This window comes from Azolla caroliniana, unplaced genomic scaffold, assembly GCF_043228905.1.
Source record: "Azolla caroliniana isolate FFs.n. ecotype wild unplaced genomic scaffold, voAzoCaro1.0.p SCAF_6, whole genome shotgun sequence".
NCBI lineage: Eukaryota > Viridiplantae > Streptophyta > Polypodiopsida > Salviniales > Salviniaceae > Azolla > Azolla caroliniana.
In genome coordinates, this window is record NW_028230441.1 from 10,213,204 (window position 1) to 10,285,292 (window position 72,089).

Consider the following 72,089-nt stretch of genomic DNA (forward strand, 5'->3'; position numbering starts at 1 on the left):
TACCGGCTGGTGTGGCATACGAGCCTGCTCCGTTGGCTGGCCCATTCTCTGGCATAGGTCACATTCTTTTGCGTATCACACCGCATCTCTTAATGTCGTTGGCCACCATAGGCCACTTTGCCATATTTTCCTGGCCGTCGCATCTCCGGCATAGTGACCTCCGGCAACTCCGTAGTGGGCTTCCCTTAGTATCAGTTCCTTTTCATCGCTGCGCACCGCCCGTCTCCATATGCCGTCCGCGCCCTTGTGGTACAGTGTGTCTTGCAATAAGCAAAAATGTCGGCTTTGCACCGTCAGGCGTTTCCGTTCGTCCCGGTTCATCTCCTCCGGAGGTAGTCCTGTGCTCAAAAACTGGTGCATATTTGTGAGCCACTTGTCTTCCTGGGCCACAATCTCATCTGATGCCGTCTCCGTAGTAACTCGAAACAGCTCCGCATCCGGAAACTCATCCGCTACTCCGTCACCCGTCTCTCCGGACTCTAATCGGCTTAAGTAATCCGCCACGACATGCTGTATACCGGGTCGGTGGAATATCTCAAACTCGAATTCCTGTAACAATAAGGTCCACCGGGCCAATTTACCGGTGAGTGACGCTTTGGACAGCAGGTAAAGGAGTGCCGAATGATCTACATGGAAGGAAAACTTCCTTCCCAATAAATAATGCCGAAACTTTGTCACACTGTAGATCATCCCTAGAGCTTCCCGTTCCGTGGTAGAGTAGTTCCGTTCTGCTTGGGATAGCTTCCGGCTGGCATAGTACACTGGCCGGTACCACTTTGGTTCCGTAAGCTGCATCAGTACGCTTCCGATTGCGATGTCAGAGGCGTCCACGAACACGTGAAATTCTTTACTCCAATCCGGAGGTTGCACTACCGGTGCCTGCGACAATAGTACCTTGAGGGCCCTATACGCTCTATCCTCGGTGTTGGTCCACTGGAATGGTGTCCGATGTACGGCGGCATGCAACGGTGTAGCCAGGTCGGCCAAGTATCGAAGCATCCGGCTGTGCCACCGGATCTGACCTAAGAACCGGCTTAATGCCTTTGCCGTTGCCGGCGCCAATGCTTCTAATATGGCTTTCACTTTGTCTGGGTCGACTGCAATACCTTCCTGGCTCACAATATGTCCTAATAAAGTTCCACTGGACATGCCAAATACACACTTTGCCGGATTCAAGCTTAGCCGGTACGCTCTACACTTTTCTAGACAAAGACGGAGGTGCTGAAAATGGTCCTCCTCCCAGCTATAGACGGCGAAATCGTCAAGGAAAACCTACATAAAAGCCGGTATATATTCACCAAAGATTTCCATGATGATTCGTTGAAATGTTGCCGGTGTTGTTTTGAGTCCGAACATCATCACCACGGCCACAAACACCCCCCATTCGGTGACGAATGCCGTTTTCTCTTGGTCGTCGGAGTGCATCCGGATCTGATTATACCCGCTGAATCCGTCTAGGAAGCTATAGACCTCATGGCCGGCGACGGCATCCAACACTCCATCTGTGAACGGAAGTGGAAACGCATCCGTTACCGTAGCCGCATTGAGTTTCCGGTAGTCCACGCAAACTCGAATTTTTCCATTCTTCTTCGGTACGACTACGATCGGGCTCAGCCATGTCGCTTTCTTTACCGGACGGATAAAGCCAACTCTTAGCAATTTGTCGATTTCCTCCTTGACTTTGGCGGCATAATTGGGATTCATCCGGTACCGTCTTTGTGCCACTCGTTTTGCGTCCTTGCTCAAGTGCACCTGATGCTGGTATAACTGAGGGTCGAGTCCTCGCATGTCTTCGTATGACCAGGCGAACACATCGCGAAATTCCGTGAGAAGTGTGATCATCGCCGTTTTGTCTTCGGACTTCATCTCCTTGGCGATGTGCACCGGTTTTGCTTCGTCTGTGGTCCCTAAGTTCACCTCTTCTAGTTGCGATGCTTTTACGCGCTGTGAAACGGCCATTTCCCGTTCCAATGCTTCCTGCGCTTGCCGTAACTCTCGGATTGCGTCTTTATCCGGTTCTGCTTCTGCCTCTTCCAGTTGCGGTAAGTATGGTGCTACTGTTCGGCAATGTCAATTTCAAAGAGGGGTATGATCTTCGGGTTTTCCTGCAGGTACTGAGCTTCTTCTTCATCCGCTAACCCTTCTAGCATGTTGACGCATTCCGCATACAACGGTGTAAATTCCTTGCCAGTGCTCATCCTTCGTTGTGTTGGTACCCGTACCTTGGCTTTTCCTCGCCGGAAGGTAATTATATTTTTCCGCCAATTCTGTTTGATATGTGTCGTTTTCAACCATGGCCGCCCCAGCAATAGCGGGTATGCGCCTTGTGCCTGTAATTGTAGCACTACGGCCGAGATGTGAAATGTATGACCGCCGACGGTGACTTCTAATTTCCGTATTAATCCTGTCGGCCGCACTGAGCTTGTATCGGCCATCCGCAACCAGAATGGACACGGCTTCCACTCGTGGATTCCTAGGGCATCACACGTCCAGAGGCTTATTACATTCACCCTAGAACCTCCGTCTATAACTGTGCCGGGGAGTTCTTTCCCTTTTACAATGGTAGTGATTACCGAACTGCTGGTGTCCACCACCGTTGGTCCCTCCTCCGGATTCGAGAAGAGTACCGGTGCCGGTGATGGTTCTCCTGCCGTCATGGCCGTCTTCAGTCCTTCCGTGAATCTTGGCACGAGTTGTAGGAGTCTTCCTAGTGGTAATGTAATCTGGCATTCTTGCAACGCCTGCCGTGTCTCGTTCTCGGAGTGACTACCGCCGGCAAGCCCTGCGGTGTTCTCCTTTTGCCGCTGTAAGTCTGTGACATCCTGCTCGTTTGCTTTCTTTACCCATTCCGTTGCTTGTTTCCGGATGGTCTCCTGTGTCTCCCATTCTTTGGCCATGCCCTTCGACCTTGTGGTCACCTGCTGCAGATCTGCCACCTCAGGGACTACCATATTTACCGCCGGTCGTTTTTCATAGCTCTTCACCAGGCATTGGTTACTATAATGGCCTTCCTGTCGGCAGTAGTAGCAGTAGGCCTTCCGGGTATTGCTAGATTCGGCATTGTCTGTTGTACCCGAGGCAGGTCCTGTTGTACGCGCGGGGTTTTGTACCAGTTGGCTGCTTGGAGCTCCTTGTTCCGGATCCCGGGGGTAGCCGCCTTTTTTAAAATGCCGTTTTTTGTTATAGCTCTTCTTATTACGGTACTCTTGACGGTGTTGCCCGTTATATCTGCCGTATTCCTCCCGTTGCTGACGATACCCGGGGGAGTGCTCCCGGTCGTAATGTTCGTATTGTCTATTGTAATCCTGGTACCGATCATGCCGGTCATAGTTATCCCGCTTATCACGGTACCGGACATCATTTTCCCGTCGATCACCATACCGGACATCCTGTGCCGGTCAGTCGCGGTCCATTCGCCGCCAGAGTTCGTCTTCTTCATCCCGGCTGCTGCGTGGCTCAATTTGTCGGACGGGCGGTGCTTGCCGGTTCAACAGATTATATTCGCACCTATCCGTCGTATGGCTCTTGGATTGACAGATTACACATTGCGTCCTCATAGTGCATTCTAGAGCCGAGTGTCCGGAATTCAAGTAGGTTGTGCACTGTATTGCTTGCCGAAACCGGAGGTCTTCATCGGACGGTAACGCCCGTTGAAGTGCTCCCAGTGTGAGCCAGGAGCTTGTCTTTTCCATCTCTCTCACCCGGTCAATGACCTGGTCGATGGTACTTGTGCGGAAGTCAATTACCGTGCAAACCGTGCGTAGGGGTTCCCGAAGCGCGTTTAGGAATATAGTCTGTAATTCCTCCTCCGGGGGTGCGCGGGCAAGCTGACTATGCATCCGTTGAAACCGGATGACAAATTGGGGAATGCTCTCCCCTGCCTCTTGCCGGATGGTATAAAATAAGCCTACCATTACGGTCTGGTCCACCTCCTTTTGAAAAAAATGCAAGAATTTAGCTTTTAAATCTGCAAAAGTGTTGATGGTAGACGGGTCCTGCGTCCGGCGCCATCTTGTTGCCGGTCCCTCCAATGTGACGCCAAATTCCGCTATCTTAGAGCGTTCTTCTTCCTCCGGGGTCAATCGCTGGGACACATGGTTGGCTTCCCATGTCTGTTCAAAGGCGTGCACATGAGCTTCCGCGTCCGGTTCATCTCTATACTTGGAGTACTGGAACAGCATGTCGTCGTCCGGTATTGGTGCGCGGGGTGGCAGTGTTGGTGCTCGTTCCGGAATCTTCTCCGGTGTCGGTGGTCTTTCCCGATTTGTTTCCGGCGTCGGTGGTTTTTCCTCTTCCTTTGGTGACGGAGGCCTCTCCTCTTCGACTTCCGGTGTCGGAGGTCGCTCGTTCTCTGCTGGTTCTGGGGGTTCCAGCGTTAGCACTTCCGGTTTCGGTGTCGGTAAGGTATCCGATCCTTTGTCCTCTGGTTCGCCCGGGGTTTCGTTGCTGCTACAGTAGTTCGTGTGCACGTTGTATTCCCCTTCTGAGTCTGATTCATATGCTGAAAAGGCTTCTGCTTCGCCTTCTCCGTTTGCCAACGCGTGGAGAAGGGATTCGACTTCCCGGAGGTTGCTTAGGCTGCTGCCGTCGTCCGGGTGCGATGTTTGCTGTAACCAGAGGGAGTCCTCCGCTACTCTCCGGATTACGTTGGAAAACGAGCGATCTGCTCTAATTTCCTGCGCCGCTTGCTGGAAAGCCTTGCGTCTCCTTTGCCTTTCGGCAAGGCATCGAGTTCGATCTGTAACCAGGTCGTGCGTTGATCTAGACATCCATCCGTGTCGTCGTTCGCTGCAAAAACAGGAATCGTGGTCGCCAAAAACTGTGTTAACTCTTCGGGCCGAACAATGGCCTAACGGGTGTCTACGGAAGACACTTCACCAAAGGGTGTTACGGAAACCGGATTAGACTTCAACGCTTAATCCGACTTAATTAAGTTACTTATTATTATCGTCTTTCATAACACACGCGTAAGATATAACAATTAAGACAGAACGGCAATTAGCATAGATAGATAATAACGCTAAGCTTTTATTAATTCACCGCACCCTATTACATTGTATCCGGGCCTTTAAATAGGTTTCCGGTCAGTATTACAAAACGGTGCCATCCGCATCTATTCGGGATCGGTCTGGATCCGGAACGGCATATCGATTCCGGTCCGTCCGTCCACACTCATAGCTTAATTACAACCATATTCCTACTACTCAATTAACTCTCTGTTTCCCACTCTGGACTCCTTTTGCCGGCCGGTAACATCGTCATCCAACTTGGCATCGCGGTCTTCCGGAACTTCTCTCCCCCTTCTGTGGTCATTCGGGACGTCTCTCCCCCTCAAGTTCGGCACGTCGAGGTGACGCAACCCAAGCGCACCCGAGAATTGCCGCAACTTGTCCAGACCAACAAGCTTGGTGAAGATGTGAGCGGTCTGCGATCCGTCAGAACATACTGAAGTTCGACTTCACCGGAGAGGACACGCTCACGAACGAAATGGTAGCGCACCTCAATGTGCTTAGTCCAGGCGTGGAAGACGGGGTTCTTTGCTAGTTGGATGCTGCTGAGGTTGTCGCAGTAGATTGTCGTTGGATCGGATACCTCCACCTGCAGATCCTTAAGTAGTTGTTTCAACCAAATGACTTCGCACATAGCGATAGTCGCCCCTCGATACTCGGCCTCCGTGCTCGACAGTGCTACTGTCGTCTGTTTCTTACTGCTCCACGCAATCGCCGCACTTCCTAGAGAGAATGTGTATTCGGATGTGGATCAAAGATCGTGGGCATTTCCGGCCTAATCAACATCCGTGTAGCCGACTAACTGTTCGACAATGCCTGCTCGATATAGCAACGCCATGTCTTTTGTGCCGCTGACATATCGCAATATCCTTTGCGCGCACTGAAAGTGTTCGGCTGTAGGCTGCGACATGAATTGATTGATTAGTCTGACAGGGTAATTGAGGTCCCACCGAGTAATAGTCAAATAGATGAGACTTTCGACAATCTGTTAGAACCGTGTCAGGTCGCACGCTTTTCCCGAATCTAGGCGAAGCTTCACGTTTCTATCCAGGGGGGTCGAGATGGGCTTACAGTTTTCCATCCCGAACATGAAGAGCATATTCAGCGCGTAATGACGCTGGCTGATCAATATGCTTTCGGGGGTGTGGATCACTTCAATCCCGAGGAAGTAATGAAGGCGCCGAGATCCTTCATTTCGAATGATGCCGCAAGTTGAGACTTTACGCGATGGATTTCGTCTAGGTCGGCATCGACGATGACTAAATCATCAACATATAATAGGAGACTAACCGGTCCGTGTTGACCTTGCCGAACAAATAGAGAAGAGTCTGATTTCAATGTTGTAAAGCCCATCCTACGCAGTTGTTGTGTAATCTTCGCGTTCCAGGCTCGCAGGGCTTGCTCAAGTCCGTACAGTGACTTCTTTAGTCGGCAAACTGCCGAGGTGTTTCGTTCGGATAGAAATCCAGGGGGTTGTACCATGTACACCTGTTCCTCAAGCTCGCCTTGCAGGAACACTTTCCTAACATCCATTTGATGTAAATGTCACCCCTTCTCCGTTGTTACGACTAGCAGAACACGTATGGTAGTTATCTTCGCGACACGCGCGAAGGTCTCATCATAGTCCACGTCATGCTTCTGCGCGTAGCCTTTCGCTACTAACCGGGCCTTGTATCGGTTGACTGAGCCGTCGGTGTTGTACTTGACCTTGTACACCCACCTACATCCGATCGGCTTCACACCTTTCAGTGCATCAACCAAGTCCCAAGTTTCATTCTCCGCCAATGCGCGCATCTCTTACTCCATTGCAACACGCCAATTTGCGTTCTTCACCGCTTCTGCGTAGCTCTCCGGCTCACGCACTTCCGCTACACGGGTCATGTACGCATAGTGATGTGCCATGTACTCATTGTATCCAAACCGCACAACAGGGTTCTTCTAGCGGGTAGATCGACGTAATTTCTCATTAGCCGATGTTGAGGTTTTCTTGGGCAACACGAACTTTGCTCTCGAAGACCCCTCATCACTTTCCTCGGAGTCGGGCTCGCGTCGATCCGACTCGTTCCTATCCGTGCCGTAATCCGACACCTTCTTCTTCCCTTTTTCCTTGCACGTAAGACGTCTCCTCAGCTTCCTGCGCGGGGAATGCACGGCCGAGTCTCCACTACTCGTCGGCTCTTCTTCGGATTGGTCAAACCAACTCAGTCGTCCATTCGGTCCACTTAACCGAAACGAGATCAAACTCTCTTCGAGGGTCCTAAATTCACCCTCATCCGGAGGCACTTCAGCCTCACTGACCTCATCGTCAGAACTCGGATTGGAGTTGAGGTCCGGAGTCGGAGGCAAGTACCAGGACGCGGACTCGTCAAACACGACGTCGCGGCTTATGCGAGCTTGTTTGGTTTGGGGGTTATAGCACTTATAACCCTTCTGCTTGTCCAAATAGTTGACTAAGATACACTTCTCAACTTTCGCGTCCATCTTCCTCTATTTCTCCTTCGGCACATGCACATACGCAATGCTACCAAAAACTTTCAAGTGTCGTAGATTCAGCTTCCTTCCGAAATACAACTCATGCGCCGACACATTGTCTCCGATCCGATTCTGGATGTACACCGCGGTTCATACCGCCTCGGCCCAATAGAACTTGAGCAAGCTCTTTTCTTCCAGCATTGCCTGCGCCACTTCCACAATCGACCGATTTTTCCTTTCGGCCACGCCGTTTTTCTCCGGCGTATATCTACAACTAAATTCGCGTCGAATTCCCATCTGTTGCAGATACCCGTTGAATTGACTTGAAAAGTACTCTTTTCCGCCATCTGACCGCAAGCACTTGATCTTTCTTCCTGTTTCCCTTTCGATGAAGGTCTTGAGGTCCCAGAAACAGTCGAAGACTTCACTCTTCTTCTCAATGAGGTAGATCCACGTGTACCGCGTATAGTCGTCAATGAAGGAGACGAAATATCGACTCCCGCCAAGACTAACGTTCTGTGCCGGCCCCCATACATCAAAATGTATCATGTCGAGCTTGTTCCGACTTTGGTTACGCTCGTTAGGGAAAGGAAGTCGGTGTTGCCTCCCTAGATGGCAGGCTTCACAAATTTGTGTCTTCCGGCCACTAAATTTGGGCAATCCGAACACCACTTGTTTCGATTGCAGGTCCTGAAGCCGTTGATAGTTCACGTGGCCTATCCGCTTGTGCCATAAGTCGATATCCGACTCGACTTTTTGTCCTTTCGCGAACCTTGTGGGGCCACCGTCACTAGAGTCGAGGATAAACATCCTCCCATCTCTGTGCCCTTGCGCAATAACTCGGCCTTCTTCCTCGATGAAGCACCTGAGATGCGTGAACCGGACTTGCATCCCCTGGTCGACGATCTGCCCAACCGACACCAGATTCTTCATGATTGTCGGGACGTGTAACACGTTCATCAATTTCCCTTTCTACCCGACATGGCTCAGGGGAACTTCACCGACATTCACGATCAGATACGGAGTGTCGTCTCCAGTTGCGACTACTCCCGGTTGCATCAGTTTCTCAAGGTATGAGAACCACTCATTGTGGTACGTCATGTGGTTTGATGTGCCGGAGTCAACATACCACACCTCGTCCGATTTTAGGGTGGACTTCTTCATCGAGTTCGCTTCGTGTCTCGTCACGAAGGCTGACCCTTTTCCAGCTTTTCCGGATCCTTCGGCGTAGTGCAATCGTTGCAGATTACCCTTGTCGGTTTGTCCGGAACCTGATCTGGATCCGGTCCTCTTCGAATCGGCGCGCTTCTTCCAGCACTCGCTCTCCTTGTGGCCTTTCTTACCACAGTACCAGCATTCCGCGGCGGGTTTCCCTTGCCGGTTCTCGTCGCCTCAACTCCCCCTGTTTCTGGAGGGTCTGGAATTGCTGTCGGCATCACTTCGGTGCCTTCTTCCTTGATCCCATTGGCCGCTTCCATTGCATACCGACTCGCCTCGTCCGCCACGACCACGGGGCCTATCTCCCTCCGTGTACAACATTACTATCGGTATGCGTGCTCGTCGACGCACCCGCATGGTTCTCCTCTATAAGGAGCATCGACTGTAGGTCGAAAAATGATGGCGTATTCTCCCGTGTACACACAACAGTTCGGAATGCTCCGAACTTTGACGCCAGTCCCCCGACACAGATCTGCACCATCTCGCCTTCCTCAACGTTCACATCGATAGAGGCTAAGGAGTCGCATATCTCTTTGATCTTTGAGGTGTAATCAGCCACCGACAAGTTGTGTTGTCGTAAGTTGCTTAGCTCCTGTCAGAGTTGAAGCTTCTTGGTTGTGGTGCTTGCGGCGAAAATCTTCTTCAGATTTCCCTAAGCATCTTTCGGCGTTTTCACATCCCGAATATAGCTCAGAAGTTGTTCGCCCACACAAGACGCGAAGTAGTAGAGAACTCTGCTCGCCGACTGTTCCCAAGCCAGGAAGTCTTTGTGTGTCAATTTTGTATTTCTTTATCCTAATCTATTGCACCTCGTGTAATGGGGTTACTTCTTGAAAACCCCTAATTTCTAATTTCATGCTATATGCATACTTGATCAACGTGGTGTACCATGTAGGAAATATGACCACCTTAATATTTTTGACAATAATTATGTATTCTAAAAGAAAATTGTGATCCATACTCCTAGTGGGATTTGACTAAAAATGAGGGATGTGGCATAGTTTTCGGCCTATAAAAATCAAAGAGAAACAATGGGTAGGTTGGTGTTTTAAGGATCAAACTCAATTTTTATAAGTGACTACAAATCTTTTGTACTCTTTTGTACCATTGCTCCATTCACTCTCTTCAATGCCTATCACCTAAGGTTGAACAAGAATGGAAGGTGGCAAATCTTGAAACTTAGTTAACATTCTAAATCGCCACTTGTATCAAAGGTCTTCATTTGGAGAGTGTTGATGAAGGATTTACCTTTTGCATTAGCACTAAAGAGACATGAGTTAGCAACATGCACTTGCTTCATTTGCATTATTCAAGTGGAAGATAGTATGCATCATTTTATAAAATGTCTAATCGCTCATTAAATATGGGGTTACATTCTCACAACTCAATTTGGTATCATTGTAAATTTTATCACACACATTTATTAATAGATTTGTGTGTTTCCACTAGAAAAAGAGAGAGGATAATTATAACATATGGATTAGTAACAATGTGTAAGAATAAAGATTTGATCCCACTACCTTCAGCAACGAAAAAGCTTACAAATAAGGTAAAACCTACAATGCAAACAAAAAAGCTTAAAGAATCCTACTTGCACTAAGAAACATCAACTTAATAGCGTACCAATCACTCAAATAATAACACGAACAATTGTCCATAATTTACAAAAAGCCTAATAATAACCTCCACAATATATGACAACATTTTACAATCAGCTACTTAGCACGTGTGTGTGTGTATGTACGTGTGTGTGTGTGTATGTGTGCGTGTGTGCACTTTAATACCTAATAGCACCCAACACAAATCCTTTGATGATGCACATGAAAATCATTGATTTTCATGTCACTCCAATCCTCAGCAACTTATCTAGGAAGGGTTTGATAAGCAATGCAATCCATATTAATGATCGATGCAAGACATTGTAAAAAAGAAAAATAGAATAGAATAGAAATAGAAAGTTTCTATATGAACATAATAAGTTGTTTAAAGGTTGCATGATGTGGAGTATCACACATATGTATGAAGAAAGATGGCGTGGTCATGTTTGCCAATCAACCCCAGAAGAGTTACAATAAAGAAAATAGTTGTGCATCTCAACTTGAGAGAATAGAAGAGTATGGCCACTCCATCTTCAAGAGAAGAGACTATGACCACGCCAACATCAGAAGACACTACCTCCCCCCCATTAGATGTTAAGCCACCTACTGAAGTTCCTCACCTTCCTTCTTCACAATTGGATCGAACCCGAGTCCTTGTTGCTGTTGATGAAAGTGAAGAAAGCTTGAAAGCCCTCTCGTGGTCTATTGATAACCTCTTCTTGCCTCCTGGGTGCACTCGTTGCTCGGATGTCATCATCCTCCTCCATGTTCAAAGCCATCCTCAAGTCTTAGTTGGTCCTGTAGGGCCAGGTAAGTTTTATTCGCCTTCATGTATTGACTAGCTATGTAATCTATCTATAATACATACATGCATATGCATATGTGTGTTTATCTTTGAAGCTTTTCATTACATTTGTAGTAGTGGTTACTATTGGCCTTGTGTAGCATCATTTGGCTATACATATATATACATATGTGTGTGTATGCATATTGTTGTATAATGTTTTGATTCTATGGTTTTCGGTTTTATGATTTCATCTTCACTCACATATTAAAATTTTGAAACTTTTCGTTAGAATTGTAGTGGTTCCTATTGGCCTCATGTAGCATAATTTGGCTTTTTGTCTAGTCAAATTCTATGATCATATTTATTAGCTTGTTGTGTTGTGTTGGATTTTACGTTTCTATTTGGCATCATGATCGCTTGAACTTTAACATGCAATATGTCTTTGTAATGATTCCAAAAGATCATGACATAAGACTATGCATTGTGTACTTCATGTAAAATATCAGAAGTTGACCACTTTTGGGTTAGTATCATGGAACAGGCATGATAATTCTAATCTAGCTTAATGGAGTCAAACATCATGTTGGATTATACTACCTTTCATGATGACTTGCATCGATGAATTAAAAAAATTGGTAAATTAAATTGCTCTCTTACTTAAGGAATATGGTACTCATATACTAGTAAAGTTAAGTGGCAAGTTGTTGGATAATGTTATTTTTGTAGTTTGAGAATATTCGTCGCCTTTCATGATGACTTGCATTGATGAATTATAACATTTTGTAGATTAAATTGCTCTCTGTCTTAAAGAATATGTTACTCATATTCTCATACTAGTAAAGTTTAGCGGCAAGTTGTTGGATAATGTTAATTTTCTTAGTTTGAGAATATTCACTAATGTGCCACCCTTTGACAAATATTAGGGTTTGTTGAAAATTGTATATCTTGGTGCATTTGATCATATCTATGGTTATATTTTTTTGTTGGATTGTGACCTTGGCCATAAAAAATTTGGTATTTCATGTGTTAGGTATTTTGCAATTGATAGGTTGCAATTGGAGTTTGTTGGGTTGTGTTATTTTCATGGTTAGCCTTTCTTGGTGTATTTGATCACCACCTTCGTTACCAAATTTTGTAAATCATGCATTTAGGTTTTTTGTTGACTATAGGGATTGTTTATTCATAGTCTATTTTAGGTTGCCATTCCATGTTTTCATAACTAGGTTCTTTTATTGCTAACTAGTCTATTATCTTTATTCAATTACTATTAATTTCGTTTGTCAACAAATAGTCATGCTCTTTATTAACGGGATTACTATCCCCCCCCCCCCCCCCCCCCCTTTACTAAAGGCCATCCTCCTACAGGTTTCTATGTTACACCTGAAATCTTGGACTCCATCAGGAAGAATCAAGATAATATATCAAGGAAAGTCCTAGTTCGAGCGAAGAACATTTGTGATGAAAAACACGTAATGCGTTCTTCCACTTTGTGAACATTTTTCTAAATTTACTTGTATTTAATTGTGTTGAAGTGAAAACAATTGTGTAGTAAAGACTAGGAAATTATTGTAATAATATTGATAATTATACAATGTTTTTAGAGGTATTGATTGTGAACGATATATTGGTTGCTAATTGTGATTGTCACTTTAGAGATTATCATAAACAGGTCACAGAAATCATTTGCAGTTCATTTTTTACATGTTTGTTGTTTGTGCTTGATTGTCTTCATACAAGTACACAATTTTGAGTTATATATCCTCCATTAAACGCTCTTCTCAAGTGACATATTTTATATGTTCTAATTTTGTTCTCTTATTTATTTTCAATCTTAACCCCATGATTTATTGTGCATATCTCATACCTTTGACAGTTAGAAATTGAGACAATGGTTGCAATTGGAGATGCAAGGGATGGTATTTGTGAAGCCATTGATAAGCTTCATCCGAGGTATTTGGTCATTGGTAGTCATGGATATGGAGCCTTCAAAAGGTGTGACTTTTTACTATATTTATTTGAAACGTTTTGTTGGTGGATATTGGATTTCAATGTAACTAATGTGATGTCGACCTATTTGTGCATGGGTCACAGGACGTTCCTCGGAAGTGTCAGTGATTATTGCGCTCATCATGCAAAATGTCCTATAGTTATTGTTAGAAAGAAAGACTAATTATATGGAATCTTTAATAAAAAGCCTTAATATCCACATCTTCGAAGTTATATAGTTTGTATAAAATGTCGGTCACATCTCATTGTGTGCTCAATATGAGATGCTACTTTTGTAAGCTACAAAAACATGAGTTTATAAATCTTGTTTATAATATATGGGCATGCAATTTTAGTGTGATTATTTCCATTTAATGTGTCACTATATATGCAATCTCTATGTGATTATTTTCGTAAAGGTATGGTAGTGAATTGTAAAACATCTCATATATGTCAAATCTCATTTGGATCGTTATTGTTTTAAAGTTTTGTATTTTGTATGTATGAATCCGTACCTTCCAATACGCAAGTTGTGTATTTTATAAAGTGTCAAGTCACATCTCATAGGTGGTGGAAACAATATGCTCTTTTTTGTAAGCTACAAAATTGGGCTTTCAAATCTTGTTGTATTAAGGTGTCGTTATAGATTTCACTTTTGTGGATGTCTCACTAGTAACTAACCATGTTAAAAGTGTTGGTTATTTTTTGCAAGCTACAAATTTGGGCTATCTAAATCTTGTATTTAGATTCACTTTCGTGGATGTCTCACAAGAAACGAAGTCATGTTAAAAGTGTTGGCTAGATCACTTGAAACAAAATCGCGTTAAAATTGTTGGCTAGAGACCAAGTTTTTACCAATTGAAAGGTGTAACAATGATTTTGTTAGAATAATAATGTAGGAATATGGGAACATAGCGGCGAAATATAGTATATATATGTAGATGTCTTTAATGATGTGAACTTAAAATCTGAACTTGAGACGGAAACTAAAACCAAGAAATTTTTCAAATACAAAAGCATTAATGGAATCCACGGTCTTACTTTTGTGAAACTCTAGGGTGTTGTTTCCCAATTTCCCACTTCTATTTTTATTCTCGTGTCCATTTCCATGGCGGTCCCCTGAATTAAGAACTCCATTCTCGTTTGTCCCACACTCTAGTAAATTGGTTTTGAAAGCATTCGAGCTATAGAACAAATTTAGAATAATCCAAGACATCCTCCAACTTTCCATCTTATAGTTGGAAGCTTGCACTAAGATCGCCACATGGACCAATTGTGGTAAGTGGTTGTTTTGTTTAAATTTATTTACTTTGGTTAATAACCGTAAATAGCAATGGCTATTTGGTTCATGTAACTCAAAGGATATAGAGCACTCCACCCCTAGCTCACGTACTCCACTTTAGAAAAGCCACTTTGCAAAGGACTTTGGGTAATTTTTATTATACATGGACATCAAAATTGTGGTTGGTTTGGTTGGTAAAAACCAATCAATAGAAATTATGAATTCGCTAAGACATCCATCATGGGATTCGTTACCTTATTGGGAAATTTATTCAAAGAATTATGAAGTTTGATTATATAGTAAATAGTGTGAATCTCAAATTTGATATCTTTCAATGTGTAACAAGCAGCAAGTAGTTTGGAACTTCACTTACTTGCCACAATAATATTGTAGATTATGTGAAACTCAATTTTGGTCTGGTTCCATAGTTTGGGACTTGACTTACAAGCCTCATGAATAATGTCATTACTTTCACAAGCCAAGTCAGGGACTTTGAAGGCAAAGGTGGGTTTGGGCAAAATTTTAATCAAATATCTTAACAAATGACAAACAAGATGGGTTTATTGATATTGATTTTAACATTGACATATGGTGGTTGTACTAATTGGGTCTTATATTATAACCATTTCAAGGAAATGTAGGGGTGTGATATATATTAGATGGGTGATATTGTGCTTAATTGTTTCCATGTTTAGCTAATAATATCTAATGTCCAAGCACTATAGTGGGCCATTTGATGACGAAGTAAGACTATTATCAAATGTTATGATCACATGCACCCAACTCATGCTCATGAAGCATGATGAATTGAGCTACTCATAATGGAAAACAATACCCCCAACATTAGCACATTCCTTCTAGGGTGCACATGTATGACCAAAGACATCGTGGCCAAAAAACACGAGTGATCACTTTCAAAATTTAACATAATTGTGACCATGTAATCTAGGAGCATGCTATAAGCTTAACGTAGATGAGTCATGGCGCAAAGTGTTTCCCAGCTACGTTGAACACATGTAATTTAAATGCAATAACACATACAAAACCTAGTTATAAGTTGAGTAACCAATAGGTGTGGGTTGACAAATCTAGCACCTCGAAGAGCTCGATAGAAAATAATATAGCCATGAAATAAACTCTTAAGAAAATGTGTCATAAAAGGTGCAAGATAATTCATTCCATGAATAATGTAATAGACATTAAAATAATCTCATTAGGTTGTGTAGTGCAATGAGTTTATTCACATCAAGATGTATTTTGTAAGTTTACGCAATTAGAGCTTGACATAGACAACCATTTTCATTTCATATCTTTGTTAGAGTGTGGTCCTTACAGTGAAGGAATTGTCTATTTAAGGTCAACATCAGGATACCTAGGTTACTTACCCACTCATATTAGGAAATGTGTTGTTTGTCAACTTTTGATTCCCCAATCATCATAGTCTCCTTTGCAAGAAAAATCACAATCAGCAGCATTACTTGTATCGCTTACCAAAAAAGTTAACAAACAGTTGAAGATACACAATGAAAAGTAGTCAATCATTCAATAACTTGCTTGTTTTTACCAAACAACACACCATCATTTGTCTTATGGTGTTGATGCAACAAAGAGTGTGCTCTCACCAACATGGAATGTGTAAAGATGACACACAAGATAAGCACGGGAGCACGACAATATATGAAGGGGAACCTTACGATGTTCATGTGAATGGACCTAATAAAGCTATAGAAGTATCCCTATTGTAGCATGTTGCATTCCAAGGGTGAGAGTAGTCAATGTACAATAATGGGAACTTGAGTTCATACTCCTTGATTTTTCCAAGGGATGCCGAACATGTAGTTGGGCATACACCATGTTCCCCTACTGCACCATCATGGCTAACATCCACTATATCCTAAGTTCCTTTCAAATGATTAAGTTGGTTCAATGTTCTAGATAGCTCATTTGCAAATACAAAAGTTATTACAATTGCAAAGGAACAAAGTTTGGTACAAAGTTATATTGTTTCAAGAAATTTGAACGAAGATGGTTTCAAGAGTGTGAAGATGATCACGGATCATCAATATTGACCATGGCTTCCAAGGTTTGACTCAAGTTAGGTCTTAAATAGATCTATGCATGTATGGTATACCTTCTAATCATCACCTAATCGATCGTACACTTGCATCTATGGTATACAATACTTTCACATCCAAAACTAAAATCTATTGCTTCATGCACAATGATGTTCAGGGGGCTTTAAAGCTTATGGTGACCTCAAGGTTTCATCGACGTGAATCTCAAATAAAAGTGCACGTTAGCTACAACACCCTCAAATAAACATGTATAACATCGTTGAAACTACAAAAATGAACCTTGTGTAGTTCATATTTGATGACCTCATGGTTTTGTTTTGTTTGACCTCCACTCAAACCCTACAGGGTATGCCCCATCATTTGTACAACCTTGAATTTAATAGTGTTTGCATTATGTTCATGACATGTCATGGGTTGCGTTGACATTTTAATATAATATAGTTATTAGTAGGAATGACATAAGTGTTATTGCCTAGATTGTTCCATCAAAAACTTTATTATCTATTTCTCTATAGGGATAGCATAATTGTGTTGGCCATTGGTTATAATCCATATGGCAAGACAGAATTGGCATAATGTACTCACATTATGGTGGCCTCATGGTCTCCATTTAGAGTTTGTTAGCTTTAAGGAGATTTGCAAGATGTTGTGCACATGTCACTTGTGGTAACACGTGATAGTTATGTCTTGAACTATAGTGGGATGGCGAGAATGGCATAAAAGAATTTACATTGTGGATGGCCCAACATAAACATGTATGGACTTGTCTTCATGACCCTTTTCCCATTTCACATTTATACTCGAAGCAAAGCGACGTGCCTTTATGCCCACAATCACGACCATGCACAAGAAGCCAACTAAATTGGGGAGTTATAATGAATGCCATTATAGAGTTCTATAAAGTAAAGGTTGATACATATGTATATGGCACACCAATTAAATGGGGTAGGACCATCTAGAAAGGTCGCCCTCATGTGAGTGGTGCCCTAATGCTTACATAACTCAATGAAATTTAAGGAGCATCATGAGGGCATTATTAGTGGAACTTATGAACCAAAAGGAGAAACATGAGATCAAGTCCAAGCTGATGCCATTGACTGAGAATGGCCCACTCTTGAAGCTTTATTTGAACTCCAACCAATTACACGAGATAAAGAGTCCCAATTTTAATCATACATATGTGTTTGAAGAAATAAGGTAGTCATAACATTCCTAACATATAATTGCCAACATGTTGATAATGTACTATCATCATTCATGGTCTCATCTCAATATTTGTTTAATTTGTACCTGCAATCTCGTCTTAATGTTCATTCAATGAGTGCACTAACTTTAGCTTTATTCATGAAGCAAAACACAAATTATTAACATCATAAGTACACCATAACCTCCATATCTTGTGATTGTGGAAAATGCAACCTTGATTTCACAATAATGTAGATATTACTTTTAAGTTTTAACAATATAAGAGGGACTACCAAAGACGGAGAGTTATATTTTGGCCCACACATGGCTATAATTTCATGTAAATCATATTGCATACTAAGGGCTATAATTAGATGATATTTGAATGAACCAAAACCCAAAACCTGGAACATTTAGAGGATACATTCAGATTTATAAGTGGCACTTTCTACTTTCTCAATTCTGACATAGACCTTTCATGAAAGACATATGTCGGATTCTTGTGATTAATTTAAATTTATGGCATTCATGTTTTGTGTACAATAAAGGTTTAGTTAATGTCAACAACTCTTGCCAAATAATTGGAATAGGAAGACATATTTTACTATTAACTAACATGTAAATATTAGGAGAGAAAATGCACCCTTTCCATATGATCAAGGACATGAAAAAGTATGGCTTTATAAAAAAAGGACAATTGTTAGTTATTCCTACATATGAATTAAGAAAGATTTCCATACACATGCCCTTAATTTCAAAATACATGTATATCCACATAGATTGCTTATAAACCTATTAATGCTAAAGACCATTCTTCAAACAAGCTCCCACTCATAACGGGGGAAACAAATAGAATTGGTGTGCTGAGTTTTGATCAAGGGTTGCCTACAAGTTGGTAAAATACGGAGTGTAGTCTCTTGACATATTGTTTGATGAATAAAAACACAAGCTTGTGCAAGCTTTAAATCTAGGAGCACATGTGTGTATTGAGCTTGATATCTTAACCAACTTGGTTAAAGACGTTAAAGACCAAGTATAGCAACATCTTTCTCACTACCATATGGGTTAGTAACGCATTGGGCAACCAACATTAGAATAGAGCTCATGATAGATGTAGGTGAATATTATATATCTCCAGCTATTTAGGTGCACCAAAAACATATAGATACATTTTGAACTCAAGCTTTCACAATACTAAGTTGAACAACATACTTAGCTAAACCACACATTTCACCCATGTTTCCATGTGAAAGTTGGATGGAAACTTACAGAAAACATCAATGCTTACATAAATATAATGTTGATTCCATTATATCTCTAATTATCCTTTAATTTCAAATATTTATGTATTCATTTGAGACAACCACAATTCTTGGTTTTTTATTTGCCAATGGAATGAACTTATAACAAATGCATTCAACATTGACAAGTTGGTTTTGTTTGAAGTCTTAAGCAATGTGCATTGCGCCCAACACATTCAAGAACACAATGTGAGAGCCCTCCACGACTTCACTCTTTTAAAAAGAAAAGGGTCTAGATATAATATTGAGAAATGGAAAGAAAACGTCAAGTGTCCAATTGAGGGCGACACATTGATAGAGGTAAGGGAGGGGGTGAGTAACAATCGGCAACGGTTTGGTTCAAGAGGGTCCAAACCGAATTGTTTAAATTTTTTGAAACCAGAATCGAACCGAACCGAACCACGAAATTGTTAAACCGAAACATTACTTTTTTTTTCAAACCGTTAAGCCATTAAACTGATAAAACTATGGTTTTGTGGTTCGGTTTCGATTTTCAGCTTAGCTCAAATTTAAATTTAAAAAATTTCATTATTTTAATTTTTACAAATTTAAAGATTTTCCTAAAATGTGAGAATAAGGCATGAAAATGATAAGATTGTTTAAAAACAACTTTTTAATTTTTTTAACAATTAAAAAAAAGAAGAAGTCGTTAAATCGTTTAAACTGTAGTTTCTAACTGTTGAAACCGAACCAAACCATTAAAAAAACCCGAACTTGAACCTGAACCAAACCATTAAGCCGTGGTTTCGCGGTTCGGTTCGGTTCAAACCGAACCGTTGCCGATTGTTAGGGGTGAGCCTATTATGAAAAGCGTAAGATGTAGTCATAGTGTTAAATTAAGGATAGGTGTAAGTTTGAGAAAACACCCAACATTCCAAAAATTTACAAAGGTGGCTTGGGCTTACAAATTTTCTTCACGAAAATTCTTGAGCACTAGGAAGCACTACGAACCAATTGGTGACTCTTTCTTAGGTCGTGTTGTAAACCTTATTGATGGTTGGGATAACATTTCAAGCTTTTGAGCGTAGACTAATTGAATGTCTCGTTCCTAGAATGATCAAGAAGCGTTTTGTGTACGAACCCCCACAATCAAGCCTCGTCCCTGTCGATTAAATGATCCCTATGCATGAATACACACAAACCTTGGTTCATACATAAAAAAATTACATGGTCACCTACGTTAATATAATTGGATACCTTTGATAGAGAATTGCGTTCCTCCTTGTGGAGCAAGTCCACACAAACTTGTAGAATGAACCCAACTTGAAGAGGCGACTTCAAAACAATAAACTCCAGTGACACTTTCTAGATGAATTGTCTTCCCCGGGTCAAGCTCTCAATGGTCCCAACCAACTTCACAAGCGTAACTTCAAGGCATCTTTCGATGCGTGTGGAGTTTACTAGAAATAGCATTCTATGATGGCCATTACGTGGATGTAAAACGCATACACAGAATGGGAATAAAGCCCCAAGCACACACACACACACACACACGTATACATATAAGAAATAGATATGTAGTACAAATGTCAAAGCCGAGATTCTCGAAACCGGAGGGATGGTGCAGTGGGGTTCGACCAGGGGCCGGATAAGCAAAACTTGAATAGGCCCAATAGTGTGTGTATTACACACATATATCATATATGTATATGTACTACTACTACTAAAAAGGCTATATAGTTATAGGCAGCAAAAAGACTATATAGTATAGACACAATGTCTGATGTGCACATGTTTGTTTGTAAGAAGAAGAAGAAGAAGAAGAGGAGGAGGGCAGTGGACCCACACTCTCTCTGCCTGCTCCCTCCTCCTGCTGTGCCTCATTTCTCTCTTGCTCACTCTTTCTTGCTTCTGGTTACAGTACAATAATCTTCTCTTTCTTCCCCTCCTCCTCCTTAGATTGATTTTTGCTGCAGGCAGCCACACACCCACTTGATGCACCCCCAATGATCCATCATCATCATCATCATCATCCCCCTGCCCATGTTGACCCCATAGGAAGCCATGATGTGGATGGTGTTGTACCTGTGATCACTGACCATCACCATGGAAACCATGTGCATCAGTGTGCCCACCATTATGATGACCACTACCACTACCACTACCGCGAAGACGACACCAGCGACGAGACTTGGTCGTCGGGGATCCCCGAAGACTTCTATGTCGAGGAAACAGAGTACGGATCTGACGACAATGCCGGGATGCAGCAACTCGGACAACCAGAACAATCCCATGGAAATTCTGTTCTAAGTTCAATGCATCTCCAATCTGACGGAGTGGAAATCGCAACCACAGCTGTGGATAGTGTGGAGATGGAGATGCCACAGTCGGAAAGCATGAGCAATGATGGTGATGATGAAGGCGGTGAAGGCGAAGGCGGTGGGACGAGATCAAGATCAAGATCAGGGGTGTCATGCTGGCCAAGGCCGATCGGCAACAAGCCTCACAAAGCACAAGACGCGGCATGGGCAGCCATCCGAAGCGTGATCTCCTCCGGAGGCACTATCGGCCTCCATCATTTCCGGTTCTTGCAACGCCTCGGGAGCGGTGACATTGGCAGAGTCTACTTGACAGAACTCCTGAAGGTAGAAGAAGGGCTTCCTGGCACCAGCACCTCTGACATTGGCACTGGCTTATACTATGCCATGAAAATCGTGGATAAGCAGGCCCTGGCGAAGCGGAACAAGCTTCATCGGGCACAGACGGAGCGCGAGATCCTCGAGATCCTCGATCACCCCTTCCTTCCCACGCTCTATGCACACATCGACGATGGACGACAGTCTTGCCTTGTCATGGAGTTCTGCCCCGGCGGGGACCTCCATGTCCTCCGACAGCTTCAACCAGGGAAACGGTTCACACGCAGTGCCGTAAGGTGGGGGTTGTCTTTGCCATTCTTATCTTGAGTATAGAACATTTAGGGTTAATGAAGACTTAGGGTAGGTAGATCCATACACTAATACACTTGGAACAGGCTTCCAGAGATCATCATCAAATCAATTAGAGTTCATTGTCCTTTTGTGTAGGTTTTATGCGGTGGAGGTGCTCATGGCTCTCGAGTATCTACACATGATGGGCGTCGTTTATCGGGACCTGAAGCCGGAGAACGTTCTTGTGCGTGAAGATGGGCATATAATGCTGTCCGACTTCGATCTCTCGCTTAAATGCAATGTGGATCCGGCCATTGCGACCACATCAATTGTGAGGGGCAACAGTTATGTTGGCAGTGTCGGGGTCGGGCTGGACAACGGATGGGCATCCACCCCTCCACATGGACATGGTGCCAATTTTGGTCTATGTAGCTCCACCGGGGGACGCCCAACTTCTTGTATAGATACCCCTCTTCGGTGCAGCGTTGTGTCGCCTTGTAGCATCCATCCCATCACATCTTGCCTTCCAATCCGGAACTGTCTTGTCCCATATTTCGTTGGCTGCCGCCCCCGCCGCCAACATCATGCCCAACCCCAACACCTCATCAAAACCAATACCAATAGCAGTAGAAACAATGCCCCTGAGCTTCTCGCGGAGCCAACTTCCGTGAGGTCAATGTCGTTTGTGGGGACACATGAGTACCTCGCACCTGAGATCATCTTAGGTGAAGGCCATGGTGCAGCTGTGGATTGGTGGACATTGGGCATCTTCCTTTATGAGCTTCTCCACGGACGCACGCCATTCAAAGGCCCCGATAACGAAGCCACGCTTACAAATGTCGTGACACAGTTGCTTAAGTTCCCTACATTGGGAGCGAGTACGGCCACAGACGAAAGTCTTGCTCAATATTCCACGAATCTCCAAGGCGACACTAGTTGTTATATGGAAGCACAAGATCTCATCAAGAGACTGTTGGTTAAGGATCCTAGGAAGAGATTTGGGGCTGTGAAAGGGGCCACTGAAATCAAGCAACATCCATTCTTTCGGGGTGTAAATTGGGCGCTTGTTAGGTGTGTGACTCCGCCTGAAATCCCACTTCAATTTTCACTAGGCACCAATCACAACCTCTCTAAGGGCAGCCTGAGCTCGTTAGGTGTGTCCACTGATGATAATGGTAGCGGCGCTGCACCTGAGTTTAAACTCTTTTGACTACACTACAATGTCTTGGACTGATCCATAGAAAAAATTTGTACACATTTGATGCAATTACACATTATTTATTTTCCCCCTCTATTCTGCATTCTCTTAGTTGGTTATGCAAAAAGCTTAATCCACTCTTAGGAATGCATTTACTTGTTGATCCCAAATTCCAATCTCCTATTAGAGATGATATTTCCAATGTCCCAAATCCTCCATTATCACCAAAGTGCTCATTTCTATTACGTTGATGGTAACTCCCAACACTAATTATTCCACCACCAAACAATCAATCATGCAATAAAAAAGGCCCATATATGTATGTACATAGACTATATTGGATGAGATGTTCAAAATTTATGACTCAGAACACATGCCACACATTGTCCATGTAGTCGCTGGGAAACCATTACTACAGAATTAGACTTTCAAAAGTCGGGGGTAAAATCTAGTGCCAATCATTAGATCTCTTCTTATAGATGTGAAGGGACTTATATGAGTAACGCCCTCTCCCAAATCATCTTGGTTACCAGAAAACACACGGTTATACACTTCAGAATTGTAACGATTGTGCCTTCATTCTACAGAATTTATGACTTCGAATGTCAAGGGTAGTGCCAATCATTAGATCTCTTCTTAAAGATGTGAAGGGAGTTATATGAGTAACGCCCTCTCCCAAATCATCTTATCTTCTAGATTAGGAGGTAGGAGTGCTTTTAGCATTTCTTTTTCAACCCGAGTGCATTTTTGGCCCTTGCCTTTATAGAGTAGGCATTCCTTTAGGTGGACATGCACTTACCCACCCTGCTCAATTTATACCGATCCACGTGCACAGAGCCATCACCTTACAGCCTACAGGCTATATACCTATCCTCTTCTTCAAAGGCAGATACTTCAATATTATGAATATGATACAGGTTCACGTTCGTAAGTTTTAACACCATCATAAATAATATCAATCAATATTAGAACCCTCAGGGATTTGAACATAACATATTCACTACTAAATACACAAAAACTGTCATCTAAGAAGCTCTAGAGACCCTTTTGATCAATCCCACAACCTCATTAATACCAAGTAACATCTATCTTGATACATCCCAATAATCAAAGCAAATGCTAACCTCTTCCATTCAAGAAATCATTAACACATGGTCAACAATCCATAGACCTGAAATTAAAATGCAATGCCTTTAAAAACCCTCTACTAAAAAGTCCAGATCAGATGCCACCACTGAATGGTGTATATATATTTGTACAGCACAAATGTTTAATCCAATTTGACTTATCCATTTTAAGGTCATACCGTTTTTACTCTACTATACTTATTTTTATCTATAATAAGGAGAGACACTTCTGGACCTTGACCGAGATATGTATCTGCGAACAGGGGTTCTTGAAGGAGATCGGTATCTCCGCCCACTTCGATATGAATAGGTAGGGGTCGGTGACCGAGATGGAGAACGATATCTCCTCCCTCTATATGAAGAATATAGAGGCGATGGAGACCTTCCTCTGTCCTCTCGCCTTGGAGAGTAATCAGAAGATGGTGATCGATCTCTATCTCTATTCCTCCTACTATACCTATATGGGGATGGAGATCTATCCCTGTAATGACCTCCATATCTATAAGGAGAATATTGAGGGGAACGGGATCTACCCCTATATCTACTCCTGCTCCTGCTTCTGTACGGAGAATAATCAGGTGAATAATCCCGAGAAGAACGGTAAGGAGAATAATTAGGAGATCGCCTCCTTTCATAATCATATGATGCTGCCAAAAAGCGAAACAGGTTGTAGGATTAAAAATAGTTAGTTCATTGCACAAATTATATTTCACTTAATAATTTCATAATGATTTCAAGGCTCCAATGATTAATGATTAATTCTTTGAAATATTGCACAAATTTCAAATGCATTGTCCTCTGCGAATTGTAGAATTACTCACATGAGCCCCTGGTCGTCCGTACTCCTAAGTACTTCCCTGGTGTGGGGGTTCTTGCTCTTTTCCGCCTTGCCTGTGACACAAAAAATAAAAATCAGATCAAGAAAGTTTCATTAGCACTGTGGTGGAAGCACGAACATCTTATACATATAAATAGGCTTAGGTTAAAATAGTAGAAATTGCAATCAGTGAAATTCAGTCTACTTGATGTGGGTCACAATCCAAGATCAACTCAAACCTTTCTTTTATTTGCTGAGAAGTTTTGATGTTTGAATGCTGCATTGCATGCATAATATAAACAAGAAATGATGACATCAAGAATGATGTTCCGTAGTCGAAACTTCTCAAATAATGTTATTTTTACAGGTTTCATAGTAACCGATCACATCTTGAACCAAGTTGTGAAAGTTGATGTTGGTGGCACAGCGACGTAGCTGTCTTTGAGATTGAATTTTGAGTAAAATGACAAGTCGAGCTGAGTATGGATAATCAACACAAAACTATCAGATCTAAAGTTTACGACACTTCAACAATCAATGGTTCCAACAGCAATTTGTAAAAACATCTATAGACTGGTCATACCACATGACGCAAAGACGACCATCTAGACAGACACAGCATACAACTCCCATTCATTAACATGATTCCTAATTATTAGTTACAGATGGAAAGCTTTTAGAATAATAATATCAATGCTCTTCTAATGTCACTTTGTCAAAATATCTAAACATGCTCTTCTAATGTCGCTTTGTCAAAATATCTAAACTGGTTATGCCACATGATACAAAGACGAACAATAATATCAAATGGAAAGGTTCATAAGAATAGAACCAACTTACTTTTTCCACAGTTATCACTCGCCCTTCTAGTATGGACTTATTTAAATGCTTGATACATCGGTCCGCACCTTCAAGTGATTCCATTGTAACAAAACCAAACCCACGCGATTCTTTGGTTCTTGGATCTACCACCAAGTGGCATTCAACCACCTGAAAACATGATACGAATCAATCAGATTAAGAAAAATATTGAAAGAAAACAAAATTAACCATCCCCAGACACCTATATATTCACCTTTCCCTCAGTTGAACAGTGATCAATAAGGTCTTTTTCGGTCACCCGTGAAGAAAGGCCAGTAATATACAAATTATTACCAGGATTGAGGGAGGTTTCATCACTGCACAATGAATAAATACTCCATTAGCAAGAAGACGGAATCAATGCACAAACTACATTCCACAGAATAATTACCTTTCAGGACTTCTGCTTCGAGATCTTGAATTGGAGCGAGAGCGAGAGCGATACCTTGATGATGGACTATAATCATACCTGGTGGAAGGGAGCACAATCAAATTTATACAAAATAGTCAAAACGTTTTTCCACAAGAAACTCAAACAGTACAGGGATATTATTTACTAATAAGAAATCTATTAATATCCTACAGTTCTAATATACAACCACTGAATGTGTTTCCATAACTAGTATGAAGATCATAACAGCAGAACTCATTAGACCATGCAATATCCAACCTATGCAAAAGACACGATGCAATAACATATTTTCCACTGATCCCCATATTGTCAGAAAAATCATAATGAAGGATTCTGAAGATATTTATTTTTCATTATTCCTGAGAAATTATTTGAACACGAGAAACCATCAGCCACAACCTGTCTTGCTTTTTATAAAAATCCACTTATAGATATATACTTAAGTTTCAATAGACCCTTAAAATTTGGAAGCTACCTAAAGAGTACAAGTAGATAACCTGTAGGACTCATGCAGGAAATCTTCATAAAATTAATTTATCATAAACCACACAGATCCACCAATGAGAACAATACGAGGACTAGGAAATCAAGCAAACGCATACCCAAAGATCGAGAATTTCTATATTTTAATCCAAGAGATCTCTAGTGTAATCTATTACCCTACGATCAAGTCAAAGGCATACTCTAAGGTTGAGAACTCCTACAATCTCATCTTTAATCCTACAATCTAAACTTTAATCTAAGAGATCTTCGAAGTAACCTACTTGCTCTAAGATCAATAAGTACTACAATCTCATCTTTGATCCAAGAATCTCCTAAAATGACATAAAAAAAGAGGACGAATAAAGAGGACAAACCTGCTTCTCCGCTGCGATGATGCATACGCCTGTAACAATAACAAAAAGAAGAATCTGTCAGCTAATACATGGTCATCATGACCAATTAATTTCATTTAAACCGAAACAGTCAATTCCTGGTTAATATCTTGAAAGAAACTAACATTTTCCATATATATATGAGAACAAAATTAGCCTAATTTATTCAAAATCTATGAAACAGTTTACGTGGCGATTGTACGAATAGGATTATACCTAGACCATATACTCTGCAAGACGAGAAACATTATTCCTTCCGAATAATTTCATGCTTATATTCGATGGTGAGGCTTACCTTTGTCAATCTATGAATATAGCCAACTTTATACAAAGGCAAATTCTTACAGCTAAAATGCATAAAAGGCTAACTGGAATCATCAGGAAGAGTAAAACATATCGCAACTAAAAAGCCAAACTTCAAATAATACACTAAAGGCCATGAATAAGCGAGTCAATTTCATAAAGGACACGATCAGCCTGTGAGGATTAAGTTAAACACATACAGCAACAAAAAATGTCTAATTTCGGAGATAGGCACAACGATAATCCCTCAAGTTTAGAATGAGGGATGACTACATCAAGTAGTAGATGGTTCTAAGCAAGCGTCAAAAGTTTTTCTTTGAGAAGGCAAATTCATGAAAAAAGAAGAGATCAGCCTTCTGTTTCAGAGAAGCAAAGCGTCTAGGAATCAAGTCAGAATGGGAGAAACAAAAGAGACGGAAACGGAGAAGTAGCGGGAGGGAGAGAGGGAGGAGAAGAAGAAGGAAGTTACCATAACGCGAGGAGGTAGCGCAAATCGTCGAAGATGCAAACCCTAGCTGTGAAACAGACGAAGGAGAGGAGACGGAGGAACGAGAACGAGAACGAGAGAGAGAGAGAGAGAGAGAGAGAGAGAGAGAGAGAGACGAGGGCGAAGAGAAGGAATTTCTGGAACCTTCTACTGGCTTTATACGTGGAGATAGAGGAGAATGCAATGTTTGCTACACTTGGACCGTCCGATCAGGTTTCCAAATCGACGGCTCCAAATCGTTTTCCACTTGCTTCTTATAGTATGTAAAGTGAAGTTTGGGAGGAGGATCCTATAAATCACTCACTCATTCCATCCGCCCCTTTCGTTTCGTGTTGCATTTTCTTCCTTCCTCCATTTGTCCCTTCGTCCTCTCCCCAATTGCTCCACACTTTCTCTCGTGCCTCCGGATTGTGCGCATCTCCTGCCCCTTCCTTAACCCACTCCCATCGGCTCTTTGAGTTGCCTACTGACCCCACAACCCAACAATCCGTGAAGAGTTATGTATGGCCAACACATCCCCTTTCTCTCGCTTTTTGGAAGGGTAATCAAGGAAATCAATCCCATTTCGGGAAATAACAAAAACCCTATGGGTGTTATTAGAGGAAAGTAAAGGAAAACTCCAAGGTTCTAACTTCTTTCATAGTTTTTCTTGCTCCTCGACGTTTCTTTGCGTTTGCCAAAAGCCGAGTGTTTTTGCTTAATAAATTGGAACATGTTATAATCTTCCTTTTTTATAGAAGAATGTGCTAATTGAGCCATGTACTCCAAAAAAATCAAGATTTTGCGATAGATATATTAGTGCACAACAAATAAAACAAATATTTATAAAACTCAACATAAAGTGTTACCGGCTTAGAGTAACACGGTGCCGGATACTTGTTCCTTCGGTATCCGGCTCAAGGTCTTGTGGTAGGGAGACAAAGGTGTAGACAAGTTCTCTGCCTTAGAGGAACCCAAAAACACGTACAGGTACAGTTACCTACATGGTTACGAATCGAGTTACTGTAGTCTATGATTGTGGAGTTTGTGGAGACTCAGACCGAGCCGGCTACAATCGATTGGTTATGTGCACGATATACAGAATAATTAAAGAAAGCTCGACACAGATGAAACTCTCGACACAGAGACAGAGACAAAGTATAAGCAAGACAAATTTCTATTATAAGGCACGACTTAATACACTGTTACAACCGATTCCCTTTTTACATCATTCCCATGTCCCTTTTTTATAGGGAGCATGGACGGTTACATTTAGAACGTGAATCGTTACTACTAATAATGTTTTGCACCGTTTTACTTTTCCTCTTCACTCCCTGTCTGGCCCCACCCATCTTCAATTAGGCCGGTAACCGTCCTTTAGCCTTTTCACATGTGCGTTGTCTTGACTGGCCAACACATGGCATGCATGTGGGACAATGCATTGCATGGTCGGACCCTATGTGTCGGCTAGGCATCGTAAAACATATGCAAAATGTTTGGCTCATGTTGAGCCGACTCGTCGCTACCAATGGTGGTGTCATCGGGTGGGGTCGAGGCATGCGTTGTTTGCTCTGTGGCTATCGTCGTCACCTCGGTCTTTCCTCCACTAATCCCTTTGTTCTGTGGATTCTCCTGAGGTAGTGGCTGGGGTGATTTGGCGTGATGGCCTTGTTCGTCTCGTTGTTGGGTGGCGACATCTCAGTGAGTGACAACTGGCTAATCATCGATTGCCTCAACTGGTTCAGTGTTAATGGGGGGGGGGGGTATGGGGGTTGCGTTGTCGGATTGTCCTGGGACTATCCGCTCAATTCACTGTCAAGGAGTTGAATGTGCTCCGGTTCCTCGCCTTTCTCATGCTCTTTCTACGTCTGCCCTCATTCGGCTTCGTAAGCTTCCAGTTCCAGTGTGAACTGAAGTTGATCGTCCCAGAACTCCTCTAATAGTTTTGTTATTTCTATGGAGTGGAGTTGGGCCAAGGACCGGTAGTCATTCGCAAGCTCCTCTCAAATGGTTGTGACTCTGTCCTCATCGAGCTTATAAAATACCTTGCCTTCTTTCCACCTGTTCTCCTGATCCGCCCAAAATATATGAAGTTCGGTTGCTTGGGCTGAGCAGGCCCCCCATCCTCGTTCCATCTTATCAGCAACCATTCCTTCTATCCAATCACATTAATCCCCTTTTTAACATTAGTGAACATACCCTTCACTTATGTATATATTAGTGACCTACCCTCACCTATGTTATGTGTACATAACATATTCCCCTACTTCAAAAGATTGCACTCTTGCAATATAAAGTGAGGAATTGTGCCTTAAGAGTATGCTCGCATTCCCATGTGGCATCATCAATAGGTGTATCCATCCAGTTGATCTTGAATAGCTTAATCTCTTTAGAATGTAAAAGTTTAGTACGAGAATCAAGAATTCGTTTAGGAACATGAGGTTTGTAAGAAAAATTTAATGTTACAAGATCTTCGATTGTGATGGTGTTATCCCTAAAGCCTAAAAATGGTTTTAGACGACTGGTGTGAAAAAACATGATGAATACCAACGTTACGGGGTAAGGCAAGGTGATAAGCAGATGATCCAACTCGCTTAAGGATTTCAAATGGGTCACAATATCGTGGGGTTAACTTAGCGCACTTGCCTATAGACAATGACGTAGAGTCGATGTTAGTCGGTCAACTACCAGAGTCGGAGTCGACAAGGTTAGGAGTTGAACAAGTATGAAAGTGTCGGAGTCGGATCGATGAGTTAGAAATGAATTAATATATATTTTTCCAAGTAGGAAAAATAGTAGAGTTACTTACAAAAGTTTTGTTGTAGTCTTGCCAAACACGGCAAGTGTAAATCTTGAAGAGAGACTCTTGGATCACCTATAAAAAGGGACCGAGAGCATTGTAATCCTCTCATTCTATTTTTTTAATGAATATAAGCTAGTAATTAGAGTATATCTCTGCCAATTGTATTCTTACTATTCGGTATTGCTATCTGTGTTGAAATCTGATCCAGTGTCTACTAATTAATTATATTAAGAATAATAGTTGATCACGGCTACTAAGTAAATAGAATAGGGCTCTGTAGAACAAGTGTAAGCATAGACTGTTACTAGTCATCCAATTTCCCACCACAATCATCTTGATAGAACGTTCGACCTATTGTGCTTGTCGGTTACAACAGTCGGTTGTTGGCAAATCAACACAATATTTTGGCACGCCCGGTTACATCTGCTATAGGTAGCGATCAAGGGGAATGGATGTCGTCTAGTCCGGATACATTTGCAGGCCGAAAAAGACCACACACACTATCGAAGACTCAACATGTAGCAGGTGGGAGTGTTGACGATTCAATACCTATCAATCAGACTCAACAAGAAGTTGAGGGGGAGTGGAGTGCAATTCCTGATTTAATTGATAGTCATTCGAACGAGGAGTAGTCCGAACATAGTTCTTTTTATGACATTTGGGAATAGGACAATATGCCTTACCCTTACTCAAAGTATTGGAATGGAGCCGATGAGGAAGCGCATGTGTGTGATTTTCGGACGACATGGGAGGTGAACCATGTGGCACAACGACTGTCAACTGCAGCCAAAGAAAAATAAAAAATCGTTGAGTTCGTATTATCGCTTGATAGTCTGTCAACGAATTGGTATGCCCAGAACAAGCCAAAGGCGTTGGACTCATTCGAACAATTAACTGCAAAGTTTACCCAATTATTTCATCGATAGATCCCACTGATGGATCTAATTAACCAATTTTATGCAGCATATTAGGAGCCTCATGAAACGGTGTCAAAATTCGTGATTCGGTTTCAAAATTTACAACTCCGGATTTCACGACTGATTCTAGAAGAAGAGCTCAAGGATATCCTTTTGGAAGCAATACGTGAGCCTCTTTGAACAACTATAGTGTGGCTCAATTTTCGGAATCATAAAGCTTTAGCAATGGATCATACTAATAATAGTATGAATATGTCAGCATTACATAGAAATTTACCGAGCTACGGTTCCGACAAGCGGTGCAATGTACCACTTGTCTCAACACTGGGCATTCAATGATGGAATGCAATTTATGTACTCATTGTACGATTTGCCATTCCAAGGTTCATTCAGTTGATCAATGTAAGTTTAATTTGCTTAACAAGACAGTCGTACCAGTTCGACAGATTCACCTTGAGAATAATGTCCATGAGGATTGGAATCGGTCCGGGCATTAGTCGCAAGAAGATGATTGATCAAGATATGATGATCAGTATCAATTAGAGCGATGCGATGATAGCCACAAAAATGAGATTCGCAAGGATGATAATCGGAGAGATGATTATCAACGCGATGACTATCGGTGTGATGACCAATATAATGGATATCGTCAGGAAGATGATCGACATGATAACTATCAACGTGATAGTCGGAACAATAATGAACGGAATTACTCACCCCGTTGGGATAGTAATAATCGGCAACCTTATAGGGGTGGTCAATATCAAGACGATAGAAGGTCCACTAATCACAGAAGTAATGATGAAAATCACCCATCAAATCGTCGATTCAATGATAACCGGAAGTCGAAAGGATCTTGACGATTCCAACACACTCCTAGGGACAAGAATCTCAAGATGCTTGTCAACCTCAATATGAACCTGGTGAGTCGAGTGGTTCATCGGTGCCAACTTGTTACATTTGCCGAAAGGATGGCCACTATGCTAACCAATGGCCAACAAAAGATAAAGGCAAAGCACCAGCGGTTAATATGGTCATGTTGGAGATACAACATGTAACCTTTTATTTTTCTGTAACACTTTTATTACTAGTGGGAAACCTCAAAGTGAGGTGAAAACCCACAAAAAATAAAGAAAAAATACAAGTGTCGATTAGACACTAAAGAGCTTAAAAGCACTCAAAGTAAAGATTGTAAATTTGCATCGTGATGTCTCTAGGAAATTTACAAAATACTTTGCAGGTGGTTTGAGATTTTCATCAACAGTATCCCCTTAAGCCAATGACTGGTTTGGGAAGACGGCGTAAAAGGGGGGGATAATATCACATTCTAGACTCGAACCTCTGACTTTTAACACACACAGTACATTTGTGTTGTGTTAACCATATGGAAACTCTTGTGAACTATCCATATTTGATTGTATATATTGTAGAGTCTAGTGCATAGTACATTCGAAATATTCTAGTCGTTAGTATATTATAGAATTATTCTGTGGTATATTCTAAAAGGGTATATTCTTGAGATATTTCTCGAGTATATTCTAGAGATATTCAATCTCGGAAATTGTATAAATACTTGTAACATCCTTGGTCCCTTTCAAGGGATTCAAACTCAGTCATTGACACATCAATCTAGTATTCTCGTTTCGCCTCATCTTTGTCTCCTTGATCTTTATTTCTGTCTTCATGACCGCATGTTGCTCATAACATCTAGAGTTCCTAGCCTCGTCCCATCTAGCTCCAAGTTCATCCGTCGCTCGTAGCCCCATCATCTGTGCTCCGCCCTAGTCTGCACTCAGTGTGTCCTTGACAGTCTCTAAGTTGTAGACAATCAAATAGAGATTGCTAGAGGGATTGCTTAAAGAAGCTAACTTCATGTAGTTGGTTTCCATCAAATACCTTATTATTGCAGGTTGTCCAAATGATCCAGAGTGCCCAAAATCGTGTCCATTGGAGAAAATAGGCATTGTTGGATAGGGCGCACGTAATTTGTCCAAATATCCAAAAGTGTTTGCCAAACCTTCGGCCAGGAAATTTGTGATAAAGAGATGCACTTAGTCTTTGTACAAATGTTCTGGTGAATGAGCAAGTCCATAATAAGTGTGGCACCGTTTCCAATCATCTACCACATCTTGCACAATACGGTGAGGCTATCAATCTCTTTTGACGATTCGACCCAATCAGGAGCACACCCAATAGGCATCTCCATAGGAATACCTGTTGCTTAAGTGGAAGACCAGAGCTCCATAAGCTTGGAAGCTTGGAAGCTTGTAAGCTTGTAAGCACGGTATGACCACTTGGTCTACTTCGACAAACTTCGACAATTAGATATTATTATAGGAGGCCACACTTTTAAAATTTCAACAATGGTGCTTAATCTAGATGCACCCGATGCATATCCATTGTTATTAGGTCGACCTTGGCTAAAAACTACTAACATTAAACAAAATTGGAACAAGAACACTTTGACATTCCGAAAGGGTAAGAACAATATTTGGTTGTCGACACAAGAAAAGGTCAACATGACCCGGCAATGTTTACCAATCCCATGCCGAAGCAGTAAGCATGATGGAAGGGTTGGATGATGCTGAAGAAGAACAATACTTTGAGGATAATCCAAAAATTATTCCACTATTCGAAGTTGACATCATGCAAACACTCACGCCATATTTCAGTGAGGACGCAAAAGAACAAGAGATTCTTGTCGACGACAAAACAATGAACGACCCCAACATGAAGCTACGGAAAGGGAGATGCAAGTATCCCAGAGAGTTCAGGCATTGGCATTAGAAGAATTAAATTTAGTCGAGAAGGATGTTGAACCAAAGATGATTTTGATCACCAAGGAAATGGAGTTAGCTGAAAAGGCTAAGAGGACTGACCTATTATGACAGTATAAAGATGTGTTTGCATGGTCATTTGAAGATATGAAGGGGTTAGATCCAATGTTTTGTCATCATCAAATCAATTTACATAGAGATGTGAAGGTGGTACAACATCGATACAGATTGAATCCGAATTATGTAGTTAAAGTGAAAGAGGAAATCAAGAAACTACTCAGGGTCGACTTCGGTCGTCTAGTAAAAAAGGCAACTTGGTTAAGTCCAATAGTTGTTGTACCCGAGAAAAACGGAAAGATTAGGGTCTGTGTCAATTACAGAAAACTAAACGCGGCCACGGTAACGAATGGTTTTCCATTACCATTTACTAGCGGAATTCTAGATCCAGTGGTAGGCCACAAAATATACAGTTTTCTAGATGGTTTTAGTGGCTATAATCAGGTTTAGATGCACCCAGATGATCAGGAAAAGATAGCATTCATCACCGAATGGGGAGTATTCATAGCAGTAGTCATGATGTTCGGCTTAAAAACAGCTCTGACAACATTTCAAAGAGTAATTCAAGAAATTTTTATAGATTTTGCAGTATACAACAGAAAAGTCAATCACATGGAACATCTTTGACTATGTTTGGGATGGTTGACAAGGACAACTTAGTCTCAATCTTGCTAAATGTGCATTCGGAGTGACGAGCGGTACGCTGCTCAGCCATATTGTCAGTCGGGAAGGTATTGCAAACGATCGTAACAAGGTGAAGGCAATAATGGACACTCCGCCTCTAACAAATGGCAAAGCCCTCAGTCGATTCTTGGGCCAGATCAGATGGCACAGTCGGATGATTTGGTATTTAGCCTATGTGGCGACACATATGGTCGTTCATAAAGTGCCTTTTCAATGGATGACAACTGACTAGGTTGCATGTGACTGTCTAAAGAAGATGCTAACTAAGGTTTCGGCCGCCCAACCTCCCGATTGGGAGAAAGATTTTCATGTCTTTGTCAATGCATCAGATGTAGCAATTGGAAGTTCTTTAATGGAGCTAACGGAACCGAATTGGTACAAGCTAGTGTACTACACGAGTCGAAAGTTATCAACAACCGAACGTGAGGCTCTCGACATGATATACACCGTTAATAAATTCCGACATTACTTGTTTGGTCGGAAATTCACATTCCATGTCGATCATTCGGCATTATTCTACTTGGTGTCGAAACAGGAATTAACAGGAAAAATAGCCAGATGGACATTGTTGCTACAAGAATTTGAATTCGACATAATTCACCGACCAGGGGTGCAACATGCAGTCACCGACTATCTGAGTCGACTGGAATCGGGAGAGTCAGGTGCAGGAGTAAAGGATGATTTTCCCAACGCTGTCATGAAGATTTTCGGCAATGGTGTGAAAATCAAATAAAACGTACGAAATCGAGTGTGATTCATATAAAACAATAATGGTGAAGATACTAATTTAAGTATGTTTAATATCTTAGTACAAAAAGATGGAGGTCTTTAAGAGCTTTCAAATGTGCTTTACAACATAAAAAACGGACAGTGACAAGTTATGTGGGAGTGAAGTATGAGAAGGAAGAAGAGAAAAATAAAACTATGAGATATCCCACATAGACAGGAAATAAGGATCTCACCATATATAAGGTAGAGCAAAAGCTATTATCTTTGTGTCTATGTGTGGAGCATCGAGAGTTCAAGGTGACTTGAACTAAGTTATTGGATGGATGGGTGTGGCCTAGCTACTTGCAAAGGTTTTGCCCAACCAAAATCGGACCGACAACGTAATCGGCATCTGGCAACGAAACCCGAACTCGGTGACCAAATGGTAACCGACATCTGGGATTCGGTGACCGAATGGTAATCAGCATCCGGCAACCAGTGATCGAACCGGAATCCGGCAACCGACGATAACCGGCGGCAATCCGGCGGCATCCAGCGAACCAGATAAATATAAAAATAAATATACATATATATATACAAGGAGTGCAAGTGTGGATTTGAACATTACACCTCCAAGTTGAGAGTCTATAAGCTTACCACTAAGCCAAAACATTTTCTTAAAATAATATTTTTATCATTATAAGTTTACATGTAAATTTCTCATACATGAGAGCTATAATTAGTGACGTGGTTATCATGCACCACATGTAATACATGAGCGCCAAATGGCAAACATGCATTTTATGCATGTCTTGAACCCTCAAATGCATGAGGGCATCTATAAAAGAGGGGATCAAAAAGATCAAAGGGGGATTTTGTAATGTAAAATTCTTATCAAGAGCTTTGTACTTTATATCAAAATTAATATTAAAAAGAAAATTCGTTATCCTTTTGATGATATACCTTGTTATTCAAATCTAAAGTCAAGAGTTCAATCTTAATATCTCTCAATCTAAAATCAAGCGTTCTATCTTATCTCAATCTCTCTCTCTTTCAATCTCTCCTTTCTCGCTAAAGCTTGTGCCAACTTCAAATCCTTTCGGTCCAGAACCCGACGGTTCCGCCTCGCAATCCGCGCGTAGTGACAGATCTTCACGACAACGCTCAACTCTTTTGAGTTGACACAATGAAGTCCAATGAAATGGATGAAGAGAAGGCAAATTTATGAATTACAGATATGACAATATATCTTAGTACCGGATTTCCACCAAAAGGAATGACACTTGATGAATGAAAGAGGCTGGTGGTTCGGAGTCAGAATTTTTGTTTGTTAAATGATGCATTATACCATAAGGGAGTAGATGGCATATGGCAGCGCGTGGTTCGACAATTTGAAAAGGAAGCAATTTTGTGCGAGGCCCATTGTGGTATTGTCAGAGGACATTATGTTGGGGAAATGGTTGCTAGAAAAAATTGGAATAGTGATCTATAGTGATTGACTACCACAAAGGATGCAGTCGACTACTGTCGATAATGCGATTTATGCCAGTGGACCGGACAACCAATCAAAAGAGATCGGATGCCGCACCAACCGGTATTACCATAGGAGCCATTTTAGAAATGGGGGCTCGACTTTGTCAGACCATTCAAACAAGCAATCGGTACATAATTGTCGCCACTGACTACTATATGAAGTGGGTCGAAGCCAAAGCTCTTCGAGATAATACAACAGTGTCAACAACAAAGTTTCTCTATGAAAACATATGGTGTCAATTTGGGTGCCCATTTGAACTAGTAAGTGATCAAGGTACTCATTTTATAAACAGAATTGTACATGAATTATCAAATTACTATGGCGTCGTACATAAAAAGAGTACTTCGTATTATCCTCAAGCCAATGTGTTGGCCGAATAAATTAACAAGACATTACATATGATTTTGAGAAAAATAGTTAAGGAGAATAGAACCGATTGGGATTAGAAGCTGCACAGTGCCTTATGGGCATCCCATACTAAGTACAAGAGAATGATGCATTCGGCTTGGAAGCGGTAATGCCAGTGGAATTTCAAGTTCCGACATTGCATGTGCAAATCACCGAACAACTTGACGAAGAGCAGTCTGAATGGGTTCGGAAGGAACGCTTGTTATAGCTAGAAGAAAGTCGGATCCAAGCCATGTGTAACCTAGAACAGAAGCAGAGACTAACAAAGGGCATTCGTCGACCGACACTGACAACAGAAAGCAAAAATGTTCAAAGTTGGTAAGCCAATCTTAGTATTCCAAACGAAGATGGGTTCGATGTCGAGTAAACTCTGAATCCAATGCACCTGTCCTTTTTGGATTGTGGAAAATAAGAATGGTACATTCCAAGTTGGTACATTAGGTGGGGAGATCATGCCGAAATGGGTGAATGGATTCCGAATGAAACCTTATCAAGGAGCAATGCCGAAAAATCCATTAGGACTTGAAGTCGAAATCGACAATTTGTCAACCACTTAGTAAAGTCGACAACAGGACATTTAAAGTGTAAATAGAAAGAAAAAAAAACTTGGCAAATGTATAATAGAAAAATACTCAAGATTGTTATTCTTACTTCTTGGCACTGTCCATTTCAAACTATAAATGGATAGGCCAACAAATCATTTAGTATTCATTACGAGTGGTGGATATTAAAGAGCCATTATTAGCCTATAATAATTGTGACGTTTCTGTATCATTTGAAAGCCATTAATAGCAGATTCTAATTAAAACTTCTTGTAAAATGGCCCATCTTTTCACAAACACCCCTTCGACTACATTCTGTGTTTCACAAAAACACTAACGTTTTCACGCGAACAGAACACAAAAAGTATTCTCACAAAAATGTCAAGCTTTCTTTGAACGTAGGAAACAACCACATCAACGCACTCAAGCATTCATGCTTTCTTTGATAGGCACAAACGACAACAACATCAGTTTGGAAACAACCACAAACGAAAACATGTCAATTCAAGTCTTAGACCGACTACGCCAATGGCTAGAATCCAAGGGTTTGTAAGGATATCTCAAGGTCCCAAATGTCGAACCACATCCATAGGGACATGTTGTCATGATATGGCATGACTCCATGACCTTATACTACATGGGTCGAGCTCTTGACCATTAGACCATACATTGTAATACATAGAATATTATTTTTATTTATGTTTTATTATAGAAAATCGATGTATATTCCAGATATCTCTAGAACATTCTAGAAACTTCAGGAGTACTCCTGAGAACACTATAAAAGGAGGCACAAGGCATTATTTCGACAAATTGGTTCAACGACAGTCTTAAGCGTCCTAGCTACTATTGTATACTCTCTTCACATAATATATATCTTCTATCATCATTCTCTCACCCTTCTCTCTCTCTCTCTCTCTCTCTCTCTCTCTCTCTCTCTCTCTCTCTCTCTCTCTCTCTCTCTCTCTTGCTCACTCTTTCCTTCTCTCGAGAGTTCTACACCTCTCTTAGTACTAATCCTCATCTTTTAGTATTAATTCCTTCTCTTTCTTAGTACTGATCCTGACAGTTTGAACCGATTTTCCCCCCTCTGTCTCCCTCCCTTCATACTAATCTCTTATTCTTCTTTCCTCTCATCCCATGGCCACTATTAGTCCTCAAGAATATCAATCTGTTTTCTAGGAGTTGCAATGCTTGAAAGAGAAGTCCCTTGCTTTGGAACAAGAAAATCAACGGTTGTTGGGGGATCTTCAACAAATTTCCTTAGAAAAGCAGGAAACGCAACAACAACATGGGGAACTTGCGTTACGCGTGCAACAACTCGAAGCAACCATCGTAGCGATGCAACAACAAGGACCTGGAACACAAGGGATTCATAAAGAACCAAAGATCGGCCTTCCCGTGAAATTCGATGGAACGCGATCGCAGTTTAGAGGGTTCCTTAATCAGGTACGACTAGTTATTCAAATGCATCCTTCCCGATATCTCACCGAAGCATCATAAGTGGGTTTAGTAGGCATGTTGTTAAGTGGCTTAGCGTTGGCATGGTTCACTCCGCTGTTAGAAAAAGAATCTCCATTACTAAACAATTTTGAAGAGTTTATGAGTGACTTTAAAGCCTGTTTTGGAGATACTGACAACATAAGGACAACAATCAACAAAATCCGACGACTACGTCAAGGCGATCGTCCAGCCTCCGCATACGCTGCAGGTTTTCGTCTACTCACCTTCGATATCCCCTGGGATGATCAAGCGTTAATGGAGCAATTTCGTTATAGTCTACGTAACGATGTCAATGATTTACTCTTGACCTTTCTCGAAGAACCAAAGTCTTTAACAGAAGCAATCTCTCGCGCAGTGAGATGCGACAATCGCCTCTTCGAACGATGTTCAAAACGTCAGTTCCAGATGCCAAGGGCAAGATCTGAGCCTACCTACGCCTCAGTGGTAGTCATATAATGCGCCGCTAGTAAGTACTCCAACTCTGATAGAAATTGATACTACACGTCGTCGTGGACCACTATTAGAAGAAGAGAAGCAACGACGCTAAGCAAACCGACTATGTCTTTATTGCGGTGGACTAGGGCATATCGCGGTAAACTATCCCCATAGGCCAAGAAGGCAGGTAAACCAAATAGTTGCTAGTTCTGATTGTACTAAATCCGAGTCTATTTCAATAGGGATATCTAATAGTCCTAATAGTACTAATAGCCCAAATCTAGCGAACAAATTTGATGTCCTTAGTCAGTTAGAAGAAGAGTTAAACGACTAAGTCCAGCCAAAATAGGAGTTGTTTAGTTGGACAACCCTAGATTTGTGCAGTCCATTAGTGGTTCAATTTCCTCTAAGCAAGTTAGCAATGTGTTAGTACTAAAAGTACCCCTCCAGTACATGTCTTAGCACTTCTAGATTCTGGAGCTAATTCTTGCTTCATGCATAAGAACTTTGTCCAAGCTCATCAGATATCTCTCAGAAAACTCCTGTGTCCAACCTCTATAGTAGTCATTGATGGTCGTCCCATTGCTTCCGGAAATATCATAGAAGAGTCAGAGCCCGTTAATATTGTCCTAGATAATCTAGCATGTGTAGTATCATTTAATATAATTTGCATCCCAGAACACCCCATTGTTTTAGGATTACCATGGTTCGAATTACATAACCTAGACATAGATTGGAGAACAAGAGAAATCCGGTATCGAAAAACCCGAGCGTCTACTCATGAGATTGCAACCATTTCGCTACATCAGTTGCGGGAAGAAGGACGCAAGGAAGAAATGTTTCTCTTCGCAATATCAGTAAAGCCCTCAGACACCATCAAAGAGGAGTTCACCGTTCAACTTCCAAAGAAGTATCATCATTATGCCGATGTGTTCGATAAAGTACAAGCCAATACGCTTCCTCACCATCGACTATATGATTGCCCCATCGATTTACAACCTGGGAAAGAGCCACCATGGGGACCGATCTACAATTTGTCACCAACCGAGCTAGAAGTCCTACGAACCTATATAGAGAAGAATTTGGAAAATGGTTTCATTCGGCATTTGAAATCTCCAGCCGGGGCACCCATTTTCTTCGTCAAGAAAAAGGATGGATCACTTCGTCTCGTTGTAGATTACCGTGGCTTGAATAAGGTTACAATTAGAAATAGGTATGCACTTCCCCTTATCTCAAGTCTTTTAGAACAAATCAATGGTGCAAGGTTCTTCACGAAGATCGACTTATGGGGGGAGCCTATAACCTCGTACGGATCTGACCAGGAGATGAATGGAAGACCGTGTTTCGCACCAAATATGGGCACTTCGAATATACGGTCATGCTGTTCGGCCTCACTAATGCGCCAACAGTCTTCCAACACATGGCAAATGATATATTCCGAGATCTCTTGGATGTTTGTTTGATCATCTATTTGGATGATCTACTGGTTTATTCGAAGACCCAAGAAGAGCATGATTCTCATGTACTGATAGTACTAAAACGACTTCGAGAACATGGTCTTTATGCAAAGCTAGAAAAATGTAGTTTTGGGTGCAACCAGGTGGAATTTTTGGGCTATGTCATTTCCTCGAAAGGCATCTCCATGGACCCAGCTAAGGACAAAACTGTGGTAGAGTGGCAAACTCCACGTTCGGTGCGAGATGTGCAATGCTTTTTAGGCTTTGCCAATTTTTACCGTAAGTTCATATAGGATTACTCAAAGCTCGTTTTGCCTCTCACACAGCTAACCAGGAAGGGACAATTGTTCGTTTGGTCTGAAGAAGTGGACATGGCTTTCGAGAGTCTTAAAAAGGCATTTACATCAGCTCCAATTCTAGTTCATGTCGATCCGGAAAAACCATTCATTATCGAAGTTGATGCATTGGATTTCGCATTGGGGAGCATTCTGTCACAACGGGGTAATGATGAGAAGCTACATCTTGTGGCTTTTCACTCACGCAAGTTTGACGCCGCCGAAATCAACTATGAAATTCATGATAAGGAGCTATTGGCAATAGTGGACTCTTTTACGCAATGGAGGCTATTTCTAGAGGGATCCTCTCATCAAGTAACCGTATTCAGTGACCACAAAAACCTTGCCTACTTTCAGGACGCTCGTGTGTTAAATCGACGTCAAGCTCGGTGGGCCCACTTCCTCACGCGTTTCGACTTCAAAATTACATATCGTCCGGGGAAGCACCAAGGGAAAGCAGATGCATTATCACGACGTTCATACCTAGCACCGCATCCTGGCGAGCCAGTTTTTGATAACCAAAAGCAAGTAATCTTGGGACCGACACGATTGCAAGCAACACATGTCTTTGGCATGCCCATGGATTCCCACGTTATCGATACTATACATGAGGACTTGAAGACCAATGCTTTCGCCCAAGCCATTCTAACACAAATTGATCCCTCTCGAGGATCTTGTTCACAGTCACAAACACCATGTACGGACTATTGGCAATTCAAATACCATGATGGATTACTATTCTTTAATGAACTCTTTTATGTTCCTAATGGTTCTTGCCGCCTCGAGTAGTCCAAAACTATCATGACACATATACAATTGGGCATTTTGGTAGTACTAAAACATTAGATTTAGTACAACGATCATTCTGGTGGATCCATATGCGACAATTTGTCGAAGATTTTGTTCGGACTTGTGATACATGCTGCAGAGCGAAAATGCCAAGGCATCATCCATATGGTTTATTAGAACCATTACCAATTCCAAACAAGCCGTGGCAATCCATTGCTCTAGACTTCATCACATATCTTCCAATCTCTAACGGGTTCAATGCGATTCTAACAGTCGTAGATCAATATACGAAGATGGCTCATTTCTTGCCATGTACTAAGGAAATCTCCAGTGAAGAAACCGTTGAAATTGTCATGCGTGAAGTATGTCGGCATCATGGCCTTCCCGATAGTATCATCAGCGATCGTGGACCCCAGTTCGTATCGAAATTTTGGAAGCACCTTTTTAAAATGCTCAAGGTCACTTGTAACCTCTCCTCCAGCTACCACCCACAAATCGATGACCAAGCAGAACGAACAAATCAAATGCTGAAGCAGTATCTTCAGCGCTTTCTAAGCTATCATTAGGATGACTGGGCAGATATTCTCCACTTCGCTGAATTTGCCTATAATAACTCTGTCCACGCATCGACTAAAGTTACGCCATTTTATGTTTATACGGGTTGTCACCCCCGATGGTGTGTATTTGAAACCCCAAAGTTGTCCACAAATCCTTGTGCGGAGGATCGTTTAGAGTGGTTACGCAAGATACAAGCCGATTTATCTACTCATCTCCAACAAGCTCAACAAACACACAAGGTTTACGCGGAACGTCATCGACTTCCATCCAATTTTTACATTGGAGATCCGTATTAGGTCCTTTCCGTATTATAGGAAAGATTAATGATGTCGTTTTTCGTCTCGATCTACCTCCGCAACTTCGAATACATCCGGTGTTTCATAGTTCTCTCCTCGAACCCTATCAAGAGAGCACCATCCCAGGACATATTACACAACCTTCACCCCCGATCGAGCTTGAAGATGGACCTGAGTACGAGGTTGCCGCCATCCTTGATTCCAAGATTGTTCGCAACAAGCTCTACTATCTTGTCGATTGGCTAGGATATAGTCCCAGCAAGCATACTTGGGAACCAATAGAGAATGTGACCAATGCTCGTGCTCTTCTTGAAGACTTCCATCGTCAATATCCAGACAAACCGGGTACTCAATCCAAAACAACTCGTGATACTCGTCGTTTTAAAGGGGGGATAGTGTCATGATATGGCAAGACCCGAACGCATGACCTTATGCTACATGGGTCAAGCTCTTGACCATCACACCATACGTAGAATATTATTTTCATTTATGTTTTATTATAAAAAATTGATGTATATTCCAGATTTCTCTAGAACATTCTAGAAACTTCAGGAGTACTCCTGAGAACACTATAAAGGAGGCACAAGGCATTATTTCGAACCAAATCGGTTCAACGCCAGTCTTAAGCCTCCTAGCTACTATTGTATACTCTCTTCACATAATATATATCTTTTATCATCATTCTCTCACCCTTTCTCTCTCTCTCTCTATCTCTCTCTCTCTCTCGCTCACTCTTTCCTTCTCTCGAGAGTTCTACACCTCTCTTAGTACTAATCCTCATCTTTTAGTACTAATTCCTTCTCTATCTTAGTATTGATCCTGACACATGCCATCAAATTTTTTTATCTTAATATCTCTCATCCTATTAAAAAGTGTTATCTATTGTAAAATGTTGTATTATCTCAAGGTTATTGTCATCTACAAGAAAATATAACCACCACCATGTTTGAATATTTACGTATTTAAAAAAAAGGATTAAACTATGATTATAATGTAGTTTTCAGCTCGTAAATCTACGCACAACCATTCAACAAGTGGCAAGACTTAAACATGCACCTCTAGATTTTGGAAATTTTGGTGTCATTTTGTTAGGCGACATGTGATTCAGAGTGTGGAGACTACATGAAGGTCTAAAACCTTCCTGAAGAAGGTTTCCAAACAAGATTAGGAGAAGAAGCAATGAGCAACCACCCCCCTCACAATGACTAATGTTGTCACTGTTGTAGCTTGGCATTAACGACCAACACTTGATGTAGAGCCTATGTTACACACATACACACCTTTTCCCCCTCTCACACTTACCTTTCTCTATATTCATAAACACACACTAGGACATCCCAAATTTCCCCCTTCCCGACTCATACACTTAACCCACTAGAGCTACCCCAAAGAAGAGAAAAAGGGGGAGGGGGCGTGAATTTTAACAAATTTTTAAACACACAATCTTTTCTAGTTCCTAGATTACCTCCCCTCCAACACAAAACTTACCCAAATACATATACACATTTAACACATATAGACACACATATATGCACCAAATGACATTCACTTATTATATGTACACATTCAAAAAACATAAATGTGATAAAGTGATCATCCCATAAGCAAAATTGAATTGTTATTAAATATCACATTCCTAAAACTATCATCTCATGAAATTCCTATTTAGTTGCCACTACCTCTGGCCACAAGAAACAATAGCAAGTATAACAAAAAAATTATTCCCCCTTTTGTACAACCCTACAACGAACCTTAACCTACATACGTGAGAGTTGCACTATTGCATCCCCCAAACACACAATAAACACATTGTTATCCTTTGAACATGCTATTATATCCTTAAACATCCAATAAACACACAAGTGTTTGTATGATAGACCCTCCCATTAACCCTAAATATCCACTAGACACAACATTATCACCCCGAGAGCAAAGATCTCGGGTAAAAGGAGACAAAGAAAAAGTAGAATCTCCATGGAGCTGTTGAGATCTCGGAATAGTTTGCTTATATTTATATTTGTGCGATATTAACAATGATTAACCCGTAAATTTACATAGAGATTAAGAGACGTGTTTTGTTTAAAAGAAAAAAAAAGATTGATACAAAATGTAAGCGGAACTATAGGATTCTATTATTTTTGGGAATTCTTACGCAAGGTAAATTGAGGATAATTTACATTTCCAATTACAATTGCCCATTTCAACAAATGAAACCTAAGAATAAGCCAACTCTAAGCCCTATGCACACAAATATTAGTATAATCTTTTGGAGTATGAGTAAACGACCACATATGCTCAAAAACGATTACATTTTCTTTTCTTTTCTGAAGATTTGTGTCTTGATTTGGTAAACAAAATAGACTAAAGATAGGATGACAAGTAGTCGTAAAATAAGATGACAATATGTGACTATTACAAGTGTGAGTAAAATGGGAGACTCTAGGTGTACCATAAGAAATGCGTCATGCATGTTTTTTAACAATGATGACCGGGCATTTTGCCTTGTGTGCACAATAGTCACTAACACTGCCAAGAAAAGCTCTGCAAAAGATATTAATGGAGATTAAGAATTTAAATCTATTTAAAATTGATGTAATAACATCATGATAAAAGTCTAATTTGAGAAAAACACATGTGACACCTTTTGATTGCGCCATAGCCATGGCTGCCCACAATCAAAAACGTAGGATTGAGTTGATCTACTGCATCACATATAGCATCCCTTGGGTCTCCAATGGCCACCATTGTCTCTGATATCACCTGAGGATTACGAGAACAAAATAAAGTAGAAATTAATCCAATGGTGTGTCTCAATATATGTATGAGATTTGGCAATTCCAATAGGTGACTATTAACAACTTTACCAACCTTTAATTCAAAGGCAAGTTGTGTGGTGTGTATGTCATTACCTATTAATGTAGCAATACTCAAATATGGGAAAATGGGGTACCATTTACTTTGAGATACCACAACGATTAATTTTTACACATGTACAAGGATCTATAGGGTAAAGCTATGGTCTTTGTACTATCTCCCCCTATACATGTGTGAATGTTAAGAATAAAGCTAGGCCATGGGGTATGCCTACTGGAGGAGTTAGATTCATATAGAAGGATTTTTGTCAAAGTGTTTGAGGGAAATATCTCAATCACAAGAGGAGATTCCCAACAAATGTTTTGTTAAACACAAACCAATGTGCTATTAGCAAAGACGCAATGTTTCACTATTCATTCCCATAGGTTTTTAGTGTGTGAACAATAACATTTCTTGGAGGGCGAATAAATGTGACCACTAGGATAGCCAAGTAATATCATCTTGTTATATCATTGTACCCATGTATACTTAGGGCCAACTTCATAACCTCTTTACTAAAGAGCAAGGAGTTCCCCATGGGTGACCACTAACCTTATATATAAGTGGAGAAATGGAGGAGTAGTGTCATGTAGTAGGATCTTGACAAAGTCATTATACTAGAGTTGTGAGGCATCTAATCCATGTTACATATGCTTTATGTTTTGATGGTTATGTGGCAAATGTAAAACTACACTATTACAATCTCACATGAGTTGGATGGAGATTGCCTCAAAATATCTACGTAGTATATACTTGCCTGTTTCTCATCACACAATGTTTTAGTACGAAGGAGGACTCGTTTAGAGGTATCATCTTGATGCTTGCGAACAGATTCAAGGAGCTCAGGGGTGATGTAGAAACCTGCACCACGAGAGGTTATCAAAGAAGCAAATAAGGAAATGGAAGAATAAATTATAAAATAAATGTCCCACCATTGTGTAATATTTCATGATGGTAGAAAGTTAATGTATGTATCCAGTAAATATATTTGTGGTGTGCATGTGTTATGTGCATTTCACAATATGTTAGAAAATAAATAAATAAATCTTTATAAATATATAAAAATAAATAGGATATAAAAGACAAAGAAATATATTAGAATAGGAAGATAAATAAGAGACCTTTTGTTAGTTAATGTTCTTAACATATAGAGTGTTCAAAAGTTGGGATGTTAAGTTTCTCAACAATTTCTTTTATATATCCCTAAATTGTTCGATATTACAAAATTTAACAGGTAAGCCTATCCATGGACCATATCTTGCACCTAGCTAGGAATACAAAGCCTTTGTTTATAAGAGAACATGGTGTATTCTTTGAGACACATAACAACCTCATACGACTCCCACCACATCTTACGTAGGTGCTAGATATTCATTTCAGATTAACATCAATTTTAGTACCAACCAATCCACAATGTAGACTTCCATGAGGCTTAACACTAAAAACTTTAATGATAGGTCATAATCGTTATATAGCGATATAGACTCAATAGTCTCTCGAAGGGAGAAACACAAGGAGTCCTCCCCTCCTTCCAAAATCAATCCTCATCCACTTGCCTTTGTTATCTCAAGGACCCGTGGTGAACCCTAAAACTTTGTGGAACGTTTCCATTAATTCCCCGAATAATACCCTTGGCCATCCGTCTCTTAGGCAAAGTATGTGCATATGGTCTTCGAAAGGGTACGTGTGTATGTGGGTAGAAGAGGGGCATTTTTTAGGAGATTTTGGGGAAACTTGGAAGGGGCATTTCTCTTGACCGTATTATTATTATTAAATAACAATAATACAGTTTACTCTGTAGAAGAACTCTAAAGGGGGGGGGGGGGGGGCTGAAGTGCAGAAATTCATGTACGTATTGACAGAGATGGACAGACAGAAAGACAGATAGATCGGTGGTGGTCATGGTGGTACCGGGGCTCGCAGGAGCAACAAGGACTTGAGGATGGCTCTGAACATGAAGCAGAACAATGCGATCCGACGAGGATTCTGAGGATGAGGATGGAAAGATTATGTTTTGCAGTGTCCAAATGAGAGCATATATCGACTCCTCACTCTCGTCCACCGCGATCAAGATCTTGCGGCCATGCTCAAGCTCCGCCATGTCTATGCACTACACGCAGAGAGAGAGAGAGAGAGAGAGAGAGAGAAGGGAAGCGGGGAAGCTTTTGGGTGAGATACAGGAGTTAAGTTGTCTGTTGTTGATTGAGAGTAATGGCATGCGACGTGCGAGTGATTGTATATATGTGTATAGGGAGGGGAGGGGGGGGGGTTTGGATCAACACGAGAGGCGTCTGTTTCTGTTTCTGTTTCTGCGTGGCTTTCTCGCTCGCCCACTGTTTTTTGTTTTCTTTTTGTTCTTGAATCGCAGGAATGGCTGCGTTGGGGAGGGTGAGTGTGAGTGTGTATAGGTAGGCCGTTATCTCGTATATCTGTCATTTTATTTATTTATTATTTTTTGCTTTTGGTTTGCTGTTATTTCTATCTTTTTAACCCCCCTCCCTCCATCAGATTTTCTTTGTTTCCTTTTTTTTCTCCCCCAGGAGTGTTACACTGCTTCATTGCATTATGCCCGCGGTAATGTTACGTTACCGCACACACGCACACACATACTGTCTCCACCCACCCCCACCATCTGGGTGACATCTATGATACGCTTGTTTTGCACTCAGCATTTGTGGGGATATACGTGATTGATTGATTTGTTATGTCCATCAAACACTGTGAGTGATATATAGTTGCATTTTGCGTCCACAAAAATATCGATTGTGATAGTGTCCATGCGGTTCCTGTCCATCAAATGTTGTGTCCATGATAGTTGCATTGTTTGTTTGTTTACGCTCAGAAACTAAGTACACACATGCACACACACTAGGTTGCAACCACAAGCATTCTAGTATACAGTAGACATTCGGTTAATTGTGTGCCCACTTTAGTGTGCCATTCTATTAAGTGCGCTTTTTTTAGAGGTCAAAATCCAAATCAAAGAAATTACATTGTTTCATAATGAAATTACATCAAACCAATTTGAAATTTGTTCTAAACATTTAGAAAACAACAAAATGATCAACAAAAATCTGATTCGCAAGTCTTTCTGTATTTCATACCAAAATCATGTAAGGTCATTTGCTTATTTTTAGCTATACATTTAGAAACAATGGTAGAATTTGCTTCTTGAATAATTCGATGAACACCCAATAAAAGCTGATTTTGCTTGCTTTGCTTTAATTCAGAACTCAAATAAGTTGTTGTCATGATTGAATTGAGCATGAGTTCACTACCAATCAAGTGTAGATGTACAAAAACCTTTCGAAGGTTTAAACTCTTTTTGGTTACATCCAGAACTTGAAGAGTAAAATGAAAATTAATCCACATGCAACTATTGTGCCCTTTCTAGTTATGGTCGACCCTGATCAATGTCCAACATTTGCGGATTTCAAATATAGTTCAGCGGACGATTACACCTATTATGTCATTGGAGGTTCTCATTCAGCTGAAGCCAAGAGACAACTTGTGAAGGAGTATCCACTCACCTCATTCTTCTACTATGTTGAATGCAAAGTTTACGTCGGACTTACACATGAAGAGGCCAAGTTGTTGGCTTGGGACCATAACAATGACAACGATTATCGACTGAAGATGTCATGTATTGAAAGGATTAGATTCTTTCGTTATGAATATCTTGATATGTTGAAAGGACATGGTTCCAAACTCCATCATGGTTTGCGTCGACAATGTTTGCGTGAAGTTGGGATAATTGTCGAAGAAAGCACGAAATCGGAAGGCTTAAGAAAGTACAATTCATGGTTTCAACTGGCATTTCGAACAGGTGAGGTCTAGGATTTACAGGACAAAATCTTTACAATGTGGGAGCATAAAGAAATAAAAGGTCAACCGGCGAAAAAGGCCAAATTAGACCCTCAAGTAGAGATAAAGGCAAAGTCACAGAAGAGTGACTTGATTATTGAAGGGTTGCTTGAAGATATGATTCAAGCTCTTGCCATGGCGGTCGCTACAAGGAATCAAGGATGACAAATTGTTAATATTTGTGTTGTCTCGAGTGGCCACATTTTAAGAGTTTTTGTTAGATGATATGGTTACAGAATTCCAAAAGTAAGTATTTTTTAGAAATCATCTTGGTTTGACTAATTCTACATTTCATCACCGACGACATATTCTATTTCTTCTTTAGCCACAATGTTTATATGAAAATTCAAGAGTTGATGATGAAGAAGTTATGTTTGCCGACATGGGAAGAAGTTGAAAAGGAATTCCCCATACGTACAATGTTTTGGAAGAATTCTTTATTGTATTTATAGAATGGGTAAGTTAGATATGTTGTATTGGTATTGTGTTGTTTTAAGTGCTTTTGTTGTAATATCCTAACAAAGTTGATAATTGCAGAAACCACCTCGTTTGAAGAAAATAGGTGATCCAAGTTCGTTTATCACGCACTTGGAAAGAGCTAAATACGAGAAGAGGAGGACGAAATGGAAGGAGCTAGATGTGCATGAGGATTTAGAGACAGTTAAAAGTTTTTTGCATGGGGCCAACCCTTTCCAACAATTGCACTATCGTGTGTTCAAGGAAGATTCAATGGCTAATATGCTTCGCATATTACCGAAAATGCACTACACATTGTTAATTATAGACATTCCATACGAATTCCGCATCATGGGATCTATGTATGATGATGTGCCTTTCAAATATCCTCAAATAGAAAAAATGGTGAAAGACTTTGCAGGGTTGACCCTTGCACCGTTGTGGCGAATTGTGATTTTTCACAACATGGGTCAATCTTTATGTTACCCGGCCGACAAAGGAGCAGAGACCAGAATGTGAAAGGGATGGTTATTCGGAATATATTTTAATTAAGTAAAGTAGATTATAATTATGTAGTGAACGGACGGACATGAATCGGTATGCCGATCCGGATCCGGACCGCTTCCGAACAGGTGCCGGTTGGCACCATTTTGTACGAAGCACCGGTGACCTATATAAAGGCCCGGTTACAATGTAGAACTTTGACGGAGAATTAATATAAGCTTCTTGTTTTATTTTCACGTATTGATTACCGGTTTGCATTAATTGTTATATCTTATGCGTGTATTAAGTGAATGCCTTATTGCTAAGTAGCCCATTAAGTCGGATTAATCGTTGTGTCTTAAGTTATCTCGTTGTAACACCCCTTTGGTGAAGTGTCTTCCGGAGACACCCTGTGTTAGGCCATTGTCCGGCCCTAAGGATTAACACAATTTTTGGCAACCACGATTCCTGCACAATCGCAACGAACATCGGCGAGAATGGATGATGTGACCAACGAACGACCCGGTTACGGAGCGAGCAAGGAGACTTGCTGAACGACTGAGGAAGCGAGAGGCTTTCCAGCAAGCGACAGAAGAAATCAGAGCGGATCGCTCATTTTCCAAGGTGATCCGGAGAGTGGCCAAGGAGTCACTTCGGTTACCACAAAATGCCTACCCGGACGAAGGAAGCAGCCTAAGCAACCTCTAGGAAGCGGAATCCCTTCTCCAGGCATTGGCAATGGGGGAAGGCAAATCCGAAGCATTTTCGGCATTTGAATCGGGTTCGGACGGGGAATACAACGCGCAGACGAACTACCGCAGTAGTAATGACACCCTAGGCGGACCAGAAGACGAGGAGTCAAATACCTTGCCGACACTGGAACTAGAATTGACAAGGCTGGAAACTCCGATACTGGAAGTTGACCACACTCCGCAACCAGAAGTTGAGGACGAGAGACCTCTGACACCGGAAGTCGAGGAGGAGAAGCCTCTGACACCGAAAGAGGAGCAGGAAAGACCTCTGACGGCGACAGGAGACCGGGAAAAACCTTCGACATCAAAAGAGGAGGAACGACCACCGACATCACCAGTCCGTGTACTGACACCAGACAACGATATGTCGTTCCAATATCCCAGATACCGGGATGATCCGGACGCGGAAGCCCACGTCCATGCGTTTCAGCAGACCTGGGAGGCGAACCATGTGTCCCAACGCCTAAATGCAGCCGAAGAGGAACGCTCAAAAAGAGTAGAGTTCGGTATGACCTTGGAGGGACCGGCCGCCAGATGGCACCGAACACAAGATCCCAGCACCATCCCCATGTTTGAAACATTAAAGACAAAATTTTTACATTTCTTTCACAAGGAGATGGACAACAGGAAATGGTAGGCTTATTTTACAGTATCCGGTAGGAACCAACAGAGAACATTCAACAGTTTGTCATCCGGTTCCAGCGGATCCACAGTCAGCTCAGTCGGACACCACCGGAGGAAGAAACAAAGGCCATACTCTTAGCAGCCCTTCGGGAACCCTTACGTACGGTGTGCACCGTTATTGATTTCCGCACCAGCAGCATAGATCAAGTGATCGACCGAGTTCGGGAAATGGAAACCTCAAGTTCATGGCTAACCATGGGCGCACTTCTGCGTGCACTACCAACGGAAGAGGACCTCCGTTTCCGGCAAGCAGTTCAATGTACGACATGCCTGAATGTCGGGCATTCGGCGCTGGAATGCACCATGCGTTCCCAATGATTGCTCTGCCACTCTAGAAGTCACACAATGGAACGGTGTGAGTATAACTTGTTAAATCGGCAAGCACCACCGGTCCGGCAAATTGAACCACGGAGCAACTAGGAGGAAGAAGAAGACCGTTGGCGGCGAGAGGAGCGCTACCAACCGGCACACGATGTCTGGTACAACGATAGAAGAGACGCTTATGACCAATATGACAGACAGGATAGATACCGGGACTATAATGGACGGTACGGGAGATACAACCGGGATCACTCCCCTGGTTACAACCACTGAAGGGACGACTATGGCAAGTATGACGACCAACACCGTCAAGGTTACCGAAACAAAAATAATTTCAAGAAACGTCATTTCAACAAAAAGGGGGGTCATCCACGGGAACCGGAAAAGGGCGCTCCAAGCAGCCAACCGGACCAAACCCAAGCACTTACCACAGGACCTCCACCAAGCACACACGCTGAATCCAGCAACACCTGGAAGTCGTACTGCTATTATTGCCGACAAGAAGGCCACTATAGTAATCAATGTCCAGAGAAGAGCTACAACAAGCGACCATCGGTGAACATGGTAGACGCGGAAGTCGCGGACATACAACAAGTCACTACAAGATCAAAAGGCAAAGCCACGGAGTGGGAAACTCAAGAAGCCATCCAGAAGCAGGCAACCGAATGGGTGAAAAAGGCAAATGAGTGGAATATGGCAGAGCTCGAACAACAAAAGGAGAATGCCGAAGAGCTCACCAGCCCGGGGCAGCCCGAAAACCCAACATGGCAGGCGTTACAACAATGCCAAATAACGCTGCCGTCAGGCCGGCTATTGCAACTGGTACCACGCTTCACAGAAGGACTGAAGACAGGAAGGACGACAGCTGACACACCACCGGCTCCGGCATTCTTTTCAAATCCGGAGGAAGGATCGACAGCGGTGGACACGAGCAGTCCGGCAATCACGGCCATCGTGAAGGGAAATGAGCTACCAAGCACGATTATCGATGGAGGATCTGTGGTGAACGTGATCAGCCTCCGAACGTGTAACACTCTAGGAATCCATGATTGGGAACCGTGCCCGTTTTGGCTTCGGATGGCGGACACAAACTCAGTACGGCCAACCGAATTAATACGTGATCTGGAAGTGACCATCGGGGGTCACACATTTCGCATTTCCGCAGTAGTTCTCCAGCTATAGGCTCATGGAGCTTACCCACTATTGTTGGGATGCCCTTGGTTAAAAACAACACACATAAAGCAAAACTGGAGGAAGAATATAATTACGTTCCGGCGTGGAAAAGCGAAAGTACAAGTACCGACTCAACCACGATCCGATACCGGCAAGGAATCAACACCGCTATATGCGGAATGTGTCAACATGCTGGAAGGATTGGCGGACGAAGAGGTCGATCAATACTTACAGGAAAATCCGAAGATCGTACCTCTGTTCGAGATTGATGTAGCCGAAGCAGTATCACCGTACGTACTGCAACCGAACGGGACCGACGAGGAACCGGATAAAGAAGCAATTCGGGAATTACAGCAAGCGCAGGAGGCACTGGAAAGAGAAATGGCAGTGTCGCATCGCGTGAAAGCATCCCAACTAGAAGAGGTAAACCTAGGTACCACAGAGGACACAAGACCGGTGCACATCGCCAAGGAAATGACCTCGGAGAACAAAACGGCAATGATCACACTCCTAAAAGAATTTCGCGATGTGTTCGCCTGGTCCTACGAGGACATGTCGGGACTCGATCCTCAATTGTATCAACACCAGATACATCTGAGTAAAGACGCCAAACCGGTAGCGCAACGGCGTTACCGAATGAACCTGAATTACGCAACAAAAGTCAAAGAAGAAATCGACAAGTTGCTAAGAGTGGGCTTCATCCGACCGGTAAAGAAAGCCACATGGCTCAACCCGATAGTGGTAGTACCCAAAAAGAACAGTAAAATCAGAGTGTGCGTCGACTACCGGAAATTGAATGCAGCTATGGTAACAGACGCCTTCCCACTTCCATTCACGGATGGAGTCCTAGATGCGGTCGCCGGTCAGAAGGTGTGTAGTGTTTTGGACGGTTTCAACGGCTAATAATCAGATCCGGATGCACCCCGCCGACTAGGAGAAAATCGCTTTTGTCACTGAATGGGGAGTCTTTGTTGCCGTAATGATGATGTTCGGACTGAAAACGGCGTCGACAACCTTCCAGCAGATAATCATGGAGATTTTCGGAGAATTCATTCCCGCATTCATGCAGGTGTTCTTGGACGACTTCGCTGTTTATAGCCAAGACGGAGATCACCTTCAGCACCTCCGACTATGTCTGGAGAAATGTAGGGTTTACCGACTAAGCCTGAACCCGGCAAAATGTGTGTTCGGAGTAACCAACAGAGCGTTACTGGGCCACATAGTGAGCAAGGACGGTATCGCAGTGGATCCAGACAAAGTAAAAGCAATCCTGGAGGCACCGACACCAACCACGACAATGGCACCAAGCCGGTTCTTAGGACAAATTCAGTGGCATAGCCGAATGCTCTGGTATCTGGTAGACCTGGCTACACCATTGCATGCCGCGGTACATCGGACACCGTTCCGATGGATGGACATAGAAGACCGGGCTTACCGGGCACTAAAAGTACTGTTGTCACAAGCGCCGATGGTGCAACCTCCGGATTGGTCCAAAGAGTTCCATGTGTTTGTTGACGCGTTCGACATCGCAATCGGAAGCGCGCTGATGCAACTTTTAGAACCGAAATGGTACCGACCAGTCTATTATGCCAGCCGGAAGATGTCCCAAGCGGAACGTAATTATTCCACGATGGAAAGGCAGGCTTTGGGTATGATCTACAGTGTCACCAAGTTTAGACACTATTTGTTGGGAAGGAAATTTTCCTTTCACGTAGATCATTCGGCGCTCCTCTACTTGGTGTCCAAAGCATCACTCACCGGTAAGTTGGCCCGGTGGACGTTACTATTACAAGAATTCGAGTTCGAGATATTCCACCGACCTGACATACAACATGCGGTAGCAGACTATTTAAGCCAGTTGGATTCCGGCGAAACCGGTGACGGAATCCCAGACGACTTTCCGGATGCAGAGCTGTTTAGAGTCACAACAGAAACGACATTGGATAGTACGGTCGCAGAGGAAGACAAGTGGCTCACCAACATGCACCAATTCCTGAGCACCGGCTTACCTCCGGAGGAGATGAACAAAGACGAAAGGAAACGCTTAGCAGTTCAAAGCCGACACTTTCGCCTATTACGGGACACACTGTACCACAAAGGCGGAGATGGCATATGGCGGCGTGCAGTGCGCAATGACGAAAAGGAAATGATATTGCACAAAGCACACTACAACGTGGCTGGAGGACATTATGCCGGAGACGCTACGGCAAGGAAAATATGGCAGAGTGGACTATGGTGGCCGACAACATTGAAGGATACAGTCCGGTACGCTAAAGAATGCGACCTATGTCAACGAATGGGCCAACCAACCGAACAAGCCAGAATGCCTCATCAACCCGTGCTACCATTAGAACCATTTTAGAAATGGGGGCTAGATTTTGTCGGTCCATTCAAACCACCGGCAATGAGAACCTACAACCGATACGTTGTCGTGAAGATTTTCGTCCATAGGCGGAAAACCGAGCGAAGTAAGCAAACCCGCGATGTGCAACGTTGCACGTCAAGATGTTGTATTTCTATTTGTTGATAGTGATAAGTGTGGTGCTAGAAATGCACCTTAGGATTTGTAAAGTGTAAAGGTGATGTGCTTTTGCGCGCACATCCACGTGAGAGAGAGAGATAGGTACATAGTAGTTCGTGTAGAGGTGGGAGTTAAGACCCATCCTTCCCACCTCCCCTAAAATCAAGGGAAATATCCCCATTGATTGAAAAGGGATATTTTGTAGCACCTTTATGTAACGGTCTTCCCTCCGTGTGCTATAAAGGGAGAGGAAGAGCACCATCGTGGGGGTTGCCTATTTTTTTTTGAGTGCGGAAGGTATACCACATAGGACAAGCGTTAGGTTTAGGGTTTCTTTTCTTCTTCGTCGGATTAGGGTTTCGGGTTTATCATAGTCGTTTGGTGCGGCCTACGCGGCCGCCATTTTGTAATCGGTTTTCGGTTCTAATATATCTTGTTGAGCATTTGGCCTCCATCTTCCTCTTGTTCATTCTTTCTCTTCTTGTGCTAAGCTCCATTCCGAAGTCCTATTCCTTCTCCCCTTTTCCTTAGTCCAAGACCCCCGTGGTTCCGCCCTTCTCCACGCACGCGCGTAACAACGCGACATCTTTGATGAACCCGACGTGAAGGGCGGCAAGGGAGAAAGAGATGGAAGAAGGCTTCGACTTCGAGGAGATGATGACAAAGATCTTGATGGACGCCGGACGGAAGAGGGCGAGGCGAGAGGCGGCTCAACAAGCGGTCGAAAGGGTGGTCCGTCTAGTCGGCCGGTTCGATGGGAAGGAGGTCCCAAAAATTTTGAGAGCGTACGATGCGGAAATGACGGGGATGGGCGTGGACGAAGCGACGAGGCTAGAGTTCTTTCGTCGAGCGGCGGCTGCATCAAAGTACGAGGAGGTCAAGGAGCTCCAAGAAGCTCACGAATCGTGGGAGTCCTTTGAAGGGGCTCTAATGGAGGCATACGACCGACTACGCCATGCCGCCGGACGAGAGCTCATCGCGAACCGGTTTGGAGGGGCCCGACCTACAAGCGCTAATACGGGAGGTGTGCGGGCTCGTAATGGCGAAAATCGAAGCCGAAGAATGGCTTATTGCGGGGTCGGGCCCGAGCGGATCGGAGGACGCGGAGGAAGGAGCTTCCTCACACGTGGAGGACGGGGCCTATGCGGAGGCCGAAAGAGAATGGTACATCGGTACCACGGGAGAGGGTGCGGAGCAAGCCGCCCTCTCGATATGGGGGAAAAGAACGACCGAGGACGAGGTCGGGGACGGTGAGGCGGCGATCGCCGATTCGAGCGGGCATGGCGGATTCGGGACATGGTGGCCCGAATCATCGAGTACGGAGGAGACAAGCGGCGGTACCGCAACCTTCCACGCACCGGTTCAAGAGACCCCGGCGGCCGGCCCGAGCGCCCGCGTGAGACCGAGGGAAAAGAACGGTGGCGGCGGCAAGGCGGGCAACCGAGACAACGGTAAGGAGACCGCGGAAGAGGCGGCGGCAAGCATAACCGATGCTTGCATATACGGAGGCGGGGTAGCCACAGACAACGACGTCCGAGCGGAGGTGGCTACGGACATTACATCGACGAGCGGCGGTCCCGCGACCTTACACGCGTCATTCCTAGAGATCACGGCGGCCGGCCCGAGTGCCCGCGTAAGACCTATGGTGAAAGGCGGTGGCGGTGGCAAGGCGGGCGACCACGGCGTCGACACGAGAGAAGGTGCGGAGCAAGCGACCGTCTCATCTCGGGGAAAAAGAACGGCCATGGACGAGGCCGATATCTACGGAGCGATGGACGCCACTTCGAGAGTGGGCGGAAGTTTCGGGACGCGGTTGCCCGAAACGTTCTACGAGGATTTCGCGAGCATACTCGAGGCTTGCGAAATGGAGGAGGAAGACGAAACGAGCGATGGTGTCGCGACCTTCCACACACCGGCCCTAGAGGCTTCGGCGGTCGGCCCGAGTGCCGGCACGAGACCTAGAACGACGGGCGGTGGCGGCGGCAAGGCGGGCCACCGAAACGACGACGACATGGGAGAGGGTGCGGAGCGAGCAACCCTCTCGTCTTGCGGCGAATGGACGGCCAAGGATGAGGCCGGTGACTACAAAGCGGAGAGCGCCACTTCGAAAGTGGGCGGAAGATTCGGGGCACGGCGGCCCAAAACATCGAGCGGAGAGGAGGCGAGCGGTGGTGCCGCGACCTTCCACACACCGGCCCTAGAGGCTTCGGCGGTCGGCCCGAGTGCCGGCACGAGACCTAGAACGACGGGCGGTGGCGGCGGCAAGGCGGGCAAACAAAATGATGCGGAGAACGGCGAAGAAGAGGTGGTGGCAAGCATACTAGAGGCTTACGGAATCGGAGATGGGGGAGCCGCGGACAACGACGTCCGAACGAAAGCGGCTACGGAGACAACAAGCGGCGGTGCCGGGTCCTTACCCACACCAATCCTAGAGGCTCCAATGGCCGGCCCGAGTGCCGGCATGAGGCTTAGTGCGACGGGAGGTGACGGCGGCAAGGCGGGCAACGGAAACGAGAAGGAAGATTGGAGCGGACGGAGGCAAGACCCCTTGACACCGGGGCCGGAGACTTCGGCGGTTGTGCTCGAATGCCAACGTGAGACCGGAGAGATGGGCGGTGACCGTGAGGAGGTGAGGCCCGGAGAGAGCGCATACGAAGACGAGTATGCGGGGCCCGGAATGGGCGTATACGGTGGGACCGACGGAGAGGACCGGAGCGGAAACGAGGAGAGAGTCGGGAACCGACCCGACCGGAATACGGCACGGAAGAAGAAGAGAGTAAGGGCCGGCGAACCGGGCCCAAACCGAAGGAAGCCGGCAAGACCGATTGGCCGGTTACGGTTACGGTTACGGTTACGATGGGAGCCGGTAAGCGCGAGATGGAGGCTAACCGGGCACGACGACCATGGTTCAGGGGAAAAACAGAAACAAACGAGACCCTCCATACCCACTCTAGAGACTACGGCGGTTGCGGATCAACATAAGACCGGAGAAACGGCGGGTGGCGGCGAGAAGTCGGAGGCCGGAGTGTCGAATACAAGTGTATAATGGACGTATTCACACTATCCCTTTTGTATAGCTCAAGTTTGGGCCATTTGTGTAATTAGCATAAACGGGAGTTGCCCTAAGTCGGTCACTATATAAAGTGACCTTGTAACCTTTTTGTAAGGTTGGTTGTATTATTTTTCTATCCAGAAAGAAAGAGTCTTTGTCTCTCCTCTCTCTCTCTCTCTATCTCAGTGCACGATCTATGATTCTGTCATACGCAGGTTCTCAACACGAATCGAATGCTTCTTGATCTTCCGCATTGACGACCTCTGTCTTCAACATCTGGTATCAGAGCCTGCACAGCATTCGGTCCTTCAATCCGCTGTCGGCCGTCGTCTCAGCCTGCACAGCATTCGGTTTCCTGCGTCATTCGAAGAAGAGAGAAGAAGAAGAAAAACGAGGCTTGCATCTCATCGCGTTAGATCATTTTCGCTTGGAGTAAGCCAGCCGGTTGTACTCTGTTCCTTGTGATCGTAACCGCTCGAGGTGAAATCCCCTTGTGCAACATTGACACGATCGTGCTCCACTCGGTTAAACGGCATCCGAAGAGGTCAACAAACGCTGCTCGCCGCTCATTGTAACCACTCGGTGCAGATCGGTCTCAAGACAACAACCCCAATTCGTGCTTCATCCGGCTGATCGACATTCGAGAGGATCAGTTGGATCCGTCTCTCTCGTCGCTGCAGTCACCCGAAGCAGAATCGGTCCAAACAATCGGTTTCAATAATCGGTATTCGGCATATATATCCGAAGCGAACCGGGCTCACTCCGACTCGGCAACATTCGGGAAGACCAGTCGGTTCTGTCCCTCAAGTTACCGGAGTCAATTCGAGCAAGTTCAACAATACATATATCTGAAGCCGAACCTACTCGGGTTCAAATCCGACTAGAACGATATCGGGTGAGCCAACCGGCTGCACTCCAACAAGGTTCGTAGTCAACTCCGAACCGAGCTTCGTCAACCGAAACCAAAATTGATGGCATAAACATCCGGCTCGTCAGAAATGAGTCTACGAAAGTTCGATGGATCAAACTTCAACTTCTGGAAGGAGCAAATGCAGGACTATCTCATAGTCAAGGGGCAAATCGATCCCATCGAAAATGAAGAACCTCCAGAAGGATACAAACCAATTGAGTGGCAGAAGCTGGACAGAATCGTCCGCGCCACGATTCGGATGCACCTATCGGAATCGGTATATTTTACGGTGCAATCGTGTACGACAACATTCGAACTGTGGAAAACACTGTCGGACACTTACGAAAAGAAGGTCGCCGCAACGAAGATGTTTCTGATCCGGCGCCTCTACAACTTGCGGATGAAAGAATCCGATTCGGTTCAAGCACATCTCAATGAGTACGAAAGCATAAGCTCCCAAATCTCATCTCAGGGGACGGCAATCGAGGATGAACTCAGAGCAATGATACTCATGAGCAGCCTTCCCTCATCATGGGAAACTTTCGTCACAACCGTGTGCAACGCGTCAACCACGGCTGTTAAATACTCCGAAGTCACGAGCGCAATCCTGACCGAAGCAGCTCGGAGAAAGTCTTTCGCCAAAGACTCAACAGACGACGCTTATGTAGTACAAGGTTCGACAGACCGATCGAACATACGAGGAAGAGATTCCTCACGACCGCCGAACAATCAGCGAAGACGGAGCCAGTCACGGGATAACCGAATCTGCAACTATTGCAAGAAACCCGGACACATCAAAGCCGACTGTCGCGCACTCAAGAACAAGAACAACAAGAAGAGTGGCCGGCATGAGGAGATCAATTACGTCAGCTTCTCAGCTGATGTGCTACCAAACGACCCGAATATACTGTCAATCGAAAATCCAGTCGGATCAGAAGTTCTGCTCACGACTGAAGAATCGAGCACATGGCTCTTAGATTCGGGCGCGTCATTTCACGTGACTCCTCATCGATCCCAATTTCGGCAATATACGATCCGTCACTCCGACTCAGTTCGAGTCGGCAACTCGCAACATTGTGACATCATTGGAATCGGCACAGTAGAGCTCAACCTTGCAAGTGGCTCTACACTTGTACTTCACAATGTCCGACATGTACCCGAGCTCTCAAGGCCATTGATCTCAGTCGGACAACTAGATGAAGACGGCATTCGTGCCGGTTTCTCTTCGGGAGGGTGGACACTCCACAGGGGGAACCTCCTGCTTGCTAGAGGACCCAAGATACACTCACTGTATCCGTTACATGTTACGCTCAGAGAGGGTAACCTGTTTTTGGTGGATATTCCTGTGTCATCACTATGGCACAGAAGATTAGGACACCTCAGCAAGGCCGGCATTACGCACCTATCTAGAGCCGGATACATCCCTAAACTCGCCTTCTCGGACCATCAATTCTGCGAACATTGCCAGTATGGCAAACAAGTAGCCGCATCACACCCGACATCAGCACCAAGAGAAACGAGACCTCTCGATTTAGTCCACTCGGACGTCTGTGGCCCAATGCCGCATCAGTCTCTCGGCGGTGCCTCTTACTTCGTCAGTTTTATTGACGATTCGATTCGAAAGGTGTGGGCTTATCCAATTCGCACCAAAGATCGTGTCTTCTCGATCTTCTCCGATTGGCTCGCTATGGTGGAAAATCAAACTGACCGAAAACTGAAATGTTTTCGGACCGACAATGGGGGAGAGTTCAAATCAGAAGAATTCGTCAAATTCTGCCGACAACGCGGCATCCGACGTGAATTTACGGCACCACACAGTCCGGAGCAAAACGGGATTGCAGAACGCATGAATCGGACAATCCAAGAACGGATAGTTTCCATGCTCCAACACTCCGGACTGTCGGATGGCTTCTGGGCAGAGGCTCTACTCACGGCAGTACACATAATCAATATGTCGCCAAGCAGACCTCTAGGACTTCAAATTCCTCAGGAACTATGGATCGGCAGTAAGCCGAATTACGACAAGCTGAGGATCTTCGGATGCGAGGCGTACGCCCTCATTCCGAAAGATGATCGCCGAAAACTTGCACCTTGGTCCAAGAAATGCATTTTCCTTGGATATGGATCAGACGGCGAAATGGGATACCGACTCTGGGACCCCGAACGCAGACAAATCGTTCGAAGTTCGGACGTTGTGTTCAACGAGTCGGCTATGACTCCATCAGTCGAAAAACCGATCGAAGTCCGAAGGGTAACATTTTCCGATGTGCCGACCCTTCAAGAAGGCCCCGCTCTTAACACACGGTCAGCTTCACGGGTAGCTGAACCTTACACTACCGACTCGGACAACTCCGACTCGGCACAGCAGAATAATTCCCTTTCGGACCATCCGACCTCGATACCCGATGCGCCCAGTCCAATCATACCTCGACGATCCGAGAGACTGTCGCAACCTCCGGAGAGGTATTCTCCTGGAATTTTCTTCACCGACGCCGGCGAACCGACGTCTTACGAAGAAGCATCGACATCTGTCGATTCAGCCACCTGGCATCTGGCGATGGAGTCGGAAATGCACTCCATTCGGGCAAACAAGACTTGGGATCTGGTCGAACTACCTAAGAATCGACGTGCTCTTCCTTGCAAGTGGGTTTATCGATTAAAAGAGACGTCTGATTCGACCACCCCAAAGTACAAGGCCAGATTAGTTGCGAAGGGCTTCCGACAAGAATATGGCGTCGACTTCGACGAAATTTTTTCACCAGTGGTGAAAATGACAACCCTTCGTTTTCTACTCGGCGTAGTGGCAGCCGACAACTTGGAGCTGATTCAGCTAGATGTCAAAACAGCCTTCCTCCATGGTGATCTTGAAGAGGAAATTTATATGGAACAGCCAAAAGGCTTCGTGGCAACTGGCCAAGAACATCTAGTCTGCCGACTCAGGAAGAGTCTATACGGCCTCAAACAGGCACCGCGACAATGGTACAAGAAGTTCGACGACTTCATCCAATCGATCGGCTTCTCCAAAAGCGATGAGGACCATTGTCTCTTTACCAACACAGCTCAAGATGGATCACCCATCTTCCTCATCATTTACGTGGACGACATGCTAATTTCTGGACGCCACGCGGGCAAACTTGCCGATCTCATTCGGCAACTGCGGTTGAAGTTTGCCATGAAGGACCTCGGTCCGGCACGACACATACTCGGCATGAAGATTAGTCGGCATCGCGATAAACGACATCTTTTTTTGTCTCAGACCGACTATATCGGACGTGTCTTGGAACGCTTCAACATGCAATCAGCCAAATCTGCTTCAACCCCGCTCCCCATGAATCTTCGGCTCTCTCAGCGAGACTGCCCGACATCCGGTTCGGAGGGGGAAGATATGAAGCCGGTACCGTATGCACCGGCAGTCGGCTCCCTTATGTACCTGATGGTCGCGACACGACCTGATATCTCTCATGCCGTAGGAGTCGTTAGCAGATTTATGCACAATCCTGGCCGATCGCATTGGAACGCAGTCAAGCATGTGTTCAGATATCTGGCTGGCACAAAAGACCACAGCATTCTTTTCGGTCCGAACCGAACCTCAGGCGTAGTCGGTTACACCGACTCGGACTTTGCCGGCTGTATAGACAGTCGGAAATCAACAACTGGATACTGCTTCAAATTCGGCAATGGAGCAATTTCGTGGAAGTCGAAACTTCAGGAGTGCACAGCGACCTCAACGACCGAAGCAGAATATGTAGCTGCGTCCGACGCTGCAAAAGAAGCTTTGTGGCTCGGCCGGCTGGCGCACACGTTTCAACAAGTCGACCATGACTCGGCCCCAGTTGTCTATAGCGACAGTCAAGGTGCTGTTGCCCTGTCGAAAAATCCGGTTCATCACAACGCCTCCAAACATATCGACGTTCGATATCACTTCGTTCAGGACTGCGTCATTTCAGGGAAAATCAGTCTAGAGAAAATATCCACAACCGACAATGTCGCAGATGGAATGACCAAGTGTCTTTCGGCAGACCGTTTTCGGTCTCTTCGGCATCAGATGGGCGTAACGACAAACCAGTCCGGTTAGAGCCGGACACAGCACAGGATGGTTTCCGACAACCGACATCAGTTCCTTAATGATCGGCGTCAACTCTTCCGACCCGACCAGTTCGGTCTTCTGCCTTCGGACCCTGCCGACTCGAACAAAACTGATATGTCCGAGAACCTAGGTTTATACCTGTAATCTTAGATAACCCATGTATACGCCCATTACGGGGGAGTGTCGAATACAAGTGTATAATGGACGTATTCACACTATCCCTTTTGTATAGCTCAAGTTTGGGCCATTTGTGTAATTAGCATAAACGGGAGTTGCCCTAAGTCGGTCACTATATAAAGTGACCTTGTAACCTTTTTGTAAGGTTGGTTGTATTATTTTTCTATCCAGAAAGAAAGAGTCTTTGTCTCTCCTCTCTCTCTCTCTCTATCTCAGTGCACGATCTATGATTCTGTCATACGCAGGTTCTCAACACGAATCGAATGCTTCTTGATCTTCCGCATTGACGACCTCTGTCTTCAACACGGAGCGTACGAGGTTACCGGAACGGATATCCGGTACGAGATGGTGGACGGGTGGGTCCAAGACGGCGAGCCCGTGTCGGAACGGGCTACGGCGACAAAGGAGGAGAAAACCGACACGGAGGTCGGGTCTACGGCGGAAGAGCGAGACGGGATGCATGCAATACGGCCGATGGAGGGCCAAGACACAAGCATGCCTACGAAGGAGCCACATCGAGCGACCGAAGATGACGGTCGGATCACGCCTTCGAGAGGCGAATACGAGGAGGAAGGCGGCGACGACAAGACCTGGCACGATGCTAGGGAAGATTGGTGGGAAGAGGTGGCCTACGGAGAGGCTAAGACCGGCGGCCACGAAGATAAGGCCCGAGAGGGATCCTCCACACCGGCTATAGAGACTCCGGCGGTCGGTGCGAGTGCCGACGTGAGACCAAGAGTGGCGGACGGTGGCGGCGAGGGGACGAAGGCCACAACGGATGAAGGCACCGAGAGAGGCATACGGGAGGTCGCGGAGAACGAAGATGTATGCGCCCAAAAGAACGAACACGACATCACGAAGGATGTGTGCGGTCGAGCGGGCCAAGAGGGCCAAGAGGGTGTTCCTCCGAGCGAAACGGAGGTCGGGGAAGAAAGGTACCTTTCCGAAAGGGTACGCGAAGAGGAGCGGAATGCGAAACGTGCAATGCGGCCGCATGAGGGCCAAGCAACGAGCACGGGAACGATGGTATGCTCTACGGCGAGAGAGCACGGCAAGCAAAGGGAAGGCGAAAAATGCGTGATGGGGTCATCGAAGGACCGAAGCACGAGCACGCATTCGGAGGACGACACCGACGTACGGGGAAAGCCTACGGAAGGCAAGCGCGGAGCGAGAAGAGTCGGCACGACGAGGTGCGCGGCGCGAAAAAGGCGGATCCGGAGGATATGCGAGGCGGACAAAGGGTCGGCAACATCGTTCGGGAGGACCGATCGGGGAAGAAAGCGCGGGCATCGGAAACGGCGGTCCGGATGTAGACGGTGGTTCGAGGAAACACGGTGGACGTGGCGGATCGGGTGGAGGCAACGACTCGGCGAACGTCGTCAATTGTGGCGGATCGGACGGAGCCGACGGTTCGAGACCATTCGGCGGAGATGGTGGGCCGGAAGGCGACGGTGGTTCGTGTGGACGGGGTGGACTTGCTCGAAGTGGAAGACAAAGTCGGGCAAGCCCACGAGGTTGTCAAGGGCTCGGTTGGCCGCCTTGGCCGAAAATCTCGCGTTTTGTTCCCCTTTTGGCACATACCGGTGGATGTGCGGTTAGGTGGGGGCGGATGTCGTGAAGATTTTCGTCCATAGGCGGAAAACCGAGCGAAGTAAGCAAACCCGCGATGTGCAACGTTGCACGTCAAGATGTTGTATTTCTATTTGTCGATAGTGATAAGTGTGGTGCTAGAAATGCACCTTAGGATTTGTAAAGTGTAAAGGTGATGTGCTTTTGCGCGCACATCCATGTGAGAGAGAGAGATAGGTACATAGTAGTTCGTGTAGAGGTGGGAGTTAAGACCCATCCTTCCCACCTCCCCTAAAATCAAGGGAAATATCCCCATTGATTGAAAAGGGATATTTTGTAGCACCTTTATGTAACGGTCTTCCCTCCGTGTGCTATAAAGGGAGAGGAAGAGCACCATCGTGGGGGTTGCCTATTTTTTTTTGAGTGCGGAAGGTATACCACATAGGACAAGCGTTAGGTTTAGGGTTTCTTTTCTTCTTCGTCGGATTAGGGTTTCGGGTTTATCATAGTCGTTTGGTGCGGCCTACGCGGCCGCCATTTTGTAATCGGTTTTCGGTTCTAATATATCTTGTTGAGCATTTGGCCTCCATCTTCCTCTTGTTCATTCTTTCTCTTCTTGTGCTAAGCTCCATTCCGAAGTCCTATTCCTTCTCCCCTTCTCCTTAGTCCAAGACCCCCGTGGTTCCGCCCTTCTCCACGCACGCGCGTAACAACGCGACAACGTGATTATCGCTACGGATTACTGCACGAAATGGGTGGAAGCGAAAGCACTACGCGACAACACAACGGCATCCACGGCAAAAAATTTACATGAATGCATCTGGTGCCGGTATGGATGTCCAATAGAGCTCATAAGTGACCAAGGTGGGCACTTCTTAGGGCAAGTAGTGGAAAGTTTGACGACATTTTATGCGGTGGTGCACAAACGGAGCACTCCCTATTATCCGCAAGCCAACGGATTAGCAGAGTCAACAAATAAAACACTACAAAATATCCTGCGAAAAATTGTCAATGAGAACCGGACGGATTGGGATACAAAGCTGCACAGTGCACTCTGGGCCTACCGAACGACATATAAGACGAGTATCCGCACCACACTGTTTCGCCTAGCATTTGGATTGGAAGCAATGATGCCGGTAGAGTTCCAAGTACCGAGTTTACGAATACAAATTCGGGAACGCCTAAATGAGAAGGAATCGGAAGTTATCCGGTTAAGCGCGCTGTGCGAATTGGAAGAACACCGGCTAGCCAACATCATGCACCTAGAACTAGAGCAGCGACGAAGGAAAGCGTTCGTGGATCGTCACCGAAAAGGGAACGAAAAGATGTTGAGAATCGGTAAGCCGGTACTCGTATTCCAGACCCGGATGGGTAAGATGTCGGGAAATCTACGGTTTCGGTGGACCGGACCATACTGGATTACGCGTGAGTTCAACGGTTCCTACCAATTAGGGACACTTGTCGGCGAGGTTCTGGGTAAATGGGTCAATGGGTTCCGACTCAAACCATACAATGGACCCATGCCAAGAAACCCATTTGAATAAGTGAAGGGCGACACGGAACCAGACACCGGTAAGTCGGAAGCGACGGCAAGCGGTCCAGCGGCCGACAAGGACCACAATCCGAATAGGGGTCCAGTGGGACCGGTTACGAATTAGCAAAACCATTTTTATAATTAAAAATAAATAAATAAAAAGAGAAATTTAAAAATAATAATAAATCAAATCAAATCAAAGTAAATCATGCAAGGGCGAGGGGTGAACGGGCACATGCAAAAACAAGGAGTGAACAGGCACTTTGAAAAGGTACGTAGTGGGCTATTAATAGGGTATTAAACCGTTGCCACATGGCAAAACATTCTATTTTAGTACATGACGTGCACACACGTGGGTAAGAAAAAAAAAAACAAGCGCCAACATGCAACAAGAAGACCTCCGCCACATAGAAACCCTCACATTACGTGAACAGAGGAGCACAAACACAGACATGCGATTGAAGATCAGCAAACGCGAGCCCACGCACACAGAGACTCCTCACACACAACCCTCACCAGCGCTCACCGACCTCGACGAAGCCATGGACTACCAAGCACTCTCTGAAGCGGCCAAGAAGTGGCTAAGGCAACACAGGTTAGAGGGTTTCCTCACAATCATGGAGGCGCCACCACACCGGGAGGCGGAGAAGATAGTCAAAGAAATGGACACGGAGCTGATCACGGAAGAGGCCATCCATGCGTTGATTGGCCTTCCGGAGGGGGGCATCTTCACCATCGACAACCCTACCTCGGAGCAGCTCCGAAAATATTTTGGGGAATACTCTCTAGCAAGCAAGGCCTATCGGACACAGGGCGGCAAAGATCCACTCTTTCGAGAGATTGCCCGTGTGCTCCATGAATTTGGACATGTATACCCTTGACCCCCGTGCATGCCCCAAAACTGGGCCGGCTTAATCATAGCCACATATGAAGGCGTGAAGGTGGACTGGGCGGTACTGATTGCGGATGGCCTCTGTGCGGCCATCGACTCTGTCAGAAGCAAGGAGGGTCGGAAGATATGGACGGAAGTGGTGCAATGGCTCACCCTATTGGCGCCACCTATTGAGCCCGTCAAGACCACGAAGCGGGGAAGAACAACTGAAGGCACCCCGAAAATGGCCTTGAAACGACAACAACTGTTGGCTTCTAAGGCAACCAAAGGGAAGGCGGCCGACACGGACCAAGCGGCAAAGGAGAGCGCCAATAGGAAGCGGCAGGCGGAAATGGAGGAGGAGCCACCGGTACGGCCAATCAAGATCAGGCTTAGCCGACCGGTTCAACAAGCGTCGAACCCCTTGGCTGCGAAAATCAACATCGGGACTCAAGAGGAGGAAGCCAAGGAGGAACTATTAGAGCACCTCCAACGGCGCCAGAAGGCAAGCACCTTCGAACATGCCGGGGAGCATTCGGACCCAAAGAAGGATGGAACGCTTGTACCCCGCACTGAGCAATCCGCACCAAGGATGGAACCGAAACTGGTTCAGACAGAACCGGTCACAGAGCTCCCTGCACAACAACCTCTACCGACGGGTCAGGATACGGCAAGACCCGAAATGCAAGCGCCGGAAGTACAGTTGCCTACCCCACCGGCAGGCCAAGAGCATTCAGAGGTGGAGCGGCCAACGGAGCCGCAACCAGAACGGTAAAGTGGTCACCAACAAGAGCTAAAGTTGTAGCTCGACGCAACCGGACAAAACCAACCACTGACCAGCGACACCAACAGCCAACCCTCCGGGCAAACGCAACAACAGGGCACCGACAGCCAATGGCTCCGGTGGATTGGAGAACAGATTGCCGGAGTGGTACACTACATAGAGGCGGAAGAAAAAGCGCAGATGGATCAGTTGCTCGTCACAACTGGAGAACTAGAGACAGCTCGGTCAAGGATCCGGAGCCTAGAACAAGACTTGGACCTGGCCACAGAAGAATTGGCCAAAATGGCCTTAACCGAACCATAGCTCCAAGCATCGGTGACTCCGGTAGATGTACAGAATAAAGAAGCATCGGCACTTGTACATAGCAATAAGACCCCGGAGACGGAACCAGTCCCGAAGATAGTGGCGGCGCAAGCAAAAGAGCTTGCTGAATTAAGAGATGAACTGGCCGCACAAGAAGCATTACGCACTCGAGAGCAAGGCTCGAAGAAAGCGGCAAAAGAAGAGCAACGAAAGACTACTGAGAACCTCCGCCGAGCAGAAGAGAATCTGTGAAAAGGACATCAAGCCTATGACCGGCTGAAAGAGGAGAAAGAGAAGGCGATGCAAGAAAAGGAGAAGCTGCGGCAGATGGCGGAAACAGAGATCGAAAGATTGAAAGAGGAACTCCGTCAACAGAAGGATCGGGAAGACCGCGCTCCCCAGCAACTCAACCAAAAGCTGAAGCAGAAGACCGATGATTTTGAGCACCTGCACCGGGACTACAAGCACCTAGATACGAAGCATAAGAAACAACAGGAGAAGATGGCAGAGCTCCGACAGGAGGTGCATCGAGTTGAGACGACGTTGGCGGAGGAACGGGCAGAAAGAACCACGTTGCTGGAGGAAGCCGCGCAAGATTGGATGGAGCTGCATAAGCAGCATTATGAAGAGAATGAAAGAGCGACAATGGTATTGCAAAGGCTGCAGAACTGTTGGGGTTTTTCGGTCCCTCCGGATGGGATGTCCGGAGATGAATGACGGCAGTTACGGTTACGGTTACGGTTACGGTCCCGGCTACGGAGCCGGATGATGAAGACCCCGGCTACGGAGCCGGAAGACGAAGACCCCGGTTACGGAGCCGGATGACAAAGACCCCGGTTACAGAGCCGGATGACAAAATGTACCCGGAGAGATATCCGGATACGGGGACATATTTGTGAATATGTTTGCCAAGGGCCCTTGAGGCTATATCTGTAAATAACCCGAAAGTCATATGTGTATAAATATGACTTAGGGCAAACAGTTTGTTGTTGCTACTCACTTATTTTTCTGTTTTCCACTCAAGAGGAGTGAAGAGAGAGCAGCCGAGAGAGAGATAGAGCGTGAGAGAGGGAGAGGTCGACGCCTCTGTGTAATACCGCCGCCTGTGGCGAGGATAGCGAGCTCAAGGTCGTCGCCTTGCAGCTCGCCATTGTATATTTCTCTGTGCACAGTTTTGGTTTGGAGTCCTGCACTCCCGTGGTTTTTTCCCGTATAGGGTTTTCCACGTTAATCCCTGTGTTATCGTGTCTTTCTCTGTGTTTCCTATTTTCTGCTGTATTGATTCGTGATTTCTCGGTTGTGGCCGAGCGGTGAAGCCGAATCGGAGCGTTGATTCTCGACAAAGTGGTATCAGAGCGACGGCAGTGCAGAAAATGGAAGGCGGCAGCAGCGGGCAGCCGGGGATGATGGTGCTGAATGCGCAGAATTACGCCGACTGGAAGATCAAGATGGAGGATCTTCTCATTGTTCGGGACCTGTATGAACCGATTGACAGGTCGGAAATACCCAAGGGGGTACTTGAGACGGAATGGAGGCTTCTGAATCGGAAAGCCGTTGCAACCATTCGGCAATACGTCGACGTGAGCGTTCTACAACATGTGGCGAACGACACCAACGCATACGAGATGTGGCGGAAGCTGTCGGGCCTCTACGAGAGGAAGAATGCGTTGAACCGGACCTCCCTGATGAGGAAGATAGTGAACCTCAAGTACCGGGACGGCGAGAGTATGGTGGAACACGTAAGCACGTTCATGGGATTCGTGAACCAGCTTGCGGCGATCAAGTTCCCGCTGGAGGATGCAATGCAAGCCATCATTCTGATGTGTACATTGCCGGAAAGCTGGGAGAACTTGGTGGTGACTCTCAGCACCTCCTGCACGGAAGATAACTTGTCCCTACAAACGGTAAAGACAAGTATTTTGAACGAAGAAGCGCGTCAGAGAGATAAAGAACCGGCCTCCGACTCGAAGGCGTTGCTTACCGAATCGGAACGGGGAAGACAATGGAACCGGAGTCCGCAAAGACGGGAGAAGTCGGGGACCCGGTCGCAGTC

General features: G+C 44.3%; 4 protein-coding genes across 4 annotated transcripts; 2 read left to right on the forward strand and 2 right to left on the reverse strand.

Annotated features, from left to right (window-relative positions):
• Positions 1–10,815: 10,815 nt before the first annotated feature.
• LOC147863044 (universal stress protein A-like protein) lies at positions 10,816–13,313 on the forward strand. The gene is made up of 4 exons (XM_087321758.1): positions 10,816–11,107; positions 12,435–12,553; positions 12,958–13,076; positions 13,176–13,313. Exons 1-4 carry the CDS (start codon positions 10,816–10,818, stop codon positions 13,252–13,254), a joined length of 609 nt encoding a protein of 202 aa, XP_087177884.1. The 3' UTR covers positions 13,255–13,313.
• A 7,419-nt stretch (positions 13,314–20,732) lies between these two features.
• LOC147863045 (serine/threonine-protein kinase D6PK-like) lies at positions 20,733–23,072 on the forward strand. The gene is made up of 2 exons (XM_087320995.1): positions 20,733–21,785; positions 21,937–23,072. The coding sequence occupies exons 1-2, from the start codon at positions 20,860–20,862 to the stop codon at positions 22,988–22,990; spliced, it is 1,980 nt and encodes a 659-aa protein (XP_087177121.1). The 5' UTR covers positions 20,733–20,859; the 3' UTR covers positions 22,991–23,072.
• A 1,098-nt stretch (positions 23,073–24,170) lies between these two features.
• Positions 24,171–27,970, reverse strand: LOC147863046 (serine/arginine-rich splicing factor SR45a-like). The gene is made up of 7 exons (XM_087321609.1): positions 27,843–27,970; positions 27,053–27,081; positions 26,175–26,252; positions 25,998–26,100; positions 25,763–25,912; positions 24,927–24,996; positions 24,171–24,752 (listed from the first exon to the last, which is right to left on the reverse strand). Exons 1-7 carry the CDS (start codon positions 27,843–27,845, stop codon positions 24,310–24,312), a joined length of 876 nt encoding a protein of 291 aa, XP_087177735.1. The 5' UTR covers positions 27,846–27,970; the 3' UTR covers positions 24,171–24,309.
• A 17,825-nt stretch (positions 27,971–45,795) lies between these two features.
• On the reverse strand, positions 45,796–48,596 carry LOC147863047 (universal stress protein A-like protein). The gene is made up of 4 exons (XM_087321759.1): positions 48,407–48,596; positions 47,253–47,356; positions 46,284–46,402; positions 45,796–46,183 (listed from the first exon to the last, which is right to left on the reverse strand). Exons 1-4 carry the CDS (start codon positions 48,594–48,596, stop codon positions 46,105–46,107), a joined length of 492 nt encoding a protein of 163 aa, XP_087177885.1. The 3' UTR covers positions 45,796–46,104.
• Positions 48,597–72,089: the final 23,493 nt, after the last annotated feature.

Coding starts and splice junctions, on each gene's coding strand:
- LOC147863044 (XM_087321758.1), top strand. CDS start 10,816: ATGGCCACTCCATCTTCAAGAGAAGAGACTATGACCACGCCAACATCA. Junction 11,108..12,434: donor AGTTGGTCCTGTAGGGCCAG/GTAAGTTTTATT, acceptor CCTTTACTAAAG/GCCATCCTCCTACAGGTTTC. Junction 12,554..12,957: donor ACATTTGTGATGAAAAACAC/GTAATGCGTTCT, acceptor TACCTTTGACAG/TTAGAAATTGAGACAATGGT.
- LOC147863045 (XM_087320995.1), top strand. CDS start 20,860: ATGATCCATCATCATCATCATCATCATCCCCCTGCCCATGTTGACCCC. Junction 21,786..21,936: donor TTCACACGCAGTGCCGTAAG/GTGGGGGTTGTC, acceptor CCTTTTGTGTAG/GTTTTATGCGGTGGAGGTGC.
- LOC147863046 (XM_087321609.1), bottom strand. Junction 26,253..27,052: donor TCATCGCAGCGGAGAAGCAG/GTTTGTCCTCTT, acceptor CCCTTCCACCAG/GTATGATTATAGTCCATCAT. Junction 26,101..26,174: donor CGAAGCAGAAGTCCTGAAAG/GTAATTATTCTG, acceptor TTCATTGTGCAG/TGATGAAACCTCCCTCAATC.
- LOC147863047 (XM_087321759.1), bottom strand. CDS start 48,596: ATGGCGGAGCTTGAGCATGGCCGCAAGATCTTGATCGCGGTGGACGAG. Junction 47,357..48,406: donor TGTTGCTCCTGCGAGCCCCG/GTACCACCATGA, acceptor CTCGTGGTGCAG/GTTTCTACATCACCCCTGAG. Junction 46,184..46,283: donor GGCTATGGCGCAATCAAAAG/GTGTCACATGTG, acceptor TATCTTTTGCAG/AGCTTTTCTTGGCAGTGTTA.